The following is a 60948-nucleotide window of genomic DNA, read 5'->3' as shown; positions in this document are numbered from 1 at the left end:
GAAAAAATAGTTTCTCTATATGGCATTTCAGACCATGAGAACATAATAAAGAATGACACGTGCTATATCATGCATACATAAACACTTTCCCAACTTTAATTTTTAAATTTAGATAAAATCAATAAATAAGTGTTTAGTATTTAGCCTTTAGTTTTAAGAATTAAATATTTGGATAAAATCAGAAAGACTTGCGAAATTTGACTTCTTATACTAATTTTCCTATATAAAATAAATAATATGGGTATATATTAAGTTATTTTTTGTTGAAATAGAAAAACTATTAATTAATTATACAACATATATAATAATTAAAATATAACTTATTCATGTAACAATTAATTTAAAATTAAAAAAGAACATAATAAATAATAAATTCTAAAAGATAAATTTCATTTAAATAGAAAAAATAAAGTCAAATAAGCTACAGGCTCATAAGAATTAAGAAGGACATTATACTTAGAGTCAAATTAAAATGCAGCTGATAGCTACTGGCTCAACATTTTTTATGTTCTTGTTTATGTATCCTTTTTCTTGCTTCTTTATATTTAATATTTAATTGTAGATGCTCTAAAAGCAAGAAAAGTTTGTCCAAAAATAATTTCACCGTCTCTCCTCATGTGGTGACTGAACCTAAAGGTGGGTTATATAACTATCTTTTGCATCATTAACTAATGAGAAATGAAAGGCCCTTAGCTTAATATGTTCTTCGAAAACTCATTATGTCTCATATTGGAGCATGCAATACGGAACTCAAGCATCTATGAGGATCTTCCGTTTCACGTCCTCAAAAGATAAGGAGTAGATAAATCAATAATGACTTTAGCTTAAGTGTTGCATTTATTTCTTAATAGTTGATACAAAGTGGTTGGAAATCAACATCATTGTTGACATCATTGATTGCTTACTTATTAGCAATATTTTTCTCAATGACAAATTCATTAGAAGAATTGTTTGGGTTAGATATTGTTTCTTCTGTGCCCATGATTTGTTCCCTCGACAGCAACCAATACCTCTTTGTTAGTCTTAGAGGATGAAACATTTTTATATCTCGATTTGATCTCTTTTCTCAACCTCCTCACGGTTTTCTCGATTCCTTGTTTGAAGTTGAGTCTACCCAAAGGATTAGAATGTGCCATTCAAAAGAATTACTAAAATAATTAAAACTATATCTTAGCAATAGCGCTAAGATTTAGTAGGTGTCGAGGCCACCAAAAATAAATTTCTACTTTTCTAAATCAAAAAAAATTGCGATAGTTGTGAGTAGGGTTTGTCCTATAGAGATTGGAAGGAAGTTAATTCACCTCAAAGACAAAACAAAAATAAAAATAAAGTGGGAGTTTTAAAAAGTAAGGAATTAAAAATTACTTCAATGAGAATTAACCTAAAACAATTAAAAGAAGTAAAGTAATTAGATTTAAGTGAGAAAATCAATATGAGATTAATTCAATGAATGTTTAATCTCAGTTTTAGTCTTATTGGTTGATCATAGATGCAAAAATAATTTCTAATTATATATAGATAAAATAGTTATAGATGTCGAAGAAGCTTTAGTCACTCAATCTTAATTTTTAAACTAGTTAATAGATGTTCGTTAACTTGCTTTAGCTTTTGAAAAGTAGTAGGAGACGCTACTAATAATTTAATCCAATTACTACATTAGGAATTAGAACACCTGATTCTAACTAATAACACAAAAGCTCAATTCATTTTAGTTTGATTATTTTGTTCCTTAGGAGGGCTTTACTTAAACTAATTCACCACTAATTTCGTATTAAACTAAAATAATTATGAATTTAATCGACTTGAATAATAATATATTATCCTATTAATTGAGCAATGACACCTTAATGCTACAATCAATAGAACAATAATAAATAATAGGTACAAAAACAATATAAATACCAAGAAACATTAAGAAAATAATAAAACCAATTAGATCTCACAACTAAATGAACTAAAACTTCAATTATCCTTCAACTAAAAAGAGAATTTAGCTACATATGTTCATGGTTGAAATGCAATAAGAAAAATGTTTTCAGCCTCTCAAAATTAATCAAGAGTAAAAGATGATGTTGTATATCAAAATAGCATCTTTATATAGTACTAAAAATCCTAGTTTAGCCTAAATACAAGTAATCAAAATTAGATGGAAAAGTGTATTTAGGTATATCCATGATTTCACTTACATTTTGTGCTTTATTTTTCCTAAAACAATTGAGTTTGATATGTTTTTGCGGATAAGGATCATTAAATTGTGTGTCAAATATGGAATTAGACTCTGGTTTCTTTCGTTAGATATGTTATGCCCATAACATAGTGCATCTGAGACTTAGAGTTTAAGCAAGACTTTATTCCTTATTTCCTTGTGTCTTTCATTACGCCCATGACTCCCTTAATTTCAGAATTCAGAGTCTAGACATAATTTTTCTCTTTTTATTCTTCAATCCTTTATTATCTTACTAAAACATCAAAAGTGAAAAAAATCAATTTGTTTAAGTCTTTCTCCAGCAAATAATCTTTAGCTTTAAGAATTACATGAGAAATTATCTACATGTCATCATAACCACAACATGAGATATGGATGATATAACACATGGTACATTTTGGGAATCTATTTTTAGCTTAGAACATTCAACGTTTCCAAATACAGAGGTTCTAAAAAAATTGCTTAATACCAAATATATAAAATATTATTAGTATTTAGTTAAATTTGGTAAATTTTAGCCTTATAAAGCAGCATATAGAATGATAAATCAATTCATCATTGTAAAATCTTTATTAAAAATAAAAGAAGGAAGGAAGCAAAAAAAATAATGGATACTAAAATAATCTTCTCAATTGTATCTCTATTGTTCATAAATTTCTCTCTTGTTCAAGCACAGCCAGCTGTTTTTGATATAACAAAATTTGGTGCAGCACCTGATGGAAAAGCAGATGCAAGTAAGGTATAAACATATAATTCACCCATGAATATTAGGATATTAGCTAAACTTAAAATTCTTACCTTTCTCTTTCCTTTATCTTTAGGCTATAGCGGATGCTTGGAAAGAGGCTTGTGCAGCAGCAGGATCTAGCAAAATATTGATTCCAGCAGGGACATTCTTGGCAGGTATAGTGAATGTTACAGGTCCTTGCAAAGGGGCAATAGAGGTAGAAGTTCAGGCAACCGTGAAAGCCCCACCAGAGCTTGCAGGGGGGGATGGTTGGTTTAATTTTAACCATATTGATCAATTCACACTATCTGGAAAAGGAACTTTAGATGGTCAAGGAGAAGTTGCATGGAAGGGAGTATCTTGTGACAAAGATCCAAAAAATTGCAAGAAACATCCTATGGTATTTTTTTTTAGTTTACATGAAATTACAAAATGTTACTAATTTAAATTTACCATAAATTGTAATTACGTACCAAAACTTTTCTAAAATGCTTTTATTGCTTTACATTTTTCATCAGAATATAAGGTTTAACTTCATTACCAAAGGCTTAGTTCGTGACATAACGTCTCTTAATAGCAAGTACTTTCACGTCAATGTATTGGGATGTGAGGACTTCACATTTGAAGGCTTCAAAGTCAGTACACCTGAAGGTAGCCTTAATACAGATGGAATTCATATTGGGCGATCAAAGGGAGTGACTATATCTAATGCCAAAATAGGCACGGGTGATGATTGTATCTCTATTGGTGATGGAACCGAAAATCTCAAAATCACAAAAGTGGCATGTGGACCTGGTCATGGCATCAGCATAGGGAGCTTGGGGAAGTATGAGAATGAAGATCCTGTTTCCGGAATTACCGTTTCCGATTGCACCCTCACCGGTACAACTAATGGTGTTAGAATTAAGACTTGGCCTGCAATGTTTCCTAATACTGCAACTAATATTCATTTCCAAGATATTACTATGGAAAATGTCTCCAATCCTATTATTGTAGATCAAATGTATTGTCCATGGAATAAATGCAATAAAAAGGTGAAAACTGTTCCAAAACAATATATTATTATATGACAATTACTTATTGTTTGTATAAATAATTATTTCTTCTCTCTTTTTTTTTTTTTTTCCAGGAACCATCTAAAGTGAAGATTAGTGATGTTAGCTTCAAAAATATAAAGGGAACTTCTGCAACTCCTCTTACCGTTCAACTTATATGCAGCAGTGGAGTCCCATGTGAAAAAGTGGAACTTGCGAACATTGACTTGACATATAGTGGTCCTGAAGGCCCAGCAAAATCTGAATGCATTGATGTTAAGCCAACAATTGTAGGGAAGATTCCAGAGGGATGCAAATAGAAAGTCACATCTGCTGTTACATATTTTTTTTGTAGTTAATTATATATAGAGGAACATTAAGAGGTCTCCTACTATTAATATCAGACAATTATAGAGAAAAAAATTATTTATTATTTTTTTAATCATATCCTGTTGTTGCAATTTTTTTAACTGATAAAAAAATGAATCAAATATTGCTATTTTTTTTAAAAAAATTTGCTAATATATTTTGTTATGCGGTATTCTATTTTACGTAGCAAAATTATGGTTAATTTTATCCGTTGTTTGAAGTTAATAATATAACCTATTATCATATATGGTGTTGATGCCAATTTAAATAAAATTAGTAGTTCAAAATAAAATAGAAAGTTTATTACTATTTAAATTTTGTTTTAAAAGTTTTAAGTAGAATTTTTATGAGAAAAAATTATTTAAAGAGTTTAAGTGAAACTTATTTTTAACTAATAGTCAATTTCAAAAGGAGAAGAATCAACGGAAAGAGGGTAGCATGCAGTTAGACTAAATTGTGAATGGTTGAGTTGAGTGAATTTTGAGAGAGAGAGGAAAAATAATTAGTGGCTATAAATTGTTTTTTATTTTATAGTTGACTTATATTGAATACGTTATTTTACAGAAAATTACACTTACACTACTATATTAGTTCATATTAGAAATAAGTTCAATTAAGTTCATATACTTTTCCTTAAGACCAAATAAGCACAATTCAAAATTTAGGATCAATTAAGTCCTTGTATTTTCGTTGCGGGCTAAATAAGTCCTAACAATATAATAAAATATTATGTTTTAATAATAAAATATTTTTTTATAATTTAAAAATATTAAAATTCGTTTTTTAATTACCATAAAATTTAAAAAATATTAAGACACAATAAATAATTTTTAAAATTAAAAAAATGAAGTTTTATCATACAAAAATATTATTATTAAAAAATATTTTGTTATTTAAAAATAATATTATATTAAATGATGGCTTATTTGATCCTTAAATAATAGTACAGAGGCTAAATTGATCTAAAATTTTAAATTTGACTTATTTGGTTCTCAAGTAAAAGTGTAAAGACTTACTTGAACTCATATCTATTTCATATTTGCCCGTTAAATACTTTAAATACTTGAAATATAATTGTAATCTATTGAACCCTTAATCTTACAAAAACTGCAAAAATTAAATATAAATTAATCATATAATGGATTATTTATAAAAAGAGGTCAGAAATAGTTTCACTTATTGCTAACTTAATCATATAATGGATTATTTATAAAAAGATGTCAGAAATAGTTTCACTTATTGTTAACTGTACTTGAAAATTAGCTAATTGGACTATAAATTTTCATTAAAATGATAACATTATATTCTTCTAACTTTATCAACTTATAAAAATTTATAACACTTTTAGCAAAAATTAGTGCACAACCAACAAAATGTATGATCAATTTTACTTTTTTTTTTTATAAATTATCAATAATATGACTTATTTGTATTTAATTATTATGATTTTTATAAGTTTAGGTGTAGAATAGATTGCAATTTTAGTGAAGGTATTCAATAAGTTAATCTCAATTAGTATAGAGATATAAGTGTATATTGAGATATCAAGAGACAATGTTTGTTCATATGTCTTTTATGATATATAGAAAAGAAATATTCTCTATATTGAAGTGAAAAAATAGACTAAAAATATATATTTTCTCTACAAAATTAAATAATACTATATTAATGGGATTAATCGAGTTAAATTGTATTAAGAATAGAATTGAAGGATTAATACTATATGTAGCAGTTTTATAGGAGAATAAGGGTATATTTGATTTAATTGTTAAATATAACTTCTAGTTGTTTCCAAAACATTAATTTTCAATACAAAATGCCAAATTATCAAATGTTTTGAAAATTTTATTATAATACAAATGATATTTTATAATTTCTTAAATCTCATTCAAAACTCTTATATCTCCTTTTATGTTGAAGCCTGAATTCCCTACGCCATAGTATACTCATCAAATAAGAAACAAAGTATGTAAGCTCACCTTCTGCCAAGAGGCAAGATTTTAATATTCTATAATCTCCGATAGAAAAATACTAATATATACACTATTTTTATTTATTTTTTCCTAGAATTTTTTTTTAAAAAAAATGTATTAGAAAAGAAAATTTTGACATCCGAGATTTTTAATATGAAAAATTATAACAACATCCTTTGGTTAAAAATTACTAAAACGATTGAAAATTTGGTCTGCCGTGCCACAAAATAAAATTTTAGATTAAATTATAAAATGGGGTAGAATGTTTGGATTGTCATATCAACAAGCCTATTTAGAGAAAAAATAGTTATTCTATATGGCATTTCAGACCATGAGAACATAATAAAGAATGACACGTGCTATATCATGCAAACATAAACACTTTCCCAACTTTAATTTTTAAATTTAGATAAAATCAATAAATAAGTGTTTAGTATTTAGCCTTTAGTTTTAAGAATTAAATATTTGGATAAAATCAGAAAGACTTGCGAAATTTGACTTCTTATAATAATTTTCCTATATAAAATAAATAATATGGGTATATATTAAGTTATTTTTTGTTGAAATAGAAAAACTATTAATTAATTATACAACATATATAATAAATAAAATATAACTTATTCATGTAACAATTAATTTAAAATTAAAAAAGAACATAATAAATAATAAATTCTAAAAGATAAATTTCATTTAAATAGAAAAAATAAAGTCAAATAAGCTACAAGCTCATAAGAATTACGAAGGACATTATACTTAGAGTCAAATTAAAATGCAGCTGATAGCTACTGGCTCAACATTTTTTATGTTCTTGTTTATGTATCCTTTTTCTTGCTTCTTTATATTTAATATTTAATTGTAGATGCTCTAAAAGCAAGAAAAGTTTGTCCAAAAATAATTTCACCGTCTCTCCTCATGTGGTGACTGGACCTAAAGGTGGGTTATATAACTATCTTTTGCATCATCAACTAATGAGAAATGATAGGCCCTTAGCTTAATATGTTCTTCGAAAACTCATTATGTCTTAAGAGAAGAGATAAAGAATGTATTTCTGCTCATTTATTCAAGAGTATACAGTAGCTTATATATACGGTTCTGTTCCTATAACTAAGGGAATACAAAATACAAACACACTTAAATAAGATATTTACAGCTAATACTATCTTAACAGAACTTATCATTAACACCCCCTCGCAAGCTATGAATTCCGTTGTAGAATTCGAAGCTTGGTTTTATGCTGAAGAAACCGAGAAGTTGATAATGGTTTTGTAAAAATATCAGCAAGCTGATCAAGAGAAGAAATATATTGAACAGCAATGTTACCAGCCTTGACTTGCTCTCTCACAAAGTGAAAGTCAACCTCAATGTGCTTTGTTCGTGCTTTGAAACAAGGATTCACAGCTAAATAAGAAGCCCCTATATTATCACACCAAATAATAGTGGGATTTGGAGTGGGTTGCTTCAATTCTTTGAGTAAAGACCGAATCCAAATAATTTCAGCAGTTGTATTGGCAACAGCTCGGTACTCAGCTTCAGTTGAAGAACGAGCCACAGTCGGTTGTTTCTTGGCTGACCAAGAAATAAGATTCGGTCCCAAATAAAGAGCAAATCCTCCAGTAGAACGACGATCATGTGCACTGCCAGCCCAATCGGCATCACAAAAGGCTTGTAATCGTTTATCACTGGATGGAGTTATATATAAGCCATGATGAATAGTATCGTTGACATAACGGAGCACTCGTTTACAGGCTGCCCAATGAGTATTCGTTGGTGCTGAAAGAAATTGACAAAGCTTGTTCACAGCAAAAGCAAGATCAGGTCGTGTAAGACAAGCGTATTGCAACGCACCAACCGTTCGCCGATAAAGATTAGGATCTGCCATTGGTTCTCCATCATTTATCTGCAATTGACAAGTAGTAGCCATAGGAGATTTGACTGAAGTAGCTTTGTCCATTTTTGTGGCTAGAAGAAGATCGTGAAGATACTTATGTTGGGAAAGAAGTATCCCGTTGGGAAGATGGTGAACTTCAATGCCCAGAAAATAATGAAGTATTCCAAGATCACGAAGCTGGAATTCTGCAGCAATTAAAGAAATACACTCCTGTACTACCAAATCAGTGCTCCCAGTGATGAGAATATCATCTACATAAAGTAGAATATAAAGAACGTTACCCCCTTGTTCCCGGATAAACAGAGAAGAATCTGTATGAGAACCTGTAAATCCAATAGTAAACAAAAATGAACTCAAACGTTGAAACCATGCTCGTGGGGCCTGCTTGAGTCCATAAATTGATTTATTCAGTTTACACACAAATTGAGGGCAACGAGAATCAGAAAACCCAGGAGGCTGTGACATGTAAACAGTTTCCTCCAAATAGCCATTAAGAAATGCATTGGATATGTCTAATTGACGAATAGACCAATCAAGTGAAACGGCCAGAGAAAGAACAATGCGAATTGTTGTAGGTTTAATAACAGGACTGAAGGTAGCAGCATAGTCAATACCTTCAACCTGATTATAACCCTTCGCCACCAAACGAGCTTTGCATCGCTCAACAGAACCATCAGGATTCTTCTTAACTTTAAACACCCATTTGCAACCCACAATGTTGGTATGAGGTGGTTTTGGAACAAGTTCCCATGTCTTATGCTGAATTAATGCCGAAATCTCCTTACTCATCGCATCACGCCAAACTGGAATGTTGATAGCTTTAGAATAACAAGTGGGTTCAGTCAACTCACATTGATTCTGCTCCACAGCAGTATGAAAAGCAAAATTGCGTTTCTTGGGATTTACCCGAAGCATCATTGTATGAGTTCTGCGAGGCGGAGGTGGAGGTGGAGGCGGAGGTGGAGTTGAAGCTGGGGTGGAAATAATTGCAACAGCAGCAGGAGTATCCTTACTAACAGAATGACTATTAGCAGCAGAAGTGGTGGGAGATTCACAAACTAAGGCTGCCGGTATTGGTGTATTTGGAACCATAAGTTCAGTATTACGAACAGGCAAAGGCTGTGAGCTAACATCACCAGAACTTGGTACCGGAGAAGTAAGTGAAGCAGTCACAGTAAGCCATGGGGAAGGATCAAAATGACAACCAGGTTTGCCAAGTATTGAAGATTTAGCAACATTAGCTTCTTTGTACAAAAAACGATGCTCATCAACCCGAACATGCCTGCTAAGATAAATTCTTTGATCAGATGGATTAAAACATATATAGCCATAATGATCACTAGAATACCCAAGAAAAACACAAGCTGCTGTCCGAAAAGAAAATTTGTGTTGGTTGAAAGGCCGGAGTAAAGGATACATAGTGCACCCAAAGACTCGTAGAAAATTATAATCTGGTGGTTTACCAAATAATTTCTGAAATGGAGAATTCTTGTCAAGTACTGGAGAAGGCAATCGATTAACCAAATAAGCAGCGGTAGTCATTGCAAAATTCCAAAACCGAAATGGAACTGAAGAGTGGGCAAGTAAAGCCAAACAGGTATCAACAACATGACGTATCTTCCGTTCAACAGTGCCATTTTGCTGATGAGTATGTGGACAGGTAATCCGATGATGGATACCATGATCAGTAAGATACTTATTAATAGAACGGAACTCCCCACCCCAATCAGATTGGAAGCTTTGCATTTTAGTATCAAATTGGCGCTCTACCAGTGTGTGAAACTTAACAAACACAGAATAGACATCACTCTTCCTTTTAACTGGAAACAGCCAACAAAAGCGGGAAAATTCATCAACAAATAATGCAAAATAGCGATCTCCAGTAAAGGAGAACTCAGGAGCTGGGCCCCAGACATCCCCATGTACAAGTTCAAAAGGCTTAGTTGCAACAGAACCAGTGGGTGATAAAGACAATTGTGTATGTTTGCCTAAGCAACAAGCCTCACAAAGTTGAGATGTTTGCTTTATTGAAGAACTAGACAAACGAAATTGAGAAATAATAAAAGAAACAGTTGAGTGCTGAGGATGACCCAAACGTGAGTGCCAATCTGGTGGAGTACTGCGAATGGAATTGAAAGCCCTTCTCTGTGAAACTAGTGGTAACGAAAACTTGTATACCCCATCTTCAGCTGGCCCTCTAAACAATACTTGTTTACTTGGCTTGTGCTTCACAACAAACCCAGCAGAGTCAAATTTAAAAGAACAATGATTATCAATAGCAAACTGATTAACAGACAGCAACTGATTTTGCATAGAAGGAACATGTAGAATGTTATTCAATTTAAGTTGAGCATGAGGAGTAGAAACAAAACGATTCCCAATATGCTTAATAGACAAACCAGAACCATTACCTACAGTAACCTTGTCCGGTCCCGTATACTCATCTGAAATATCAAGCGCGGCCAAGTCTGGTGTCATATGATGAGACGCAGCTGTATCTGCAAACCAGGTGTTAGAGTCTTGAGAAACATGAGTAGTGGCAGTATTTGCAGTAATCTTTGCTGTATCCTGGTCATATCGTTTCCTACACCATTTTGCTTGATGATTATTTAATCCGCAAATTTGACACGGATTAGGATACCAGCGTTTAGAACCACCAGAAGATCTATTAGAACCAGAGTTGCCAAAGTTACGATTAGAACCACGTTGTGACTGAGATTGACGTGACCCATTGTTGGTTTGCCTAGCAAGATTCGCCTGAATAGAAACAGAGCGGCTGGAACCCTGTATAAGAATTTCATGGGCCATTAACTGGCCAGAAAGTTCAGAGAAAGTGACCTTCATTTTGCTGGCGGAAAGCGTAGCAATTACCGGATGATACTCAGAAGGTAAGAGTCGAAAGATTGTAGCATTGAACTCATCAGTGGATATAGGGGTTCCGGCTGCAGAAAGTTCATCAGCAATCACCTTAGCCTCTCGCAAAAATTGAGAAATTGATTTATTACCAAATTGCAGATTTTGCAATGCAATATGTAACTGAACGCGCTTAGCGCTGTTGCTGGTCCCAAACGCCTCTGAGAGCGAAAGCCAGGCTTCATAAGCTGTTTCAATTCCCGTAACATAAGGCATGACTTCCTCTGTCAAAGAAGAACAGATCCAACTTAATAGTAGATGATCTTCGTGCATCCACTTGAGATAATCGGGATTTGGCTCAGCTTGATTAGTTGTTTGATTTGTTGTGATAGGAGCTGGTAATTGGGAGAAATTGGGTTTTCCAAGCTAGGTAATTGGTTTCCTTCAATTTTAAAGAAAATGAAAGCTGAGCATGTGGTGGTGTGGAGAATAGGCTTGAGGTTTGAAGGGAAATAGAAGAAGACGGTGAAGAAGAAAGTACAGGAGCACTGGAATCAGTTGATTGGAGAGATGTTGTCATTATAGGATAGAAGGCTCTGATACCATAAGAGAAGAGATAAAGAATGTATTTCTGCTCATTTATTCAAGAGTATACAGTAGCTTATATATACGGTTCTGTTCCTATAACTAAGGGAATACAAAATACAAACACACTTAAATAAGATATTTACAGCTAATACTATCTTAACAGAACTTATCATTAACATGTCTCATATTGGAGCATGCAATACGGAACTCAAGCATCTATGAGGATCTTCCGTTTCACGTCCTCAAAAGATAAGGAGTAGATAAATCAATAATGACTTTAGCTTAAGTGTTGCATTTATTTCTTAATAGTTGATACAAAGTGGTTGGAAATCAACATCATTGTTGACATCATTGATTGCTTACTTATTAGCAATATTTTTCTCAATGACAAATTTATTAGAAGAATTGTTTGGGTTAGATATTGTTTCTTCTGTGCCCATGATTTGTTCCCTCGACAGCAACCAATACCTCTTTGTTAGTCTTAGAGGATGAAACATTTTTATATCTCGATTTGATCTCTTTTCTCAACCTCCTCACGGTTTTCTCGATTCCTTGTTTGAAGTTGAGTCTACCCAAAGGATTAGAATGTGCCATTCAAAAGAATTACTAAAATAATTAAAACTATATCTTAGCAATAGCGCTAAGATTTAGTAGGTGTCGAGGCCACCAAAAATAAATTTCTACTTTTCTAAATCAAACAAAATTGCGATAGTTGTGAGTAGGGTTTGTCCTATAGAGATTGGAAGGAGGTTAATTCACCTGAAAGACAAAACAAAAATAAAAATAAAATGGGAGTTTTAAAAAGCAAGGAATTAAAAATTACTTCAATGAGAATTAACCTAAAATAATTAAAAGAAGTAAAGTAATTAGATTTAAGTGAGAAAATCAATATGAGATTAATTCAATGAATGTTTAATCTCAGTTTTAGTCTTATTGGTTGATCATAGATGCAAAAATAATTTCTAATTATTTATAGATAAAATAGTTATAGATGTCGAAGAAGCTTTAGTCACTCAATCTTAATTTTTAAACTAGTTAAGAGATGTTCGTTAACTTGCTTTAGCTTTTGAAAAGTAGTAGGAGACGCTACTAATAATTTAATCCAATTACTACATTAGGAATTAGAAGACCTGATTCTAACTAATAACACAAAAGCTCGATTCATTTTAGTTTGATTATTTTGTTCCTTAGGAGGGCTTTACTTAAACTAATTCACCACTAATTTCGTATTAAACTAAAATAATTATGAATTTAATCGACTTGAATAATAATATATTATCCTATTAATTGAGCAATGACACCTTAATGCTACAATCAATAGAACAATAATAAATAATAGGTACAAAAACAATATAAATACCAAGAAACATTAAGAAAATAATAAAACCAATTAGATCTCACAACTAAATGAACTAAAACTTCAATTATCCTTCAACTAAAAAGAGAATTTAGCTACATATGTTCATGGTTGAAATGCAATAAGAAAAATGTTTTCAGCCTCTCAAAATTAATCAAGAGTAAAAGATGATGTTGTATATCAAAATAGCATCTTTATATAGTACTAAAAATCCTAGTTTAGCCTAAATACAAGTAATCAAAATTAGATGGAAAAGTGTATTTAGGTATATCCATGATTTCACTTACATTTTGTGCTTTATTTTTCCTAAAACAATTGAGTTTGATATGTTTTTGCGGATAAGGATCATTAAATTGTGTGTCAAATATGGAATTAGACTCTGGTTTCTTTCGTTAGATATGTTATGCCCATAACATAGTGCATCTGAGAGTTAGAGTTTAAGCAAGACTTTGTTCCTTATTTCCTTGTGTCTTTCATTACGCCCATGACTCCCTTAATTTCAGAATTCAGAGTCTAGACATAATTTTTCTCTTTTTATTCTTCAATCCTTTATTATCTTACTAAAACATCAAAAGTGAAAAAAATCAATTTGTTTAAGTCTTTCTCCAGCAAATAATCTTTAGCTTTAAGAATTACATGAGAAATTATCTACATGTCATCATAACCACAACATGAGATATGGATGATATAACACATGGTACATTTTGGGAATCTATTTTTAGCTTAGAACATTCAACGTTTCCAAATACAGAGGTTCTAAAAAAATTGCTTAATACCAAATATATAAAATATTATTAGTATTTAGTTAAATTTGGTAAATTTTAGCCTTATAAAGCAGCATATAGAATGATAAATCAATTCATCATTGTAAAATCTTTATTAAAAATAAAAGAAGGAAGGAAGCAAAAAAAAATAATGGATACTAAAATAATCTTCTCAATTGTATCTCTATTGTTCATAAATTTCTCTCTTGTTCAAGCACAACCAGCTGTTTTTGATATAACAAAATTTGGTGCAGCACCTGATGGAAAAGCAGATGCAAGTAAGGTATAAACATATAATTCACCCATGAATATTAGGATATTAGCTAAACTTAAAATTCTTACCTTTCTCTTTCCTTTATCTTTAGGCTATAGCGGATGCTTGGAAAGAGGCTTGTGCAGCAGCAGGATCTAGCAAAATATTGATTCCAGCAGGGACATTCTTGGCAGGTATAGTGAATGTTACAGGTCCTTGCAAAGGGGCAATAGAGGTAGAAGTTCAGGCAACCGTGAAAGCCCCACCAGAGCTTGCAGGGGGGGATGGTTGGTTTAATTTTAACCATATTGATCAATTCACACTATCTGGAAAAGGAACTTTAGATGGTCAAGGAGAAGTTGCATGGAAGGGAGTATCTTGTGACAAAGATCCAAAAAATTGCAAGAAACATCCTATGGTATTTTTTTTTAGTTTACATGAAATTACAAAATGTTACTAATTTAAATTTACCATAAATTGTAATTACGTACCAAAACTTTTCTAAAATGCTTTTATTGCTTTACATTTTTCATCAGAATATAAGGTTTAACTTCATTACCAAAGGCTTAGTTCGTGACATAACGTCTCTTAATAGCAAGTACTTTCACGTCAATGTATTGGGATGTGAGGACTTCACATTTGAAGGCTTCAAAGTCAGTACACCTGAAGGTAGCCTTAATACAGATGGAATTCATATTGGGCGATCAAAGGGAGTGACTATATCTAATGCCAAAATAGGCACGGGTGATGATTGTATCTCTATTGGTGATGGAACCGAAAATCTCAAAATCACAAAAGTGGCATGTGGACCTGGTCATGGCATCAGCATAGGGAGCTTGGGGAAGTATGAGAATGAAGATCCTGTTTCCGGAATTACCGTTTCCGATTGCACCCTCACCGGTACAACTAATGGTGTTAGAATTAAGACTTGGCCTGCAATGTTTCCTAATACTGCAACTAATATTCATTTCCAAGATATTACTATGGAAAATGTCTCCAATCCTATTATTGTAGATCAAATGTATTGTCCATGGAATAAATGCAATAAAAAGGTGAAAACTGTTCCAAAACAATATATTATTATATGACAATTACATATTGTTTGTATAAATAATTATTTCTTCTCTCTTTTTTTTTTTTTTTTTTTTTCCAGGAGCCATCTAAAGTGAAGATTAGTGATGTTAGCTTCAAAAATATAAAGGGAACTTCTGCAACTCCTCTTACCGTTCAACTTATATGCAGCAGTGGAGTCCCATGTGAAAAAGTGGAACTTGCGAACATTGACTTGACATATAGTGGTCCTGAAGGCCCAGCAAAATCTGAATGCATTGATGTTAAGCCAACAATTGTAGGGAAGATTCCAGAGGGATGCAAATAGAAAGTCACATCTGCTGTTACATATTTTTTTTGTAGTTAATTATATATAGAGGAACATTAAGAGGTCTCCTACTATTAATATCAGACAATTATAGAGAAAAAAATTATTTATTATTTTTTTAATCATATCCTGTTGTTGCAATTTTTTTAACTGATAAAAAAATGAATCAAATATTGCTATTTTTTTTAAAAAAATTTGCTAATATATTTTGTTATGCGGTATTCTATTTTACGTAGCAAAATTATGGTTAATTTTATCCGTTGTTTAAAGTTAATAATATAACCTATTATCATATATGGTGTTGATGCCAATTTAAATAAAATTAGTAGTTCAAAATAAAATAGAAAGTTTATTACTATTTAAATTTTGTTTTAAAAGTTTTAAGTAGAATTTTTATGAGAAAAAATTATTTAAAGAGTTTAAGTGAAACTTATTTTTAACTAATAGTCAATTTCAAAAGGAGAAGAATCAACGGAAAGAGGGTAGCATGCAGTTAGACTAAATTGTGAATGGTTGAGTTGAGTGAATTTTGAGAGAGAGAGGAAAAATAATTAGTGGCTATAAATTGTTTTTTATTTTATAGTTGACTTATATTGAATACGTTATTTTACAGAAAATTACACTTACACTACTATATTAGTTCATATTAGAAATAAGTTCAATTAAGTTCATATACTTTTCCTTAAGACCAAATAAGCACAATTCAAAATTTAGGACCAATTAAGTCCTTGTATTTTCGTTGCGGGCTAAATAAGTCCTAACAATATAATAAAATATTATGTTTTAATAATAAAATATTTTTTTATAATTTAAAAATATTAAAATTCGTTTTTTAATTACCATAAAATTTAAAAAATATTAAGACACAATAAATAATTTTTAAAATTAAAAAAATGAAGTTTTATCATACAAAAAATATTATTATTAAAAAATATTTTGTTATTTAAAAATAATATTATATTAAATGATGGCTTATTTGATCCTTAAATAATAGTACAGAGGCTAAATTGATCTAAAATTTTAAATTTGACTTATTTGGTTCTCAAGTAAAAGTGTAAAGACTTACTTGAACTCATATCTATTTCATATTTGCCCGTTAAATACTTTAAATACTTGAAATATAATTGTAATCTATTGAACCCTTAATCTTACAAAAACTGCAAAAATTAAATATAAATTAATCATATAATGGATTATTTATAAAAAGAGGTCAGAAATAGTTTCACTTATTGCTAACTTAATCATATAATGGATTATTTATAAAAAGATGTCAGAAATAGTTTCACTTATTGTTAACTGTACTTGAAAATTAGCTAATTGGACTATAAATTTTCATTAAAATGATAACATTATATTCTTCTAACTTTATCAACTTATAAAAATTTATAACACTTTTAGCAAAAATTAGTGCACAACCAACAAAATGTATGATCAATTTTACTTTTTTTTTTTTATAAATTATCAATAATATGACTTATTTGTATTTAATTATTATGATTTTTATAAGTTTAGGTGTAGAATAGATTGCAATTTTAGTGAAGGTATTCAATAAGTTAATCTCAATTAGTATAGAGATATAAGTGTATATTGAGATATCAAGAGACAATGTTTGTTCATATGTCTTTTATGATATATAGAAAAGAAATATTCTCTATATTGAAGTGAAAAAATAGACTAAAAATATATATTTTCTCTACAAAATTAAATAATACTATATTAATGGGATTAATCGAGTTAAATTGTATTAAGAATAGAATTGAAGGATTAATACTATATGTAGCAGTTTTATAGGAGAATAAGGGTATATTTGATTTAATTGTTAAATATAACTTCTAGTTGTTTCCAAAACATTAATTTTCAATACAAAATGCCAAATTATCAAATGTTTTGAAAATTTTATTATAATACAAATGATATTTTATAATTTCTTAAATCTCATTCAAAACTCTTATATCTCCTTTTATGTTGAAGCCTGAATTCCCTACGCCATAGTATACTCATCAAATAAGAAACAAAGTATGTAAGCTCACCTTCTGCCAAGAGGCAAGATTTTAATATTCTATAATCTCCGATAGAAAAATACTAATATATACACTATTTTTATTTATTTTTTCCTAGAATTTTTTTTTAAAAAAAATGTATTAGAAAAGAAAATTTTGACATCCGAGATTTTTAATATGAAAAATTATAACAACATCCTTTGGTTAAAAATTACTAAAACGATTGAAAATTTGGTCTGCCGTGCCACAAAATAAAATTTTAGATTAAATTATAAAATGGGGTAGAATGTTTGGATTGTCATATCAACAAGCCTATTTAGAGAAAAAATAGTTATTCTATATGGCATTTCAGACCATGAGAACATAATAAAGAATGACACGTGCTATATCATGCAAACATAAACACTTTCCCAACTTTAATTTTTAAATTTAGATAAAATCAATAAATAAGTGTTTAGTATTTAGCCTTTAGTTTTAAGAATTAAATATTTGGATAAAATCAGAAAGACTTGCGAAATTTGACTTCTTATACTAATTTTCCTATATAAAATAAATAATATGGGTATATATTAAGTTATTTTTTGTTGAAATAGAAAAACTATTAATTAATTATACAACATATATAATAAATAAAATATAACTTATTCATGTAACAATTAATTTAAAATTAAAAAAGAACATAATAAATAATAAATTCTAAAAGATAAATTTCATTTAAATAGAAAAAATAAAGTCAAATAAGCTACAAGCTCATAAGAATTACGAAGGACATTATACTTAGAGTCAAATTAAAATGCAGCTGATCGCTACTGGCTCAACATTTTTTATGTTCTTGTTTATGTATCCTTTTTCTTGCTTCTTTATATTTAATATTTAATTGTAGATGCTCTAAAAGCAAGAAAAGTTTGTCCAAAAATAATTTCACCGTCTCTCCTCATGTGGTGACTGGACCTAAAGGTGGGTTATATAACTATCTTTTGCATCATCAACTAATGAGAAATGATAGGCCCTTAGCTTAATATGTTCTTCGAAAACTCATTATGTCTCATATTGGAGCATGCAATACGGAACTCAAGCATCTATGAGGATCTTCCGTTTCACGTCCTCAAAAGATAAGGAGTAGATAAATCAATAATGACTTTAGCTTAAGTGTTGCATTTATTTCTTAATAGTTGATACAAAGTGGTTGGAAATCAACATCATTGTTGACATCATTGATTGCTTACTTATTAGCAATATTTTTCTCAATGACAAATTTATTAGAAGAATTGTTTGGGTTAGATATTGTTTCTTCTGTGCCCATGATTTGTTCCCTCGACAGCAACCAATACCTCTTTGTTAGTCTTAGAGGATGAAACATTTTTATATCTCGATTTGATCTCTTTTCTCAACCTCCTCACGGTTTTCTCGATTCCTTGTTTGAAGTTGAGTCTACCCAAAGGATTAGAATGTGCCATTCAAAAGAATTACTAAAATAATTAAAACTATATCTTAGCAATAGCGCTAAGATTTAGTAGGTGTCGAGGCCACCAAAAATAAATTTCTACTTTTCTAAATCAAACAAAATTGCGATAGTTGTGAGTAGGGTTTGTCCTATAGAGATTGGAAGGAGGTTAATTCACCTGAAAGACAAAACAAAAATAAAAATAAAATGGGAGTTTTAAAAAGCAAGGAATTAAAAATTACTTCAATGAGAATTAACCTAAAACAATTAAAAGAAGTAAAGTAATTAGATTTAAGTGAGAAAATCAATATGAGATTAATTCAATGAATGTTTAATCTCAGTTTTAGTCTTATTGGTTGATCATAGATGCAAAAATAATTTCTAATTATTTATAGATAAAATAGTTATAGATGTCGAAGAAGCTTTAGTCACTCAATCTTAATTTTTAAACTAGTTAAGAGATGTTCGTTAACTTGCTTTAGCTTTTGAAAAGTAGTAGGAGACGCTACTAATAATTTAATCCAATTACTACATTAGGAATTAGAAGACCTGATTCTAACTAATAACACAAAAGCTCGATTCATTTTAGTTTGATTATTTTGTTCCTTAGGAGGGCTTTACTTAAACTAATTCACCACTAATTTCGTATTAAACTAAAATAATTATGAATTTAATCGACTTGAATAATAATATATTATCCTATTAATTGAGCAATGACACCTTAATGCTACAATCAATAGAACAATAATAAATAATAGGTACAAAAACAATATAAATACCAAGAAACATTAAGAAAATAATAAAACCAATTAGATCTCACAACTAAATGAACTAAAACTTCAATTATCCTTCAACTAAAAAGAGAATTTAGCTACATATGTTCATGGTTGAAATGCAATAAGAAAAATGTTTTCAGCCTCTCAAAATTAATCAAGAGTAAAAGATGATGTTGTATATCAAAATAGCATCTTTATATAGTACTAAAAATCCTAGTTTAGCCTAAATACAAGTAATCAAAATTAGATGGAAAAGTGTATTTAGGTATATCCATGATTTCACTTACATTTTGTGCTTTATTTTTCCTAAAACAATTGAGTTTGATATGTTTTTGCGGATAAGGATCATTAAATTGTGTGTCAAATATGGAATTAGACTCTGGTTTCTTTCGTTAGATATGTTATGCCCATAACATAGTGCATCTGAGAGTTAGAGTTTAAGCAAGACTTTGTTCCTTATTTCCTTGTGTCTTTCATTACGCCCATGACACCCTTAATTTCAGAATTCAGAGTCTAGACATAATTTTTCTCTTTTTATTCTTCAATCCTTTATTATCTTACTAAAACATCAAAAGTGAAAAAAATCAATTTGTTTAAGTCTTTCTCCAGCAAATAATCTTTAGCTTTAAGAATTACATGAGAAATTATCTACATGTCATCATAACCACAACATGAGATATGGATGATATAACACATGGTACATTTTGGGAATCTATTTTTAGCTTAGAACATTCAACGTTTCCAAATACAGAGGTTCTAAAAAAATTGCTTAATACCAAATATATAAAATATTATTAGTATTTAGTTAAATTTGGTAAATTTTAGCCTTATAAAGCAGCATATAGAATGATAAATCAATTCATCATTGTAAAATCTTTATTAAAAATAAAAGAAGGAAGGAAGCAAAAAAAAAATAATGGATACTAAAATAATCTTCTCAATTGTATCTCTATTGTTCATAAATTTCTCTCTTGTTCAAGCACAGCCAGCTGTTTTTGATATAACAAAATTTGGTGCAGCACCTGATGGAAAAGCAGATGCAAGTAAGGTATAAACATATAATTCACCCATGAATATTAGGATATTAGCTAAACTTAAAATTCTTACCTTTCTCTTTCCTTTATCTTTAGGCTATAGCGGATGCTTGGAAAGAGGCTTGTGCAGCAGCAGGATCTAGCAAAATATTGATTCCAGCAGGGACATTCTTGGCAGGTATAGTGAATGTTACAGGTCCTTGCAAAGGGGCAATAGAGGTAGAAGTTCAGGCAACCGTGAAAGCCCCACCAGAGCTTGCAGGGGGGGATGGTTGGTTTAATTTTAACCATATTGATCAATTCACACTATCTGGAAAAGGAACTTTAGATGGTCAAGGAGAAGTTGCATGGAAGGGAGTATCTTGTGACAAAGATCCAAAAAATTGCAAGAAACATCCTATGGTATTTTTTTTTAGTTTACATGAAATTACAAAATGTTACTAATTTAAATTTACCATAAATTGTAATTACGTACCAAAACTTTTCTAAAATGCTTTTATTGCTTTACATTTTTCATCAGAATATAAGGTTTAACTTCATTACCAAAGGCTTAGTTCGTGACATAACGTCTCTTAATAGCAAGTACTTTCACGTCAATGTATTGGGATGTGAGGACTTCACATTTGAAGGCTTCAAAGTCAGTACACCTGAAGGTAGCCTTAATACAGATGGAATTCATATTGGGCGATCAAAGGGAGTGACTATATCTAATGCCAAAATAGGCACGGGTGATGATTGTATCTCTATTGGTGATGGAACCGAAAATCTCAAAATCACGAAAGTGGCATGTGGACCTGGTCATGGCATCAGCATAGGGAGCTTGGGGAAGTATGAGAATGAAGATCCTGTTTCCGGAATTACCGTTTCCGATTGCACCCTCACCGGTACAACTAATGGTGTTAGAATTAAGACTTGGCCTGCAATGTTTCCTAATACTGCAACTAATATTCATTTCCAAGATATTACTATGGAAAATGTCTCCAATCCTATTATTGTAGATCAAATGTATTGTCCATGGAATAAATGCAATAAAAAGGTGAAAACTGTTCCAAAACAATATATTATTATATGACAATTACATATTGTTTGTATAAATAATTATTTCTTCTCTCTTTTTTTTTTTTTTTTTCCAGGAGCCATCTAAAGTGAAGATTAGTGATGTTAGCTTCAAAAATATAAAGGGAACATCTGCAACTCCTCTTACCGTTCAACTTATATGCAGCAGTGGAGTCCCATGTGAAAAAGTGGAACTTGCGAACATTGACTTGACATATAGTGGTCCTGAAGGCCCAGCAAAATCTGAATGCATTGATGTTAAGCCAACAATTGTAGGGAAGATTCCAGAGGGATGCAAATAGAAAGTCACATCTGCTGTTACATATTTTTTTTGTAGTTAATTATATATAGAGGAACATTAAGAGGTCTCCTACTATTAATATCAGACAATTATAGAGAAAAAAATTATTTATTATTTTTTTAATCATATCCTGTTGTTGCAATTTTTTTAACTGATAAAAAAATGAATCAAATATTGCTATTTTTTTTAAAAAAATTTGCTAATATATTTTGTTATGCGGTATTCTATTTTACGTAGCAAAATTATGGTTAATTTTATCCGTTGTTTGAAGTTAATAATATAACCTATTATCATATATGGTGTTGATGCCAATTTAAATAAAATTAGTAGTTCAAAATAAAATAGAAAGTTTATTACTATTTAAATTTTGTTTTAAAAGTTTTAAGTAGAATTTTTATGAGAAAAAATTATTTAAAGAGTTTAAGTGAAACTTATTTTTAACTAATAGTCAATTTCAAAAGGAGAAGAATCAACGGAAAGAGGGTAGCATGCAGTTAGACTAAATTGTGAATGGTTGAGTTGAGTGAATTTTGAGAGAGAGAGGAAAAATAATTAGTGGCTATAAATTGTTTTTTATTTTATAGTTGACTTATATTGAATACGTTATTTTACAGAAAATTACACTTACACTACTATATTAGTTCATATTAGAAATAAGTTCAATTAAGTTCATATACTTTTCCTTAAGACCAAATAAGCACAATTCAAAATTTAGGACCAATTAAGTCCTTGTATTTTCGTTGCGGGCTAAATAAGTCCTAACAATATAATAAAATATTATGTTTTAATAATAAAATATTTTTTTATAATTTAAAAATATTAAAATTAGTTTTTTAATTACCATAAAATTTAAAAAATATTAAGACACAATAAATAATTTTTAAAATTAAAAAAATGAAGTTTTATCATACAAAAAATATTATTATTAAAAAATATTTTGTTATTTAAAAATAATATTATATTAAATGATGGCTTATTTGATCCTTAAATAATAGTACAGAGGCTAAATTGACCTAAAATTTTAAATTTGACTTATTTGGTTCTCAAGTAAAAGTGTAAAGACTTACTTGAACTCATATCTATTTCATATTTGCCCGTTAAATACTTTAAATACTTGAAATATAATTGTAATCTATTGAACCCTTAATCTTACAAAAACTGCAAAAATTAAATATAAATTAATCATATAATGGATTATTTATAAAAAGAGGTCAGAAATAGTTTCACTTATTGCTAACTTAATCATATAATGGATTATTTATAAAAAGATGTCAGAAATAGTTTCACTTATTGTTAACTGTACTTGAAAATTAGCTAATTGGACTATAAATTTTCATTAAAATGATAACATTATATTCTTCTAACTTTATCAACTTATAAAAATTTATAACACTTTTAGCAAAAATTAGTGCACAACCAACAAAATGTATGATCAATTTTACTTTTTTTTTTTTTTTTTATAAATTATCAATAATATGACTTATTTGTATTTAATTATTATGATTTTTATAAGTTTAGGTGTAGAATAGATTGCAATTTTAGTGAAGGTATTCAATAAGTTAATCTCAATTAGTATAGAGATATAATTGTATATTGAGATATCGAGAGACAATGTTTGTTCATATGTCTTTTATGATATATAGAAAAGAAATATTCTCTATATTGAAGTGAAAAAATAGACTAAAAATATATATTTTCTCTACAAAATTAAATAATACTATATTAATGGGATTAATCGAGTTAAATTGTATTAAGAATAGAATTGAAGGACTAATACTATATGTAGCAACTTTATAGGAGAATAAGGGTATATTTGATTTAATTGTTAAATATAACTTCTAGTTGTTTCCAAAACGTTAATTCTCAATACAACATGCCAAATTATCAAATGTTTTGAAAATTTTATTATAATACAAATGATATTTTATAATTTCTTAAATCCCATTCAAAACTCTTATATCTCCTTTTATGTTGAAGCCTGAATTCCCTACGCCATAGTATACTCATCAAATAAGAAACAAAGTATGTAAGCTCACCTTCTGCCAAGAGGCAAGATTTTAATATTCTATAATCTCCGATAGAAAAATACTAGTATATACACTATTTTTATTTATTTTTTCCTAGAATTTTTTTTTTAAAAAAATGTATTAGAAAAGAAAATTTTGACATCCGAGATTTTTAATATGAAAAATTATAACAACATCCTTTGGTTAAAAATTACTAAAACAATTGAAAATTTGGTATGCCGTGCCACAAAATAAAATTTTAGATTAAATTATAAAATGGGGTAGAATGTTTGGATTGTCATATCAACAAGCCTATTTAGAGAAAAAATAGTTATTCTATATGGCATTTCAGACCATGAGAACATAATAAAGAATGACACGTGCTATATCATGCAAACATAAACACTTTCCCAACTTTAATTTTTAAATTTAGATAAAATCAATAAATAAGTGTTTAGTATTTAGCCTTTAGTTTTAAGAATTAAATATTTGGATAAAATCAGAAAGACTTGCGAAATTTGACTTCTTATACTAATTTTCCTATATAAAATAAATAATATGGGTATATATTAAGTTATTTTTTGTTGAAATAGAAAAACTATTAATTAATTATACAACATATATAATAAATAAAATATAACTTATTCATGTAACAATTAATTTAAAATTAAAAAAGAACATAATAAATAATAAATTCTAAAAGATAAATTTCATTTAAATAGAAAAAATAAAGTCAAATAAGCTACAAGCTCATAAGAATTAAGAAGGACATTATACTTAGAGTCAAATTAAAATGCAGCTGATAGCTACTGGCTCAACATTTTTTATGTTCTTGTTTATGTATCCTTTTTCTTGCTTCTTTATATTTAATATTTAATTGTAGATGCTCTAAAAGCAAGAAAAGTTTGTCCAAAAATAATTTCACCGTCTCTCCTCATGTGGTGACTGGACCTAAAGGTGGGTTATATAACTATCTTTTGCATCATCAACTAATGAGAAATGAAAGGCCCTTAGCTTAATATGTTCTTCGAAAACTCATTATGTCTCATATTGGAGCATGCAATACGGAACTCAAGCATCTATGAGGATCTTCCGTTTCACGTCCTCAAAAGATAAGGAGTAGATAAATCAATAATGACTTTAGCTTAAGTGTTGCATTTATTTCTTAATAGTTGATACAAAGTGGTTGGAAATCAACATCATTGTTGACATCATTGATTGCTTACTTATTAGCAATATTTTTCTCAATGACAAATTTATTAGAAGAATTGTTTGGGTTAGATATTGTTTCTTCTGTGCCCATGATTTGCTCCCTCGACAGCAACCAATACCTCTTTGTTAGTCTTAGAGGATGAAACATTTTTATATCTCGATTTGATCTCTTTTCTCAACCTCCTCACGGTTTTCTCGATTCCTTGTTTGAAGTTGAGTCTACCCAAAGGATTAGAATGTTCCATTCAAAAGAATTACTAAAATAATTAAAACTATATCTTAGCAATAGCGCTAAGATTTAGTAGGTGTCGAGGCCACCAAAAATAAATTTCTACTTTTCTAAATCAAACAAAATTGCGATAGTTGTGAGTAGGGTTTGTCCTATAGAGATTGGAAGGAGGTTAATTCACCTGAAAGACAAAACAAAAATAAAAATAAAATGGGAGTTTTAAAAAGCAAGGAATTAAAAATTACTTCAATGAGAATTAACCTAAAACAATTAAAAGAAGTAAAGTAATTAGATTTAAGTGAGAAAATCAATATGAGATTAATTCAATGAATGTTTAATCTCAGTTTTAGTCTTATTGGTTGATCATAGATGCAAAAATAATTTCTAATTATTTATAGATAAAATAGTTATAGATGTCGAAGAAGCTTTAGTCACTCAATCTTAATTTTTAAACTAGTTAAGAGATGTTCGTTAACTTGCTTTAGCTTTTGAAAAGTAGTAGGAGACGCTACTAATAATTTAATCCAATTACTACATTAGGAATTAGAAGACCTGATTCTAACTAATAACACAAAAGCTCGATTCATTTTAGTTTGATTATTTTGTTCCTTAGGAGGGCTTTACTTAAACTAATTCACTTAAACTAATTCACCACTAATTTCGTATTAAACTAAAATAATTATGAATTTAATCAACTTGAATAATAATATATTATCCTATTAATTGAGCAATGACACCTTAATGCTACAATCAATAGAACAATAATAAATAATAGGTACAAAAACAATATAAATACCAAGAAACATTAAGAAAATAATAAAACCAATTAAATCTCACAACTAAATGAACTAAAACTTCAATTATCCTTCAACTAAAAAGAGAATTTAGCTACATATGTTCATGGTTGAAATGCAATAAGAAAAATGTTTTCAGCCTCTCAAAATTAATCAAGAGTAAAAGATGATGTTGTATATCAAAATAGCATCTTTATATAGTACTAAAAATCCTAGTTTAGCCTAAATACAAGTAATCAAAATTAGATGGAAAAGTGTATTTAGGTATATCCATGATTTCACTTACATTTTGTGCTTTATTTTTCCTAAAACAATTGAGTTTGATATGTTTTTGCGGATAAGGATCATTAAATTGTGTGTCAAATATGGAATTAGACTCTGGTTTCTTTCGTTAGATATGTTATGCCCATAACATAGTGCATCTGAGAGTTAGAGTTTAAGCAAGACTTTGTTCCTTATTTCCTTGTGTCTTTCATTACGCCCATGACACCCTTAATTTCAGAATTCAGAGTCTAGACATAACTTTTCTCTTTTTATTCTTCAATCCTTTATTATCTTACTAAAACATCAAAAGTGAAAAAAATCAATTTGTTTAAGTCTTTCTCCAGCAAATAATCTTTAGCTTTAAGAATTACATGAGAAATTATCTACATGTCATCATAACCACAACATGAGATATGGATGATATAACACATGGTACATTTTGGGAATCTATTTTTAGCTTAGAACATTCAACGTTTCCAAATACAGAGGTTCTAAAAAAATTGCTTAATACCAAATATATAAAATATTATTAGTATTTAGTTAAATTTGGTAAATTTTAGCCTTATAAAGCAGCATATAGAATGATAAATCAATTCATCATTGTAAAATCTTTATTAAAAATAAAAGAAGGAAGGAAGCAAAAAAAAAATAATGGATACTAAAATAATCTTCTCAATTGTATCTCTAATGTAATACCCGGCTAGAATCCGGCATCGGGATTCCTGCCTTCCGGCGGAATCTAAGGTGTTGGATCTCTCTAGAAGGGGTAAAATGTGTTTTCTAAAATGTTTTCACATGATTTCATGGTTTTAAAAGGAAAGAGAATTGAGTTTTGAAGGGAAAAGACCAAGGAGGCAATTGCCAGGTTCGGCCGCCGAAAGTGGAGTTCGGCCGCCGAACATGGGAAGGCTTCGGGAGCGCCTTTGGCCTCCGAAAGTCTTGTTTAAACGAGCCAAGGTTCGGCCGCCGAAAGTCAAGTTCGGCCGCCGAACATGCATGAGTTTAGGGGGCACGTTAGGCTGCCGAAGGTCTTCGACCAGGCCACCTATAAAAGGCCCTCAGATCGGAAATGGGTGAGTTTTCTCCCCATTCTCGAGCTCAGGTGAGTTTATGCCTTCCTTTGGTCGTTTTCGTGTTTTCTCTACCCATCTCTCAAGTTTTTCATGATTTCTACCTTTGTGTTTGAAGATTTAAAGCTTAAAAGGAGTTTTGGGAGCTTGGAGCTTTTGGAGCTTGGATTCTCCATACCTCCGAGTTAGAGATCACGCAACCCTCGATCTTCAAGAGGTAAGTGTAGATCTATGCTTCCTTTTATGTTTTAATGAGTTTTAAGTAAGTTTATTGGAGTTTTGAATGGGTAGAATGGCATGTTTAGGTTTATGTGGGTTTTATACCCAGTGTATGTTATGTGATGTTTGTGTTGAGGAGTTTATGTTAGTTTATGCTCCTTTATGCTTGTGGGAGTGAGTATGCATGTTGGGAGAGAGTATGTAAGGATTTGGGTATGTTGAGTTTGGTTTTTTGGCTTGGCAGAATCGGACCTGTCGTCCAGAGGGGACCAGGTTCGGCCGCCGAAAGGAGTTTCGGCCGCCGAACCTGCATGGGAGGCAGTCTTTAGGCTGCCGAATGTGCCCCCGAAGGAGGGACTTTCGTTTCTGTCCTAGGGTTTCGGCCGCCGAACCTGCCGCCGAACCTACCCGAGTTTCGTCTCTGGAAGGGACTTTCGGCCGCCGAAGGTGCCGCCGAAAGTGCCCTGTCCAGCCGTTTCTTGGGTGTTTTCCATGCATGATTAAGTGATGTTTAGAGGGGTTTTTGGGGAGTTGTTTATGAGTTGTTAGAATGTGTTTGGCACCTCATTCGAGTCCACCTGTGTAGGATCGGACCCGAGGGACCGAGGAGGCCAGTAATGCTAGCAGTTGCAGAGTCAGTCAGCGTCTGCCAGGATGTGAGTAGAACTAAACTTAATCTTTTATGCACAAAATCTAATGCCTAAAGCATGTTCATGCATCATGATTATATGTAGTAGGTTGATTGCACTAGTTTCACGAATATGACGCATTGCATTATTTGATGTTGATAGAGGAAGGGTGGACCGAGGCGACTTCAATAGCCCATATCTGTCACGAGTCTTGTCTTAGTCCTTTGAGAGCCGGACAAGTACATGTAGGAAAGTCCATGTGAGCTCTCTGTGGATCAGACACCATGTCATGTATGTTACAGGCCTTTGTGAGCTCCTATGGGGGAGCCGGGCACCGACAGAGGGATTTTTGATGTCATGTCCATCCTCTGAGAGGAAAGATGCATGCAAAAAGACAGACTCTCAGAAACCAGGGTCCGTGGGGAATAAATATTGCATGAGCCCCGAGACGGACAAGTTATGTGATTTACTTGTGTTATGACGCATTTCATGAAAGCATGTAATTAATGAACTGTTTTCTCTGTTTCTACTCACTGGGCTTTTTAGCTCATCCCTTTCCCCTAACCCCAGTGTTGCAGGTTGAGTCAGAGTTCAGAGGCAGCAGGGTAAAGTCAAGGCTAAGTTAAGTTATGTATGTAATAGTTTATGTTTTGTAGCAGTTTAGTAGTTTTAGAAGTGGACATGTAATATAATATGATGTAATGTAATTTGAGATAATGTATGTAGCTGATAGTAGAGTTAATGTTTATGGATTAGAGTGTGCTTGGCCCTATAGACTGGTTAATCCCTGTTGACGCATGATTATGAAATGTTTTTATGTTGAGTTGAGAACCAGGCTTGATGTATGTAATGATGACCCAGCTAGAGCATTTGATGATGACTCTAGCATGGGAAAGTTTATGTTCACAGTTATGTTGCAACTTACGAATCAAGCTTGGTGTATGTTCAGATTTCAGGTTTCATGTTAAAGTTTTTAATCATGTATGGGATTTGACCAGGTAATAGTATGTATGTTTGGCTTGCTACGGGTCCCGGCGGCCTTAAGCCGATCTGGATCCTAGCGCCGGTGGCGGTTCGGGCCGTTACAGAGGGGTATCGGTTTCCGGGCTGTTACAGAATGGTATCAGAGCTTTGGGCCTCGAGAGTACGGTGTCTTGCACATCGGAAAGAGGTTGGCTTAGAGGTCATAGAAGGGCAAGCACAATAAGAAAGATCAAGAGTACAATCATGTCCACTAGGATAGGATGTTGAGTCCTGTCTTGCTATGATGATGTGATATGCCATGATTTCATGCATGTGCATAAATGCTATGTATGTATGATGTAGGTTCATGTGTTTCCACATGGACCGTATGATGCTAATGATGGATTGTATGCTTGTGTGTTGTTCTTCAGAGGAGCCAGAATGCGAGGTGCTCGTCGATCTGTGGAATCGACTGGAGTTCCATCTGAGAGGGAAGGTATGGACACCTTTCCCCCTGCTCTGCCAAGAGCGCAGTCTTGGGGAGTTAGCAGATGGGAAACATCAAGGGACCCTGGAAGGTCTTTTGATGCAAGCAGAGAAGCGATGGCTCCAAGAAGGATGTCAGCTAGTATGAGGGAAGTAGAGTCAGATGTTCAGAGGAGGGATGTCAGTATGGGAGTCAGAGTACCTGAAGAAGGTATGGGAGATTCTCAGGAGGATGCTCAGACTCAGGATTCTAGGATTTCAGGTTCAGGAGGGATTGATCCCTCCACTCTGAGTACAGCTGCCACGAGAGGTAAGAAATGGAAGAGAGGTCTCAGGAAGTCGCAGAAGAAGTTTTGGCAGAATCTGAAGGCTAGTTTGGGTTTTGGTGGTTCAAGCTCTGGCTCGGGCAGTTCAAGGTGCTTGAGGTGCGGAAGGCCGCACAAAGGAGCCTGTCGGGTTGGAACGACAGCTTGTTTTAGGTGTGGACAGGAAGGACACATAGCACGTGAGTGTCCCACTGCGCCCAGGTTGGCTCTGTCCCAGCAAGCAGTTTCAGGTAGATTAGCTCAGCCAGTAGCTCCAGCCATAGTTCAGGTTAGTGATCGAGGCAGAGGAAGAGGGTCAGTCCCTCATTCTTCAGGTTCCCGAGGGACAAATCCTGCCTGGAACCCGTGAGGGTGAGAGGATGTTAAGAGCTGCTCACAGTGGCCGCCCCCAGGAGGTGTAACGGGCTGTGAGCGGTAACAGGGCCGGTCGTGCGGGGCCGGGCTGTTACATGGTTTGAAAGAAATCTCAAGAAAAAGGTAAAATGGTCATAAACTTTAAATGCTCTATTCGTGCAAATCGAGAGATGATGGCAGGCAAGATTGATATCTATGTGAAGCGCGTGAGGAGAAGAATCAAAAGAGTCTAATTGTGCCAGAAATAGTGGCCAGAGGTGGGAGAAATCAAGAGAAACAGATGGAAAGAAAAAGGGAAGAAAAGAAAAAAAGAAGAAATGGGGTGGGGGAAAAAGGGGTGTCGCGCGTGGGAGAGAAGAAAAGAAGGTGGGTCCGGTTCAATTCAATCGGTTTAATTTGATCAGTTAGGTATGATTAGTCTGATTTAATATAAATGAATTTAGAAAAAATTTGTAAAATTCATGAAAGTCCAAAAAAATTATAAAATACAAAAATAATTTTAAAACTTGCTATGTGGTCTTTAAATAATTTAAAAGAAATTCTCAAAATTATATACAATAAAATTTAAAATTTTAAAAATTAAAAATCTAGAAAATTTTCAAAGAAGTTTCATAATAAGTTTAATTTAAAATACCAAATTATTATATTGATAATAATAAAATAAATAAATTAAAAATTCGCAACATTACATTTTTTCCTCCTTAAAGAAATATCATCCTCGAATTGAAAATAAAACATTAAAGTAGACCAGTTACAAAACATGCTAAGATCGCATGTCAAACACTTATTTCATATATCTCTCTTTGACTCCCATATGCTCTCTTCCACATATTAATTTCTCTATGAGATCTTGACCATTGGTATCTGTTTTGATTGAAGTTGACGTATCTGATGATCCACTATGGCTACAGACTAGGGGTGTGCATCGGTCGGTTCGGTTCGGTATCGAATCGAACCGGCCAAAGCCGATTTAATCGAATTGTTTTAAAATGTAAACCGAACCGAACCAAATAAGACAGAAAATCGAACTCGGTTCGGTTCGGTTCGGTTCGAAATCGGTTTTTCAACTTTTTTTTCTAATTTCATTTAATTATATTATAATTTAGGCCTAATAAGAATTGATTTAAACTTAATATATTTAATTAATCATAAAAAAACCTAATGATTAAAAAAAAACTCAAATTTTTTAATATAAAAATGATTAAAAATCAAAACAGAAATTCAGACTAGAGCTTTTTCTTTTCCCCCTAAAAAATCACCCATAACAACACTGCTTTCATTAAAAAGGCAGTGAAGAGTCAAAAAGAAATAAAGAACCAATGAGCAACAAGTGAAGAAAAGAAAAAGACACAAAACATGTTACTACCACATGTGTCAGAGGGATTTAATTCAGCTGCTATAACAGTAAATAAAAATCTTCAACAATAATAAATGCCCAATTCATCATATACACTCTCCCTCCAATATGCCTACCTGCCAGTTGCTGCCTCTAATTTTAACACCCTATTTCAGCCCAATTGCCCATAATCCAAAAATCACCTAAAACACTTGTGCATTTTCCCAAACAAACACAAAATCAACAGAGAGATTTCAATGAATTTGGTCTCTTTTTTCATAAAAAAAAAATTCACTAATCATAAACCTAAGAATTAATCATAAGAATTGATTTTTGAGCTGTTCAAATTGCATCCCCACACATTTCTCTAATTCAAACAATATCAAAACAATATCAAACAACATCAAAACAACATCATCAAAATATAATAATAAATAGTCTACACTCCACATTATGTCCATATACTTCATATAATCCACTAACAACCAACCATATATCCATATTCAGATATCCATATTCAGATATCCTCCATTTAATAAACATAAAACCTAATAAAATAGTTAATTCCAAAATATCTATCAACAATTATGTCACCAACAATCAACCCTCTATTCTTCAATTCCTCCATTCTTCAAATGCCAATTAATTTCTATAAAAACATGAAAAAAATATTAGAATTGTTAAACTAAATGAACAAATCCATTGATATATATATATATATATATATATATATATATATATATATATATATATATAATTACCTAATTTACCTTCAACTATCCAAATTTATCGTATTTTCATTTGTACTACTGCTTATGTCCACATTTGCAAATGCTGAAAAATTAAAAAAAAAAAGTAAAATTGATACTTTAAAATAAAAATAAATAAAACATAAAAAAGCAAATTAAATAAGATTAATACATACATTCTTCAAGTCTTTCAAGGTCTGCAATTTGTTCTTCAATTGATTTGTGATGTTGGGATTTTCGCAACCAATCTTGTGTGTATATTAAGGCTTCCACTATTTTAGGAGTTAAAGAACTCCTAAAACAATCAAGCACTCTACCTCCAGTGCTAAACGCTGATTCTGAAGCAATTGTGGATATAGGAATCGCTAATATATCTTTCACCATGTGTGATAAGATAGGAAACCTATTAGCATTCATTTTCCACCATTTTAATATGTCAAAATCTTCTTTCTCATCCAAAATTAAAATGTCCTCATTCAGATAAGAATCTAAATCAGACTTGCTCTTCGCTTCACCAATCTCTATTTTGTGTTGCATGAATTGATGTCCCAATCTCATTCTAGGTTTCTTTTTTGTTCCTTCTTCGATGCTCTCACTTACATTTCCAATGTGTTCATTTGCATTTTCAGATTGAAATATTCTCTTTTAGTCATCAAATAATTCATACATAAATAATTTAATCTTCTTTGCCAATTCTATACCTTTTTCTTTTCCATATACACAGTTGAAAGAGCAAAATGCATAAATTCTAACTTATATCGAGGGTCAACCACCACTGCAATGTAAATAATTTTATTCATCTTATCAGGATCCCCCTAATATTTATCAAATTTAAGCTTCATCTTCTCTCCCATACATGACAATTCCAAGTCATTACTTGATTTCCACTCTTACAACAAACAGTCAATAGAACTTCATCAAAAAATATATTATAAGTAACATATCTAGATCCAGAAATTCTCAAAGTAAGTTCATAAAAATGTCCCAAAAATTCAACAATTTTTCCAATATATTCCCATTCTAGACTATCTGGCACACCATCACCCTCACATGATTGAAGATCAATTTTAAAGTATGGATCTACAGTTGCATATCTGTCAAATGCATTTTCAAACTTCAATGCAGAACTTAACATCAGATAAGTAGAATTCCACCTAGTGGACACATCTAAGTATAAAGAACTCTTACTTTGAATCCCTTCCATCTCACAACATGCCTTAAACCTTTGCAACCTCGCAGGAGATTGCCTAATATACCTTACTGCATCTCTAACCTTTTTAATTGGAGTAAGACCATCATTCATTCCATCAACAACAACTAAGTTGATTATGTGGGCAATGCATCTCATATGCAGATATTTGCAATTTAAAATGCTAAACCCCCAAGCATTGATTTTCTTTTTCAAATAGGAAATTGCAACATCATTTGAACCGGCATTATCAACAGTTATAGTAAAGACTCTCTTAATTCCCTAATTAAGCAAGCAACTTTCAATTGCCATCCTTATGTCATCACCTTTATGACTTGTAATAGGACAAAAATTAATAATTTTCTTCTGCAGTGTCCAATTATCATCAATAAAATGTGCAGTGACACACATATAATTGATTCTTTGCAATGAGGTCCATGTATCTGTAGTAATACAAACCCTTTGACTAGTCTTCTGAAAAAAAATTTTTAATTTCTTCCTTTCTTCTAAATACAAGTCATAACAATCCCTAGACACTGTCCAACGAGATGGTATTCGAAACCTAGGCTGTGTATATTCAACCCATTCTCTAAACCCTTCCCCTTCTACAAACATAAATGGAAGCACGTCAACAATAATCATCTTAGCTAGTTTCTGCCTCGAAACATTCTGATCAAAATGCCATGAACTTAATGTACCTATATGTGTTCCCCCTCCTCCCTCTTGTGTACTACAAGTAGGTTGCAAAGACAGTTGGGATTGTCTTGTAGTCATACTATGAGGGTTCTTTATGCATACAAATATATGATTTCTAAGTGAAGTAGTACCATTCTTTTTTGGATCAGAAAAAAATTCCTTATCACAATAATTGCACTTGCCTTTTTGCGTACCAGTATTATCGACAACCTTAGTGAAGTGATCCTAAATAGTTGATCTTGGCTTCATACTCTTTCTTTTTGTTTTGGAAGTAGCTTCTCCTACTTCAGTTTGGCTTGAAGTAATTGGAGGTTGATTAGACAGTATCAAAGGAGGATTACTTGATACTCCTTGTTGTGCCTCTGTCATCTTCAAATAAAAATTGATCTGCATAAATTGAAAATATAAATAGTTACACACAAATTTAAAGTATTATAAAGCACAAAAAATAAAAAAATAATGCACCTAAAACTAGATTAAACTTGACAAGATGAAATCATAAATGATTTATTCTAGCAGAATTTACAAGATGAAATCATAAATGAAATACACCTGAAAAAATAAATAAACTTTCCTTAAACTCCCAAATTCTTACCATACAGTAGCTAAAAATATAAAGGCAATCATACCAGACATTTGAAGATTGCGAAAAAAAAAAACAGGAATCTAAGGAATCAAGATATCTAACCAATTGAACTCTCCAAAATCCGAAACTGTTACTGCTCACCCTCTATTTCTTTTTTTTTTTTAATTTTCTAATTGGAAGAAGAAAAAGAAGTAGTCCGCCTGCGGCACTTTTGTAGCTGAAGAGTTGTGAATTTCGCAAAGCTGTTAATGACTTAATTCAACTTAAAGCATAACTGCCACCATTAACACAATTTGTTTAAAACATCAACTTCAAAAGAGTAATCATAGCACATATAGCAGTAGAAAATAGTAGGAATATCTTGCATTAAAATAAATCCAAATGTATTTAATAACATTAATACTTTAAAAATTGTGCTACTTGCACTACCAACTTATTTTCAAGTTTTAACTCCCAGATAAGGCATAGATATTTTGGTGTATGTTAGCACTCAAAACTAGAAATTCAGGGTTAGCCGGTTAGGCAATGATCGTATCTGAAGATCAGGCAAGATAACCGAGGCAGTTAAGAAATTATTCTTTGGGGAAAAAGGTTAAAATCAGTAAAAGGATCCTCATACAAATGAAAACAATTATTCACACTACAGAATGATCAATAAGGATTTACTGCTCTCTCAACTCAGCAAATGCATATTTATTTTCCATTATTTTCTTAAGAAAACGTAACCAATTACTTCAACATATAGGATCATTTTTATCCAATAAATAAGCTATCCTTATTTGGTCAAGTAAATGATGCTATTGAGTATTCAGAGTGTTGTGAACCACCTTCTGTGAATCTGTGCTAGGTTTGTCTGTATCTCCTTCTGTGAATCGGATGCTAGGTGTTCTGAATCACTTCTGTGAATCGGATGCATGATAGATACGAGATGACGATTCAAGTTTTATTCTACAGCCTGTGAGAGAGACGGTTGTGAAACACTGAAACTTACAAGCTAAGTTCATGAAACTTACAGTGAAAAGAGTCTCGCGAGCGATGGCTATGAGAGAGAGACACGAGCGATGGCCATGAGAGAGAGACGCGAAGGATGGAGAGAAGAGACTATGGCTTTGGCGAGTGGGTGGTAGGATGGGTGGCTGGTGGGTGGCTGTGGGACTGGCGATTGGGTGGGTGGGTGGCCGTGGCTGCGGGATTGAAGCGGCAAAGGATGGAGAGAAGAGACTGGCTTTGGCGAGTGGGTGGCCGGTGGGTGGCTGTGGGACTGGCAACTGGGATGGGTGGCTGTGGCTACGGGACTGAAAACGCGAAAGATGGAGATTAGGGATTTGGTCTGAGAGAGAGGAAGGTATGCGCCGCGTGAAGAAGGACGTGGGATGGGAAGGAAGTGAACTGAATTGATATAACCCTATAATAAAACGTTGCGTTTAATACTAAATTCGGTCGGTTCGATTCAACCGAATTATTTTGACTCCAAAACCGAACCGAACCGAACAACCCAAAATTTTTAAAAATTAAAACCGAACCGAACCGATTTTATTTTAAAACCGAATCAAATTATTAAATTAAATCGGTTCGGTCGGTTATTTTGGTTCAAACCGAATAGTGCTCACCCCTACTACAGACTACTCCTCATATGATAAGTTCTCATTGATTTCTACCAAGTCAGGTTGTAACAAGTGCGATGGGTCAGATATGTACTTTCTCAGCATTGAGACGTGAAACAGAGGGTGGACAAGTAAAAAATCTTATGATAATTCCAATCGATAGGCAACTGCCCCAACTCTACCTATGATTTCAAAAGGTCCCACATATTGAGGTGCCAACTTACCTTTCTTTTCAAACCTCATCGCTCCCTTCATAAGGGAGACCTTCAGAAATACATAATGTAATACCCGGCTAGACTCCGGTATCGGAATTCCTACAGTCCGGTGGAATCTCGGATGTCGGAAGCCTCTAGTAGGGTAGAAACATGTTTTCATAAAATGTTTTAAGGTATTTCATGGTTTTAAGTATGAAAATTAAATGAGTTTTTGCATGAAAAGTCTTTGGAGAAAAACCCAGGTTCGGCCGCCGAAAGTCAAGTTCGGCCGCCGAACGTGCATGCGTTTTGGAGGCACGTTAGGCCCCCGAAAGCATGAGTGAGGGAAGACCAGGTTCGGCCGCCGAAAGTCAAGTTCGGCCGCCGAACATGGCATGCATGCGGAAGCACTTTCGGCCCCCGAACGTGGCCTGGCCAGCCACCTATAAAAGGGTCACTTAGTCGAAATGGGCGAGCTTTCTCCCATTTTCGGCCATAGCTAGCTTCCGACCTCCCTCTCCCCAGATCTTGTGTTCTTTCTCCAAATCTCCTCCATTTTTCTTGAGTTTTCACCTCTCATTTCAAGTTTTGAGCATTTAAGTCAAGTTTTGGAGCTTTGGGAACTCAGGAGCTCTTTTGCTTGGATCTCCGAGTTTAGGTCGTCTCTCTCTCGATCTTCAAGAGGTATGAGCCGATCTTAAGCTCATTATATGTTTTAAGTAAGTTTTATGCAAGATCTATGGGGTAGAATGCATGTTTAGCTCATAGTTAGGTTTTTGAGTTAATGATATGTTTTGAGCAATGTATGTTGGATTGTGTTGTAGTTGGGGTTTAAGTTAGTTTGAGGCCCCTAGGAACCATTGTATGTATTTTTGCATGATTTGGATGAGTTATATGCATGTTGGAAGAGTTAGGAGGCAAATGTGCATAAAGGAGCCAAGTTTCTGCCCTTTGGCAGAAACCAGGTTCGGCAGCCGAAGGCACTTTCGGCCGCCGAACATGGCTGGGGAGGCAGGCCTTTCGGCTGCCGAAGTTGCCCCCGAAAAGAGACTTTCGTCTCTGTCTGGGACTTTCGGCCGCCGAAGGTGCCGCCGAACCTGCCTGACTTTCGGCTCTGGAGGGACTTTCGGCCGCCGAACCTGCCGCCGAAAGTGCCCTGTCCAGCCATTTCTTGCATGTTTTTATGTAATTGTTTTATGATGTCTTAGGGGGTTTTTGGGGAGTATATTAGAGTTATGTTTATGTATGTATGGTCCCTCATTGGAGTCCACCTGTGTAGGTTCGGACCCGAGGAACCGAGGACCCCAGCAGTGAGCCAGCTGCTACAGAGTTTGTCAGAGCTAGCCAGAGGTGAGTGGAATAAACCTTAAGTTTTAAATTAAATGAAATATGAATTTTGAGCATGATCCATGCATCATGAATGCCATGAGATATAGTAGGTTGTTTGCATTAGTATTCACGAATATGTTGCATTGCATTTATGATGTTGATGTGGATTGGTTATTGGATGATCCTTTAGTCCTCATATGGCATGATGATGTTACGGCATGATATGGTATGGAAGTCCAGGTTGTACCCATTCTACGTCCCTGGCACGATGTAAGAGAAAGTCCAGGTTGTACCCATTCTACGTCCCTGGCACAGTTGGACTGTATGATATGTTATGTTAAGGGAAAGACCGGTTGTACCCATTCTACGTCCCGGCACAGTTGGACTATGTAGAGGACTATTGGTGACAATACCATCCGAGATGTGATTAGTTGTGATGTGTTGCATTTCATGAAAGCATGAAATTTTAATATATGATTTCACTATTCTGCTCACTGGGCTTTGTAGCTCACCCCTCTCCCCTAAACCCAGATGTGCAGGTACAGGGTAGACCAGGAGGTTAGCCAGAGTTTTGAAGTATGTTTATGTAATAGTTAGATTGTGGACATGACAATTGTACTAATGTAATGTAAGAGATTACAGTATGTTATGTAATGAGGTATATTGAGGTTATAGATGTGCTTGACCCTATGAGTATTGTAATCCCTTGTTGATACATGATCTTAATGTCTATTGATGTTTATGTTTAGCCAACTCAACTTATGATGTATCGCCCATTGGGGCATTGATGAGATCCCACTGAGGGGTCAAGTTTATGATTATGTTAGTGCATGCACAGGTTGAGTTTGGTGTATGAGGAATCAATGAATGAAAGGAAAGTTTAAATTTTTATATGATTGTTGATCATGTATGGGATTAAACAGGTTTACAGGTTACATGTCAGGCTTGCTACGGGTCCCGGCGGCCTTAAGTCGACCCGGATCCTAGCGCCGGTAGCGGTCCTATTTTCGGGTCGTTACAGAATGGTATCAGAGCCATAGGTTCATATGGTCGGACCTAGAGTGTCGGGCTCATAGATGTTATAGAAGGTCAAGCACAATAGGAAGATCATGTCCACTAGGATAGGATGTGGAGTCCTGTCTTGCATGATGATGTGAATTGCCATGACTTTGTGCATGTGCATTAATGATATGCTATGCTATGTGATGTATGTGATGAGGGTTCATGTGTGCCCACATGAACCATATGATGCTAATGTTTGTATGATGTGTACTGTTTTTCAGAAAACAGGATGAGAGGAACTCGTCGATCTGCACGATTGACTGGAGTGCCACTTGAGGATGAGGGCACGAGCGCCCGTCCTCCTACATTGCCTAGGGCAATGTCTTGAAGAGCCAACAGAGAAAGAGTGTCAAGGGACCCTAGAAGGTCTTTTGATGCTAGCAGAATGGGGACTGATAGGGGAGGAAGTTCTTCAGATGTGAGGGAGGTTATGGAAGAGGATTAGAGGAGGGATGGGAACCTGGATGTGAGCATGGAGGAAGAAGGGACAGGGGAGTCTCAGGGAGGCGTTCAGGCCTCGGGGTATGGTTTTCCACCCCATTATCCACCTTTCCCACAGGGTTCAGGGTATCCGATGGGAGGTACATCGGATTACTCCAGCTTTAACCCCTACCCTACCTACATGCCTTATCCACCTTTCTATCCACCGTACACACAGTACCCAGCTTATCCACCCTCACCCTTCTATCCAAACCCGGCAAACCCCACCTCGGGGAATGCTGCACCTCCACCTCCACCACCTACAGAACCAGCAGCCCTAGTTACTCAACCTCCTAGACCTAGCTCAGTCGATGGGAGCAAAGTGAAAATGACAGATTACCTTAAGCTGGATGCTCCCAAATACAAGTCAGGGGATGACCCCTTTGAGTATTTGAGAGTGGTGAAGACAATAACTGATGAGCTAGGGGCAAGTGACAGCAGGGCCATTCAGATGGCAGGGTTCACTTTAAAGTGCAAGAAGGCACGGGAATGGTTCAAGTGTTATGTGGACCCGAGACTAGACGGTATGACGTGGGAGGAATTTGCGAATGAGTTCGCTGGATGGGCTTTTCCAGACAGTTCCAGAGAACTGAAGATGATTGAGTTTGAGCAACTGAGGCAGTCAGAGCACATGGGTGTAGAGGAGTTCACGGATAAATTCTTGGAGCTATTGCCTTTTTCAGGGCAAGCTCTAGATACAGATACGAAGAAAGCCAAGAGGTATGTTATGAAGCTGCATTCCAGGTACTCCTCGTTGATTCAGTCAGCCGAGAGAGAAAGTTTCCACACTGTGGTGGATATGGCTCGAAGAATGGAAGCAAGTGCTATAGTTGAGGGGTCAGTGAAGCAGTCAGTGACCCAGTCTTCAGGGGTTAAGACCCCAGGCAGAGGAGGGCCAGGGTTCTCTTCTCAGAGCTCAGGTAAGAAGAGGTGGGATAGTACCACCAGGAAGCCGAAGAAGAATAAGTTTTGGAACAAGTTGAAATCCGGTCTGGGATTTGGCGGTGGCTCGACATCAGGCTCAGATGGTACTGAATGCCAGAGATGTGGAAGACTGCACAGGGGAGTGTGTCGAGCTGGGACTAATGCATGTTTCAGATGTGGACAGGAGGGACACATAGCTCGGGAGTGTCCTAGAGCGCCTTTTATGGGCCAGCCCCAGCAGACAGCTTCTGGTAGTGTGGCACAGCCAGCAGTTCCAGCCACAACTCAGGGCAGTGGCAGAGGTAGAGGGAGAGGGGCAGCCTCTTCTTCTAGTTCCCGAGGTGAAGGTCCATCAGCTCCAGCCAGGATCTTCACCATGACTCAGCAGGAGGCTAACACATCCAACACCGTGGTGTCAGGTAATCTCGTCATTGGGTGTTCTGATGTGTATGCATTAATGGACCCGGGTGCATCTCATTCATTTATTGCTCCGAGAGCCGTTGAGAGGTTGGGTCTGATAGTCTCTGGGTTAGAGTGTCCCCTATAGGTCAGTGGACCCAAGTGTGACCCGTCAGTGGCAGTGTCAGTCTGCCAGTACAGTCCAGTTTTTGTTGAGGGAAGATGCCTCTCCGCCGACCTTGTGGTTCTAGATTTGACAGACTTTGACGTCATTCTAGGGATGGATTGGCTATCTACCCATGGTGCTACCTTGGACTGCAGGGACAAGGTAGTCAGGTTCAGAGATCAGAACGGGTCAGAGGTCGTCTTCAGAGGAGACATGAGGGGCACACCTAGAGGTCTGATATCAGCTCTTCAGGCTCGTAGGTTGCTTAGGAAGGGATGTCAGGGGTACTTAGCTCATGTGAGAGAGCTAGACAGTCAGGTCAGGGAGCCGGCCTCGGTGCCAGTTGTCAGAGAGTTTCAGGATGTCTTTCCAGATGAGCTTCCAGGTTTACCACCTGCTAGGGAGATAGAGTTCGAGATAGAGTTGGTGCCTGGAACTAGACCGATCTCTATCCCTCACTACAGGATGGCCCCAGCCGAGTTAAAGGAGTTGAAAGAGCAGTTGCAAGAGCTGGTAGAGAAGGGCTTCATCCGACAGAGTACCTCACCTTGGGGTGCTCCGGTCTTGTTTGTGAGAAAGAAGGATGGGTCCCTCAGACTTTGTATCGACTACAGGCAGTTGAACAAAGTCACTACCAAAAATAGGTACCCTCTGCCAAGGATCGATGATCTATTCGACCAGCTAGCAGGAGCGGGTTGTTTCTCCAAAATAGATCTGAGATCGGGGTACCATCAGCTAAGGATAAGGGATGAAGACGTGCCAAAGACAGCTTTCAGGACCAGATATGGGCATTTTGAGTTCCTTGTAATGCCGTTCGGGTTAACCAACGCCCCTGCAGCATTCATGGATCTCATGAACAGAGTGTTTAGTCAATACCTGGATCACTTTGTTATTGTCTTCATAGATGATATCTTAGTGTATTCCAGGAATGCAGAGGAGCATGCCCATCATCTGCGGTTGGTCTTGCAGACTTTGAGGGAACATGGCTTGTATGCCAAGTTCTCTAAATGTGAGTTCTGGCTGAGGAGCATTTCGTTCTTGGGGCATGTAGTGTCAGAGAATGGGATTGAGGTAGACCCCAAGAAGACAGAAACTGTGGATAACTGGCCTAGACCCACTTCAGTGACAGAGATTAGAAGTTTCTTGGGTTTGGCAGGTTACTACAGGAGGTTCGTTCAGGACTTCTCGAAAATAGCAGCTCCTCTAACCAGACTAACCAGGAAGAATCAGAAATTTATGTGGACCGACCAGTGCGAAGAGAGTTTTGAAGAGCTTAAGAAGAGGTTGACTTCAGCACCAGTTTTAGCTCTGCCATCTAGTGATGAGGACTTTACGGTCTTTTGTGATGCATCCCGTGTGGGACTGGGTTGTGTACTAATGCAGAAGGAGAGGGTGATCGCTTATGCTTCTAGGCAGCTGAAGAAGCACGAGTTGAATTACCCCACACATGATCTTGAGATGGCAGCAGTAATCTTTGCACTCAAGATGTGGAGGCACTACCTCTATGGGGTGAAATGTGAGATCTTCACAGATCATAAAAGCCTGCAGTACATCTTGAGTCAGAGGGATCTGAATTTGAGACAGAGGAGATGGGTGGAGCTGCTGAGTGACTATGATTGCAAGATTCAGTATCATCCGGGTAAGGCGAATGTCGTGGCAGACGCCCTAAGCCGGAAGTCACTAGGCAGTCTATCCCACATCACAGCAGAGAGGAGACCAGTGGTGAAGGAGTTTTACAAGCTCATTGAGGAAGGTCTACAGATGGAGTTGTCTGGTATAGGTGCCTTGGTGGCCCAGATGAGAGTAGCACCCGTGTTTCTGGAGCAGGTGGCTCAGAAACAGCATGAGGACCCGGAGTTAGTGAAGATTGCCAGGACTGTTCAGTCAGGCAATGATAGTGAGTTCAGATTCGACAGCAAGGGGATCCTCCGCTATGGGAGCAGATTATGTGTACCAGATGACATAGGGCTAAAAGGAGACATTATGAGAGAGGCTCATAATGCAAGATACAGCATTCAACCCGGAGCCACCAAGATGTATCAAGATCTAAAGAAGGTTTATTGGTGGCCAGCGATGAAGAAAGAAGTGGCACAGTTTGTGTCCGCTTGCGAAGTATGTCAGAGGGTGAAGCTGGAACATCAGAAGCCGGCTGGAATGCTTAACCCGCTACCTATTCCAGAGTGGAAATGGGAGAATATAGCTATGGACTTCGTAGTGGGGTTACCGGCGGCGTCTAACAGAGTGGACTCCATATGGGTGATTGTGGACAGACTCACCAAATCTGCTCACTTCATTCCTGTCAGGAGTGGCTACTCTGTGGACAAATTGGCGCAGGTATATGTGGATGAGATCGTCAGGCTGCATGGGGTTCCTGTTTCGATAGTGTTAGATAGAGGGCCCCAGTTCACCTCTAGGTTTTGGCGGAGTCTGCAGAATGCCATGGGTACTAGGTTGGATTTCAGTACTGCCTTCCACCCCCAGACGGACGGACAATCCGAAAGGACCATCCAGACTATCGAGGATATGCTTAGAATGTGTGTGCTGGACTTTAGCGGTTCTTGGAGGCAGCATCTACCTTTGGTGGAGTTTGCCTACAACAACAGCCATCATGCTAGCATCGGGATGGCTCCATATGAAGCTTTGTACGGAAGGAAGTGCAGATCACCTGTTTGCTGGGAGGAAGTTGGAGAAAAGACCTTGGCAGGGCCTGAGCTAGTAGAGATCACCAGCAGGGTGGTACCCATAATCAGAGAAAGAATCAAGACTGCTGCAAGCATGCAGAAGAGTTATGCAGACGTCCGCAGAAGGCAGTTAGAGTTTCAGGAGGGGGATTTGGTATTGCTTAAGGTGTCTCTAATGAAGGGAGTGGTTCGCTTCGGGAAGAAAGGTAAACTAGCCCCACGATACATCGAACCCTTTGAAATCTTGCAAAAGATTGGGAATGTGTCGTACAAGCTGGATTTACCTGCTTCAATGGAAAGAATCCATCCGGTTTTCCATGTTTCAATGTTGAGGAAGTTTGTGTCAGATCCGAGCAAGGTTCTTAGTGAGCCTGATGTGGAGGTCCAAGAGGATCTCACTTATGTTGAACAGCCAATACGGATCCTAGACACCCAGATCAGAAAGTTAAGAAACAAGGAAATCCCGATGGTGAAAGTCCTGTGGAACCACCACAACTTGGAAGAATGCACTTGGGAGACACGGGAGTCTATGCTCCAGCAATACCCTCATCTCTTTTAAGGTTAGATCTCTTTGTGTTTATGTGCTAGGTATGTTATGTTTTATGCCATGCTATGTGTGCTAGTTGAGGTACATTCGGGGACGAATGTTCTTAAGGGGGGGAGAATGTAATACCCGGCTAGACTCCGGTATCGGAATTCCTACCGTCCGGTGGAATCTCGGATGTCGGAAGCCTCTAGTAGGGTAGAAACATGTTTTCATAAAATGTTTTAAGGTATTTCATGGTTTTAAGTATGAAAATTAAATGAGTTTTTGCATGAAAAGTCTTTGGAGGAAAACCCAGGTTCGGCCGCCGAAAGTCAAGTTCGGCCGCCGAATGTGCATGCGTTTTGGAGGCACGTTAGGCCCCCGAAAGCATGAGTGAGGGAAGACCAGGTTCGGCCGCCGAAAGTCAAGTTCGGCCGCCGAACATGGCATGCATGCGGAAGCACTTTCGGCCCCCGAACGTGGCCTGGCCAGCCACCTATAAAAGGGTCACTTAGTCGAAATGGGCGAGCTTTCTCCCATTTTCGGCCATAGCTAGCTTCCGACCTCCCTCTCCCCAGATCTTGTGTTCTTTCTCCAAATCTCCTCCATTTTTCTTGAGTTTTCACCTCTCATTTCAAGTTTTGAGCATTTAAGTCAAGTTTTGGAGCTTTGGGAACTCAGGAGCTCTTTTGCTTGGATCTCCGAGTTTAGGTCGTCTCTCTCTCGATCTTCAAGAGGTATGAGCCGATCTTAAGCTCATTATATGTTTTAAGTAAGTTTTATGCAAGATCTATGGGGTAGAATGCATGTTTAGCTCATAGTTAGGTTTTTGAGTTAATGATATGTTTTGAGCAATGTATGTTGGATTGTGTTGTAGTTGGGGTTTAAGTTAGTTTGAGGCCCCTAGGAACCATTGTATGTATTTTTGCATGATTTGGATGAGTTATATGCATGTTGGAAGAGTTAGGAGGCAAATGTGCATAAAGGAGCCAAGTTTCTGCCCTTTGGCAGAAACCAGGTTCGGCAGCCGAAGGCACTTTCGGCCGCCGAACATGGCTGGGGAGGCAGGCCTTTCGGCTGCCGAAGTTGCCCCCGAAAAGAGACTTTCGTCTCTGTCTGGGACTTTCGGCCGCCGAAGGTGCCGCCGAACCTGCCTGACTTTCGGCTCTGGAGGGACTTTCGGCCGCCGAACCTGCCGCCGAAAGTGCCCTGTCCAGCCATTTCTTGCATGTTTTTATGTAATTGTTTTATGATGTCTTAGGGGGTTTTTGGGGAGTATATTAGAGTTATGTTTATGTATGTATGGTCCCTCATTGGAGTCCACCTGTGTAGGTTCGGACCCGAGGAACCGAGGACCCCAGCAGTGAGCCAGCTGCTACAGAGTTTGTCAGAGCTAGCCAGAGGTGAGTGGAATAAACCTTAAGTTTTAAATTAAATGAAATATGAATTTTGAGCATGATCCATGCATCATGAATGCCATGAGATATAGTAGGTTGTTTGCATTAGTATTCACGAATATGTTGCATTGCATTTATGATGTTGATGTGGATTGGTTATTGGATGATCCTTTAGTCCTCATATGGCATGATGATGTTACGGCATGATATGGTATGGAAGTCCAGGTTGTACCCATTCTACGTCCCTGGCACGATGTAAGAGAAAGTCCAGGTTGTACCCATTCTACGTCCCTGGCACAGTTGGACTGTATGATATGTTATGTTAAGGGAAAGACCGGTTGTACCCATTCTACGTCCCGGCACAGTTGGACTATGTAGAGGACTATTGGTGACAATACCATCCGAGATGTGATTAGTTGTGATGTGTTGCATTTCATGAAAGCATGAAATTTTAATATATGATTTCACTATTCTGCTCACTGGGCTTTGTAGCTCACCCCTCTCCCCTAAACCCAGATGTGCAGGTACAGGGTAGACCAGGAGGTTAGCCAGAGTTTTGAAGTATGTTTATGTAATAGTTAGATTGTGGACATGACAATTGTACTAATGTAATGTAAGAGATTACAGTATGTTATGTAATGAGGTATATTGAGGTTATAGATGTGCTTGACCCTATGAGTATTGTAATCCCTTGTTGATACATGATCTTAATGTCTATTGATGTTTATGTTTAGCCAACTCAACTTATGATGTATCGCCCATTGGGGCATTGATGAGATCCCACTGAGGGGTCAAGTTTATGATTATGTTAGTGCATGCACAGGTTGAGTTTGGTGTATGAGGAATCAATGAATGAAAGGAAAGTTTAAATTTTTATATGATTGTTGATCATGTATGGGATTAAATAGGTTTACAGGTTACATGTCAGGCTTGCTACGGGTCCCGGCGGCCTTAAGTCGACCCGGATCCTAGCGCCGGTAGCGGTCCGATTTTCGGGTCGTTACACATAATCTCCAATTGCAAACTCCACATCTCGCCTCTTGGGCTTTGCATAACTTTTTTGTCGACTAAAAGCTATTTTTAACTATTCCCTGATCAAAGGTACCTTTTTTATAGTATATTGATCTAAATTAACATTATAAACCTTAGCTTTACCAACCTTTATCCAATATAAAGGGGTTCTGCATTTTCAATAACTAAATCATAGAAAACCCAAATAAGAAAATATACATATCTTAAAATAAAGCATCTAATGTGATAAGCAAGTTGGAATTAAGTTGCTATCGGGAGGAGTTTAAGGGTTTTCTCGATATGCTAGCTTGAGGTTCTTACTAAAACCGACGTGCTTACCTAAATGAAATGAACTTCTAAAGGACAAAAATGTAAGTTTAGTAGGTCAATCTATGAATACTTAATGTTTAAAAACTAAATTGAAACATGTGAAAAAGTTTAGTAGGTTAAAGTGTGAATACTAGTTAATCATCCCATTGGACACCAAAATCCATGGCACACATACAAAGTATATCTTCTAATGTTTGAATTGTCCACTTGGACTGTCCATCAGTCTGCGGGTGGACCAAGTGCCTCTTGTAGCTTCTTCCAAAATCGAGAAGTGAACTAAGGTCCCCTATCTGATATTATAGAAGTTGGGATTCTATGTAATCTAACTATCTTCTGAACATAAAACTTAGCATAGTGAGCAGCTGAATAAGTGTGAACTGATTTAATCAAGCGATCTACAATTACACATATAGAGTCATATTCTCTAGTAGTATGGGGCAACCCAGATACAAAGTCTATCGTGAGCATTTTCCATTTTCATTCTGGAATAGGGATCTCTTGAAACTTCCCTGAATGTCTCTGATATTCAAACTTCACCTTATGACATGTTAAGCACTTAGATACAAATTTTGCAATATCTTTCTTCATGTTATTCCACCAATATTGGTCCTTTACATCACGTTACATTTTTGCAGACCCAAGATGAATGGTGTAGGGTGTGTAATGTGCTTCTTGCATCATTTAATTTCTCAAATTATCTACATCAGGTACACATATCTTTAATCTTTGAATGGGAGTACCATCACCATCGAATCCAAAGCTACAATCTTCAACTTATTGTACCTTTTCTATAATTCGCATTAATTATGGGTCTCTATACTGTAAAATTTTAATTTTATCTCTAAGATCCTGTCGTACTCTGAAGTGTGCCAAGGGTGCACCTGAAGCAGATATATCAAGAACCAAACTCTAGTCCATCAATTCATATAGTTCATGTATCAAGGGCCTCTTCTTTGCTATTATGTGTGTAAGACTACCTAATGATTTTCTACTTAAGGTATCTGCTACCACATTTGCTTTGCTAGAATGATATTGAATAGTGTAATCATAATTTTTTAAAATTTCCATCCATCTTCTTTGGCTTAAATTTAAATCCATTTGCTGGAAGATATACTTCAAGCTTTTATGGTCAGTGTATATCTTGCACATCTTTTCATAAAGATAGTGTCTCCGTATTTTTAGTGCCAAGAATATAGCTACCATTTTGAGATCATGTGTAGGATAATTCAATTCATGTTTCTTCAACTTTCGGAATGCATAAGCTACCACTTTACCATGTTGCATCAAAACACGGCTCAACCAAACTTTAAGATGCATCACAGTATATCTTATATCTGCCTCCATAAGATGGTAAAGTCAATACAGGAGCTGTAGTCAACAGTTCTTTAAGCTTTTGGAAGCTCTCTTTGCAGGCATCAAACCAAATAAACTTCACATTCTTTTGTATCAATCGAGTCTGTAACGACCCGAAAATCGGACCGCTACTGGCGCTAGGATCCAGATCGGCTTAAGGCCGCCGGGACCCGTAGCAAGCCTGACATACAACTTGTAAACCTGTTTAATCCCATACATGATCAACATATACATAAAAATTTGAACTTTTCTCATTCAATTACCAAACTCAACCTGTGCATGCATAACTCATAATCATAATCATTAACTCCACATTGGAGTCCTCATCAATGCTCCAATGGGGTAACATACATTAAGTTTGATTTACATAAAAACATCTTTAAACCATTACATTTGAATGATCATGTATCCAAAGGGATAACCATACAATCTAAGGTCAAGCACACTCTAATCCTCAATAATATCATTACATTACATAAATATTCAATACAATACATTTCAATATCCATCATGTCCACCACTAGCTATTACATAAACATGACTTTACTCTAGCTGACCTCCTGGTCTATCCCGTACCTGCATACCTGGGGGATTAGGGAAATGGGGTGAGCTACTAGAGCCCAAGGAGCAAAATAATAAAACATTTAATTTAGAACTCATGATCTCATGAAATGCATCACATCACAAACAAATCACAATCAAGGATGGTATTGTCACCAATAGTCCTCTACATTCCAAGGTGCCGGGACGTAGAATGGGTCAACCGGACTTTCTCTTAAACATAACATATCATAACATTCCAAGGTGCCGGGACGTAGAATGGGTCAACCGGACTTCCATACCATACCGTACCGTATCATATCACATCGCATCATATCGAGGACTAAGGATCATTCAACATCCATCCACATCATCATCATAGAATTATGCAATGCAACATATTCGTGAATTCTAATGCAAACAACCTAGAATATCACATGGCATTCATGATGCATGAATCATGTTAAAACTTTCATTATTTTACTTTGAAACATAAGGAGTCATTCTACTCACCTCTGGCTAGCTCTAACAAGACACTGAAGCAACTAACTCACTGCTGGGGTCCTCGGTTCCTCGGGTCCAAACCTACACAGGTGGACTCAAATGAGGGACCAAACATACACGAACATGACTATAAAATAACCCCCAAGAACCCCTAAAACACCTCAAAGCAATCATAGAAAACATGCAAAGGAAGGCTAAACAGGGCACTTTCGGCGGCAGATTCAGCGACCGAAAGTCCCTCCAGAGCCGAAAGTCATGCACCTTCGGCGGCACTTTCGGTGGCCGAAGGTTCCCTCTAGAAACGAAACTCATGCATGTTCGGCGGCACCTTCGGCGGCCGAAACTCCCTTCCAGAGCCGAAAGTCCACTTTCGGGAGCAGGGTTCGGCTGCCAAAGATTGGCCTCCACAGGCAGGTTTGGCGGCCGAAAGTCCCTTCGGCTGCCGAACCTGAGTTCTTCCAAAGGGCAGAAACTCAGCCTCTTAAAAGCACAAAAGCCTCCCAACTCATTCCATCATGTATTTACCTATTCTACAACAAGCAACTCAAGCACATAAGCTCCTAGGGGCTTCAAACTATCCTAAACCCCAACTACAACACATCAAACATGCACAACCAACTCACATTGCTCAAAAACTCAACATAAACCCATAAACTCAATAAAACCTAAACATGCATTTCTACCCCAAGAATCAACTTAAAACCTACTTAAAACATGTAAGAAGGGTAGGATCTAAGCTTACCTCTTGAAAATCGAGAGGAAAGACGATCCTAGCTCGGAGATGGGAGAGATCGAGCTCCTTGAATCTCCAAGTTCCAAAACTTGCTCTTTGCTCAAAAATCTTCAAAACAAAGGTGAAAACTCATAAAAATCATGAAAGATTTGAAGGAAGAACTCAAGATCGGCATGAAGGCGGCGGAGACTCACCTTGGCCGAAAATGGGAAGAAAAGCTCGCCCGTTCGGACATGGGGACCCCTTTATAGTTGGCTGGCCAGGCCACTTTCGGGGGCCTAACGTGCCTCCGCATGCATGCCATGTTCGGCGGCCGAACATAAGGTTTGACGGCCGAACCTGGACTTTCCTCACTTATGCCTTCAGAGGCCTAAAGCACTCCCGAAGCGCATGCACGTTTGGCGGCCGAACTTGAGGTTCGGCGGCCGAACCTGGGTCTTCCACCAAGGTTGTTTTCATGCAAAAAATTCATTTTCTTACTTGCTTAAAACATAAAATACATTAAAACATTTCATGAAAACATGATTTTACCCTTCTAGAGGTCTCCGACATCCGAGATTCCATCGGACGGTAGGAATTTCGATACCGGAGTTTAGCCGGGTATTACATTCTCCCCCCTTAAGAACATTCGTCCCCGAATGTTCACCAAACAAACACATGCAAGGCATACAACATGAACATACAACAAAAACACCTAAAACTCACCTTAGAAGAGATGGGGATATTGCTGGAGCATGGACTCCCATGTCTCCCAGGTACACTCCTCGATGTTGTGGTGATTGCAAAGGACTTTCACCATCTGGATTTTCTTGTTTCTTAGCTTTCTGATCTGGGTGTCTAGGATCCGTATCGACTGCTCAACATAGGTGAAATCTTCTTGGATCTCCACATCAGGCTCACTAAGAACCTTGCCCGGATCTGACACGAACTTTCTTAACATGGAAACATGGAAAACCGAATGGATTCTCTCCATTGAAGCAGGTAAATCTAGCTTACCTTTCTTCCCAAACCGAATCACCCCTTTCATTGGAGACACCTTGAGCAATACCAAATCCCCCTCCTGAAACTCCACTTGCCTTCTGCGAATGTCTGCATAACTCTTTTGCCTGCTTGCAGCAGTCTTGATCCTTTCTCTGATTATGGGCACCACCCTGCTGGTGATCTCTACTAGCTCAGGCCCTGCCAAGGCCTTTTCTCCAACTTTTTCCCAACAGATAGGCGACCTGCACTTCCTTCCATACAAAGCTTCATATGGAGCCATCCCAATGCTAGCATGATGGCTGTTATTGTAGGCAAACTCCACCAAAGGTAGATGCTGCCTCCAAGAACCGCCAAAATCTAGCACACACATCCTGAGCATATCCTCTATTGTTTGGATGGTCCTCTCTGATTGTCCGTCCGTCTGTGGATGGAAAGCAGTGCTAAAATCCAACCTGGTACCCATAGTTGTAATACCCGGCTAGACTCCGGTATCGGAATTCCTACCGTCAGGTGGAATCTCGGATGTCGGAGGCCTCTAGTAGGGTAGAAACATGTTTTCATAAAATGTTTTAATGTTTTTAATGATTTTAAATAAAGAGGAAATGAGTTTTTGGAATGAAAACACCTTTGGAGGAAACTCAGGTTCGGCCGCCGAAACTCAAAGTTCGGCCGCCGAACATGCATGCACTTCGGGAGTGCTTTAGGCTCCCGAAGGCATAAGTGAGGAAAGTCCAGGTTCGGCCGCCGAACCTCAAGTTCGGCCGCCGAACATGGCATGCATGCGGAAGCACTTTCGGCCCCCGAACGTGGCCTGGCCAGCCACTATAAAAGGGTCCCTTAGCCGAAAACGGGCGAGCTTTTCCCCATTTTCGGCCAAGGTGAGCTTTTCCGCCGTTCCTCACCATCCTTGAGTTCTTCCCTTCAAATCTCTTAAGATTTTCACAAGCTTTTACATTGTTTTGAAGATTTTCGAGTTTAAAGCAAGTTTTGGAGTTTTGAGGTTCAAGAACTCAAAATCTTCCACCTCCGAGTTTAGGACGTCTCTCTCTCGATCTTCAAGAGGTAAGAGCCGATCTTAAGCTCATTGTATGTTTAAAGTAAGTTTTATGCAAGATCTATGGGGTAGAATGCATGTTTAGCTCATAGTTAGGTTTTTGAGTTAATGTTATGTTTTGAGCAATGTATGTTGGATTGTGTTGTTGTTGTGTGTTGTAGTTGGGGTTTAAGTTAGTTTGAGGCCCCTAGGAACCATTGTATGTATATTTGCATGATTTGAATGAGTTATATGCATGTTGGAAGAGTTGGGAGGCAAATGTGCATAAAGGAGCCAAGTTTCTGCCCTTTGGCAGAAACCAGGTTCGGCAGCCGAAGGTACTTTCGGCCGCCGAACATGGCTGGGGAGGCAGGCCTTTTGGCTGCCGAAGTTGCCCCCGAAAAGAGACTTTCGTCTCTGTCTGGGACTTTCGGCCGCCAAAGGTGCCGCCGAACCTGCCTGGGTTTCGGCTCTGGAGGGACTTTCGGCCGCCGAAGGTGCCACTGAAGGTGCCGCTGAACCTGCCCTGTTCTGCCTTCCTTTGCATGTTTTTGCATGATTGTTTTGAGGTGTTTTAGGGGGTTTTTGGGGGTTATTTTTAGAGTTATGTTCTAGTTGTTTGGTCCCTCATTTGAGTCCACTTGTGTAGGTTCGGACCCGAGGAATCGAGGACCCCAGCAGTGAGTCCAGCTGCTTCTGAGTCAGTAGAGCTTCGGCCAGAGGTGAGTAGAATAAACCTTTACGATTTAAAGCAAATAAATTATAAAGTTTTTAGCATGTTCATGCATCATGAATGCCATGTGATGAATTAGGTTGTTTGCATTAGACTTCACGAATATGTTGCATTGCATTTATGATGTTGATGTGGATTGGTTATTGGATGATCCTTTAGTCCTCATATGATATGATGATGTTATGGCATGAGATGGTATGGAAGTCCAGGTTATACCCATTCTACGTCCCTGGCACGATGTAAGAGAAAGTCCAGGTTGTACCCATTCTACGTCCCTGGCACATTGGTATGTTATGATATGTTATGTTAAGAGAAAGACCGGTTGTACCCATTTTACGTCCCGACACTTTGGAATGTAGAGGACTATTGGTGACAATACCATCCGAGATGTGATTAGCTGTGATGTGTTGCATTACATGATGGCATGAGATTTTAAATATTGTTTTCTATTATTCTGCTCACTGGGCTCTTGTAGCTCACCCCTTTTCCCTAATCCCCCAGGATTGCAGGTACGGGCTAGACAGAGAAGTCAAGAAGAGTAAAGTCTTATGTTTGTAATAGATAGATAGTGGACATGATAAATTGTAAGATGATGTATAACTGAATAGTTATGTTATGTGTAATGATATTGAGGTTTAGAATTGTGCTTGACCATAGTTCATTGTAATCCCTTGTTGATGCATGATCTTAGATATTTGATGATACAGATGTTAGCCAACTCAACACATGTATATCGCCCATTTGGGCATTGATGAGATCCCACAGAGGGGTCAAGTTTATGATTATGTTTTAGTGCATGCACAGGTTGAGTTTGGTGTATGATGAATGAAAGAAAAGTTTAAATTTTTATGTATGATTGTTGATCATGTATGGGATTACACAGGTTTACAGGTTACATGTCAGGCTTGCTACGGGTCCCGGCGGCCTTAAGCCGATCTGGATCCTAGCGCCGGTAGCGGTTCGATTTTCGGGTCGTTACAATAGTGTTCTGCAGACTCCGCCAAAATCTGAAGGTGAACTGGAATCCTCTATCGGACACTATTGAAACAGGAACCCTATGCAGTCTGACAATCTCATCAACATACACCTGCGCCAACTTGTCCACAGAATAGCCACTCCTGACAGGGATTAAGTGAGCAGATTTGGTCAGTCTGTCCACAATCACCCATATGGAGTCCAACATGTTGGACGTTGCCGGTAACCCCACCACGAAATCCATAGCTATATTCTCCCATTTCCACTCTGGAATAGGTAGTGGGTTAAGCATTCCAGCCAGCTTCTGATGTTTCAGCTTCATCCTCTGACATACTTCGCAGGCTGACACAAACTGTGCCACTTCTCTCTTCATCGCTGGCCACCAATAAACTCTCTTCAAATCTTGATACATTTTGGTGGCTCCAGGGTGAACACTGTACCTGGCATTATGAGCCTCTCTCATAATGTCTCCCTTTAGCCCTACGTCATCTGGTACACATAATCGGCTCCCATAGAGGAGGATCCCCTTGCTGTCAAACCTGAACTCTTCATTCTTGCCTGACTGGACCGTCCTGGCAATCTTCACTAACTTTGGGTCCTCATGCTGTTTCTGAGCCACCTGCTCCAGAAACACGGGTGACACTCTCATCTGGGCAATCAAAGCACCTGTACCAGACAACTCCAACTGTAGACCTTCATTAATGAGCTCAAAGAATTGCCTCACCACTGGCCTCCTCTCTACCGAAATATGGGACAAACTGCCAAGTGATTTCCGGCTTAAGGCGTCTGCCACAACATTCGCCTTACCCGGATGGTACTGGATCTTGCAATCATAGTCACTAAGCTCTACCCATCTTCTCTGCCTCAGATTCAGCTCTCTCTGACTCAGGATGTACTGCAAGCTCTTATGATCTGTGAAGATCTCAGATTTTACCCCATAAAGGTAATGTCTCCACATCTTGAGTGCAAAGATTACCGCTGCCATTTCTAGATCATGTGTAGGGTAATTCAACTCGTGCTTCTTCAACTGCCTAGAAGCATAAGCAATCACCCTTCCATTCTGCATCAGCACACAACCCAATCCCACACGGGATGCATCACAATACATTGTGAAGTCCTTATTACTAGTTGGCAGAGCTAACACCGGTGCCGACGTCAACCTCTTCTTTAGCTCTTCAAAGCTCTCTTCACACTGGTCGGTCCACACGAACCTCTGGTTCTTCTTAGTCAGTCTGGTCATGGGAGCTGCAATCTTAGAGAAGTCCTGAACGAACCTCCTGTAGTAACCCGCCAAACCCAAGAAGCTTTTGATTTCTGTCACTGTAGTGGGTCTAGGCCAGTTAGCTACAGCTTCCATTTTCTTGGGTCCACCTCTATTCCATTTTCTGACACAACATGCCCCAAGAAAGAGATGCTCCTCAGCCAGAACTCACACTTGGAGAACTTGGCATACAAGCCGTGTTCCCTCAAGGTCTGCAGAACTAACCTCAGATGATGGGCATGCTCCTCTGCATTCCTGGAATACACTAAGATATCATTTATGAAGACAATAACAAAGTGATCCAGGTACTGGCTAAACACTCTGTTCATGAGATCCATGAATGTTGTAGGGGCATTGGTTAACCCGAACGGCATCGCAAGGAACTCATAGTGCCCATATCTGGTCCTGAATGCTGTCTTCAGTACATCCTCTTCTCTTATCCTCAGCTGATGGTACCCAGATCTCATATCTATCTTGGAGAAACAACCTGCTCCTGCTAGCTGGTCGAATAGATCGTCGATCCTTGGCAATGGGTACTTATTCTTGGTAGTGACTTTGTTCAACTGCCTGTAGTCGATACAAAGTCTAAGGGATCCATCCCTCTTTTTCACGAACAGCACTGGAGCACCCCAAGGTGAGGTACTCGGTCGGATGAAACCCTTATCTACCAGCTCTTGCAACTGCTCTTTAAGCTCCTTCAATTCTGCTGGTGCCATCCTATAGGGAGGGATAGAGATCGGTCTGGTTCCAGGCATCAATTCAATTTCAAACTCTATCTCCCTAGCAGGTGGTAAACTTGACAGCTCGTCTGGAAAGACATCTAAAAACTCTCTGACCACGGGCACTGAGGCGGGCTCTCTGACATGACTATCCAGCTCTCTCACATGAGCTAGAAAACCCTGACAACCCCTCCTGAGTAGCCTACGAGCCTAAAGGGCTGATATCAAACCTCTAGGTGTACCCCTCCTGTCTCCCCTGAAGACAACCTCTGACCCATCCTAACCTCTGAACCTGACTACCTTGTCTCTGCAATCCAAGGTAGCACCATGGATAGATAGCCAATCCATCCCTAGAATGACGTCAAAATCTGTCAAGTCTAGAACCACAAGGTCGGCTGAAAGGCATCTCCCCTCAACAAAAATTGGACTACACTGGCAGACTGACTCTGCCACTGACGGGTCACACTTGGGTCCACTGACCATAGGGGACACTCTAACCCAGAGACCATCAAACCCAACCTCTCGACGACCCTCGGAGCAATGAAAGAATGAGATGCACCAAGGTCTATTAAGGCATAAATATCTGAACACCCAATGATGAATTACCTGACACCACGGTGTTGGATGTGTTCGCCTCCTGCTGAGTCATCGTGAAGATCCGCGTTGGAGCTGATGGACCTTCACCTCTGAAACCCGCTGAAGAAGAGGCTACCCCTCTCCCTCTGCCTCTGCCACTAGCCTGAGTCGCGGCTGGAGCTACTGGCTGAGCCACACTACCAGAAACTGTCTGCTGGGACTGTGCCACAAAAGCTGCTCTAGGACACTCCCATGCCATGTGTCCCTCCTGCCCACATCTGAAGCAGGCTGTCGTCCCAAACTGACATACTCCCTTATGCGGCTTCCCACACTTCACACATGCTGCATTATCTGCACCTGAGCTCGAGCCACTTCCTAATCCCAGACCAGACTTGATCTTATTCCAAAACTTGTTCTTCTTTGACTTCCTAGTGGTGTTACCCCACCTTTTTCTGCCTGAAGCTGCTGCACTCAAAGATGAGGGATCTAGCCTTCCCCCACCCGGGGTCTTGGAACCAGAAGACTGTGCCACTGACTGCTTAACTGTCCCCTGAATGATGGCACTAGCCTCCATTTTTCGGGCCATATCCACTATTGCATGGAAGCTCTCCCTATCTGCTGACTGAATCAAGGAGGAATACCTGGAATGGAGTTTCATGATATACCTCCTTGACTTCTTCTGGTCTGTGTCAAGATTTTGCCCTGCAAACGGCAACAGCTCCAAGAATCTGTCTGTGAACTCCTCTACACCCATTTCCTCTGTCTGCCTCAACCGCTCAAATTCAATCATCTTCAACTCCCTCGAACTGTCAGGGAAAGCCCATCCTGCAAACTTATTAGCAAACTCCTCCCATGAAAGACCATCCACCCTCGGGCTCACATAATTCTTAAACCACTCTCGGGCCTTTTTGCACTTCAGTGTGAACCCAGCCATCTGAATGGCTCTACTGTCATCAGCTCCTAACTCATCTGTAATCATCTTGACCCTCTCAAGGTACACAAACAGGTCATCACCTATTTCAAATAGGGGAGCACCCAGCTTCATGTAATCAGTCATCTTGACCTTGCTCCCTCCAGATGAGCTAGGCTTAGGCATTTGGGTTTCTGGGGCAGTAGGTTCTGCTGGTGGTGGAGGAGGTGCAGCATCCCTTGAGGTAGGGTTTGCTGGACCTGGGTAGAAAGATGGGGGTGGATACATAGGGTACTATGAGTATGGTGGGTAGAAAGGTGGGTATGGCATGTGAGAGTGATAAGGGTTAAAGCTGGGGTAATCCGATGTACCTACCATCGAATACCCGAGATTCTGTGAAAAGGGTGGGTACTGGGGTGGCTGAACAAATCCCGAGGCCTGAGTGCCTCCTTGAGATTCTCCCATGCCCTCTTCCGACATGCTCACTCCAAGACTGCCATCCCTCCTCTAATCCACATCCATTTCATTCCCCACATCTTCCGACATTCCACCTTGCACTATTCCCCTTCTGCTCACGTCAAAAGACCTTCTAGGGTCCCTTGATGCTCTTTCCCTGCTAGACCTGCAGGACATTGCCCTAGGCAATGCAGGAGGACGGGCATCCGTGCCCTCGTCCTGGGGTGGCACTCCAGTAAATCGTGCAGATCGATGAGTTCCTCTCATCTTGCTTACTGAAAAACAACACACATCACATAAAACATTAGCATCAAATGGTTCATGTGCAAACACATGAACCCGCATCACATACATCACATACATAACATATCATTAATGCTCATGCATATAATCATGGCATTTCACATCATCATTCAAGACAGGACTCTACATCCTATCCTAGTGGACATGATTTTCCTAGTGTGCTTGACCTTCTAGAACATCTATGAGCCCGACACTCTAGGTCCGATCATATGAACCTAGGGCTCTGATACCAATCTGTAACGACCCGAAAATCGGACCGCTATCGGCGCTAGGATTCAGATCGGCTTAAGGCCGCCGGGACCCGTAGCAAGCCTGACATACAACTTGTAAACCTGTTTAATCCCATACATGATCAACATATACATAAAAATTTGAACTTTTCTCTTTCAATTATCAAACTCAACCTGTGCATGCATAACTCATAATCAAAATCATCAACCCCACATTGGAGTCCTCATCAATGCTCCAATGGGGTAACATACATTAAGTTTGGTTTACATAAAAACATCTTTAAACCATTACATTTGAATGATCATGTATCCAAAGGGATAACCATACAATCTAGGGTCAAGCACACTCTAATCCTCAATAACATCATTACATTACATAAATATTCAATACAATACATTTCAATATCCATCATGTCCACCACTAGCTATTACATAAACATGACTTTACTCTAGCTGACCTCCTAGTCTATCCCGTACCTGCATACCTGGGGGATTAGGGAAATGGGGTGAGCTACTAGAGCCCAGAGAGCAGAATAATAAAACATTTAATTTAACACTCATGATCTCATGAAATGCATCACATCACAAACAAATCACAATCAAGGATGGTATTGTCACCAATAGTCCTCTACATTCTAAGGTGCCGGGACGTAGAATGGGTCAACCGAACTGTCTCTTAAACATAACATATCATAACATTCCAAGGTGCCGGGACGTAGAATGGGTCAACCGGACTTTCTCTTACATAAATGCCGGGACGTAGAATGGGTCAACCGGACTTCCATACCATACCGTACCGTATCATATCACATCGCATCATATCGAGGACTAAGGATCATTCAACATCTATCCACATCATCATCATAGAATTATGCAATGCAACATATTTGTGAATTCTAATGCAAACAACCTAGAATATCACATGGCATTCATGATGCATGAATCATGCTAAAACTTTCATTATTTTACTTTGAAACATAAGGAGTCATTCTACTCACCTCTGGCTAGCTCTGACAAGACACTGAAGCAGCTAACTCACTGCTAGGGTTTTCGGTTCCTCAGGTCCGAACCTACACAGGTGGACTCAAATGAGAGACCAAACATACATGAACATGACTATAAAATAACCCCCAAGAACCCCCTAAAACATCTCAAAGCAATCATAGAAAACATGCAAAGGAAGGCTGAACAGGGCACTTTCGGCGGCAGGTTCGGCGGCCGAAAGTCCCTCCAGAGCCGAAAGTCATGCACCTTCGGCGGCACTTTCGGCGGCCGAAGGTTCCCTCTAGAAACGAAACTCATGCATGTTTGGCGGCACCTTCGGCGGCCGAAACTCCCTTTCAGAGCTGAAAGTCTACTTTCGGGGGTAGGGTTCGACTGCTAAAGATTGGCCTCCACAGGCAGGTTCGGCGGCCGAAAGTCCCTTCGGCTGCCGAACCTGAGTTCTTCTAAAGGGCAGAAACTCAGCCTCTTACATGCACAAAAGCCTCCTAACTCATTCCATCATGCATTTACCTATTCTACAACAAGCAACTCAAGCACATAAGCTCCTAGGGGTTTCAAACTATCCTAAACCCCAACTATAACACATCAAACATGCACAACCAACTCACATTGCTCAAAAACACAACATAAACCCATAAACTCAATAAAATCTAAACATGCATTTCTACCCCAAGAATCAACTTAAAACCTACTTAAAACCTACTTAAAACATGTAAGAAGGGTAGGATCTAAGCTTACCTCTTGAAAATCGAGAGGAAAGACGATCCTAGCTCGGAGATGGGAGAGATCGAGCTCCTTGAATCTCCAAGTTCCAAAACTTGCTCTTTGCTCAAAAATCTTCAAAACAAAGGTGAAAACTCCTAAAAATCATGAAAGATTTGAAGGAAGAACTCAAGATCGGCATGAGGGCGGCAGAGACTCACCTTGGCCGAAAATGGGGAGAAAAGCTCGCCCGTTCGAACATAGGGACCCCTTTATAGGTGGCTGGCCAGGCCACTTTCGGGGGCCTAACGTAGCTCCGCATGCATGCCATGTTCGGCGGCCGAACATAAGGTTCGGCGGCCGAACTTGGACTTTCCTCACTTATGCCTTCGGGGGCCTAAAGCACTCCCGAAGCACATGCACATTCGGCGGCCGAACTTGAGGTTCGGCGGCCGAACCTGGGTCTTCCTCCAAGGCTGTTTTCATGCAAAAAATTCATTTTCTTACTTGCTTAAAACATAAAATACATTAAAACATTTCATGAAAACATGATTTTACCCTTCTAGAGGTCTCCGACATCCGAGATTCCACCGGACGGTAGGAATTCCGATACCGGAGTCTAGCCGGGTATTACAGAGTCAATAGAATTGCAGCTAGACCTAGAAAACTTTGTATCTATATAATCGTAGCAGGTCTTAAGTAATTAGTTACTGCCTCTATCT

General features: G+C 37.1%; 3 protein-coding genes across 3 annotated transcripts; all 3 read left to right on the top strand.

The window, feature by feature from the left end:
* The first annotated feature begins 2813 nt into the window (after window positions 1-2813).
* LOC122722069 (exopolygalacturonase-like) lies at window positions 2814-4287 on the top strand. The gene is made up of 4 exons (XM_043951719.1): window positions 2814-2945; window positions 3028-3333; window positions 3452-3967; window positions 4063-4287. Exons 1-4 carry the CDS (start codon window positions 2814-2816, stop codon window positions 4285-4287), a joined length of 1179 nt encoding a protein of 392 aa, XP_043807654.1.
* Window positions 4288-13910: 9623 nt separating this feature from the next.
* LOC122722068 (exopolygalacturonase-like) lies at window positions 13911-15390 on the top strand. The gene is made up of 4 exons (XM_043951718.1): window positions 13911-14042; window positions 14125-14430; window positions 14549-15064; window positions 15166-15390. Exons 1-4 carry the CDS (start codon window positions 13911-13913, stop codon window positions 15388-15390), a joined length of 1179 nt encoding a protein of 392 aa, XP_043807653.1.
* A 5136-nt stretch (window positions 15391-20526) lies between these two features.
* On the top strand, window positions 20527-22002 carry LOC122722067 (exopolygalacturonase-like). Its single transcript, XM_043951717.1, has 4 exons — window positions 20527-20658; window positions 20741-21046; window positions 21165-21680; window positions 21778-22002. Exons 1-4 carry the CDS (start codon window positions 20527-20529, stop codon window positions 22000-22002), a joined length of 1179 nt encoding a protein of 392 aa, XP_043807652.1.
* The last annotated feature ends 38946 nt before the right edge of the window (window positions 22003-60948 follow it).

The sequence above is a fragment of the Manihot esculenta genome, chromosome 16, assembly GCF_001659605.2.
Source record: "Manihot esculenta cultivar AM560-2 chromosome 16, M.esculenta_v8, whole genome shotgun sequence".
Taxonomy (NCBI): Eukaryota; Viridiplantae; Streptophyta; class Magnoliopsida; order Malpighiales; family Euphorbiaceae; genus Manihot; species Manihot esculenta.
This window is presented reverse-complemented; position numbering and strand designations above follow the sequence as displayed.

Bases quoted from the DNA above. Each gene is read 5' to 3' on its own strand.
- LOC122722068 (XM_043951718.1), top strand. From the start codon at position 13,911: ATGGATACTAAAATAATCTTCTCAATTGTATCTCTATTGTTCATAAAT. The intron at 14,043-14,124 runs GTATAAACATAT...CTTTATCTTTAG, and splicing joins GAAAAGCAGATGCAAGTAAG to GCTATAGCGGATGCTTGGAA. The intron at 15,065-15,165 runs GTGAAAACTGTT...TTTTTTTTCCAG, and splicing joins GGAATAAATGCAATAAAAAG to GAGCCATCTAAAGTGAAGAT.
- LOC122722067 (XM_043951717.1), top strand. From the start codon at position 20,527: ATGGATACTAAAATAATCTTCTCAATTGTATCTCTATTGTTCATAAAT. The intron at 20,659-20,740 runs GTATAAACATAT...CTTTATCTTTAG, and splicing joins GAAAAGCAGATGCAAGTAAG to GCTATAGCGGATGCTTGGAA. The intron at 21,047-21,164 runs GTATTTTTTTTT...ATTTTTCATCAG, and splicing joins ATTGCAAGAAACATCCTATG to AATATAAGGTTTAACTTCAT.
- LOC122722069 (XM_043951719.1), top strand. From the start codon at position 2,814: ATGGATACTAAAATAATCTTCTCAATTGTATCTCTATTGTTCATAAAT. The intron at 3,334-3,451 runs GTATTTTTTTTT...ATTTTTCATCAG, and splicing joins ATTGCAAGAAACATCCTATG to AATATAAGGTTTAACTTCAT. The intron at 3,968-4,062 runs GTGAAAACTGTT...TTTTTTTTCCAG, and splicing joins GGAATAAATGCAATAAAAAG to GAACCATCTAAAGTGAAGAT.